General features: G+C 42.3%; 2 protein-coding genes across 8 annotated transcripts; both read left to right on the top strand.

Annotated features, from left to right (window-relative positions):
- Positions 1-40,223: 40,223 nt before the first annotated feature.
- STX16 (syntaxin 16) lies at positions 40,224-55,193 on the top strand. Of its 7 annotated transcripts, XR_007708916.1 has the most exons (10): positions 40,224-40,422; positions 42,859-42,902; positions 44,256-44,363; positions 45,542-45,682; positions 46,212-46,374; positions 47,153-47,244; positions 48,406-48,549; positions 49,075-49,155; positions 50,667-50,857; positions 51,386-55,193. XR_007708916.1 is itself a non-coding variant. In XM_035548360.2 (9 exons), the coding sequence occupies exons 1-9, from the start codon at positions 40,341-40,343 to the stop codon at positions 51,488-51,490; spliced, it is 981 nt and encodes a 326-aa protein (XP_035404253.1). In that variant the 5' UTR covers positions 40,235-40,340; the 3' UTR covers positions 51,491-55,193. The 7 variants fall into 7 exon arrangements, 5 of the variants coding, with proteins under 5 accessions (XP_035404253.1, XP_035404254.1, XP_050569950.1 ...); XR_007708915.1 differs by lacking the exon at positions 42,859-42,902 and having other exon boundaries at positions 40,224-40,475; XM_035548360.2 differs by lacking the exon at positions 50,667-50,857 and having other exon boundaries at positions 40,235-40,475; positions 42,891-42,902.
- Positions 55,194-56,611: 1,418 nt separating this feature from the next.
- NPEPL1 (aminopeptidase like 1) lies at positions 56,612-70,706 on the top strand. Its single transcript, XM_035548231.2, has 12 exons — positions 56,612-56,842; positions 58,100-58,285; positions 59,433-59,603; positions 62,096-62,185; positions 62,877-62,958; positions 63,146-63,288; positions 63,822-63,899; positions 67,215-67,315; positions 67,965-68,088; positions 68,358-68,534; positions 69,216-69,326; positions 69,804-70,706. Exons 1-12 carry the CDS (start codon positions 56,693-56,695, stop codon positions 69,960-69,962), a joined length of 1,572 nt encoding a protein of 523 aa, XP_035404124.1. The 5' UTR covers positions 56,612-56,692; the 3' UTR covers positions 69,963-70,706.
- The last annotated feature ends 667 nt before the right edge of the window (positions 70,707-71,373 follow it).

The following is a 71,373-nucleotide window of genomic DNA, read 5'->3' as shown; positions in this document are numbered from 1 at the left end:
AGGTAGAAAGGGACCGTACTCCTTTCTATTTCCCACGCCCTGCTCATCCAGGAGAGTACCTGATGTTCAGGATCTTCATTTGCACTGTGGAAAGTTATTTTCAAGTCCTTTTTTTCTGAAATCGTGCAAAATCTTTCACCTGATACCTTAACTAATGTCTGAAGTAGTGAAAAAATCACTGGTTTCTACCCCATAAGAGATGGATACTATAACCTGGCCCCTCAGACATTCATTCAGAATAAGAAAACTTTTCAAAGATTTTTTTCTGAAAATCAGTGGTTTTTAATTTCATTTTTTAAAGAACAAAGCAAATGTTGACACCTGCAGATTACACAACACATAACTTGGTGTTTCATTTATCCCTGGCACTGGCCCCTGCGGAATGACAGGGGTGAAGCTTTGCTGACCCACCGTTGTATCCTCCAGCCTCTCCCACGGCCTGGCACCAGCTCTCCCCATCCATCAGTCCTGGCACATCTGAAACTCCCAAGGTCATTTGCAAAGATGAGCTAGAAGTTTGTGTTTAATAACAATCCATTTCTCATAGTTAATTAATAACAGTTTGTTCAGGTAATTGGGAGACCTGGGTGAGGAAGACACACTGGACCTGTGTGCTGTCCTTCCTGACTGTCCTCTGCTCTTACTCCTTCATGTCCAAGTGTGCGCCACAGGTAACCAGAGGGAAAAAACAGCATACGGAGTTGCAAAATCACATTCTTTACCCTAAAACGTGAAGGGGCATGTTTGCTCCAGCGCATGGGGTTTCATAGCAGTGGAGCATAAGCAGGCTAGGGAAGTGAGCCTGTCTGCCCGTGGTTATCAGCATGTCTTCGTCTCCTTGTTGCTGTAACTGGTAATGCGAGCAGAGAGCTGCCTTGCCAGAAAGAGCACGGCCACTGCTACCTGCCTGCGAAGCAGCCAACAGAAAGCACTCGCAAGACCCAAATCTTTCCTCTCAGTTTGCCCAGGCAGTGTGGCTCATTTGTACGTGTTGAAGAACGTTTGACACCTTTTGGTTTCTTGAAGAGTGGATGTCGGAGCAATGGGTGAGGAAAGGTGAGGCAGGAAATCTGGCTCCCTTTAAAGGTGCTTTGATAATCCCCTGCACAAAAAGCAAAAGCCCTCAGGTTTCTCACATTGTAACACAGAGCATGTACTGCTCGAGACCTACATTTATAGCTCAGTTACTAGGAGTGAAATGTTTTACATGCCTCTGGAGACATGTGAAAGGAGAGCTGCCCCCAGTGTGCTACTAGAAGCCATGCCAGCAGTTCAAATAAATTTTTTCCAAGATTTTATGATCTGATGCTTGGATTACATTTGTTTAGCTGTAGAGGTGTGAGGTCTGAACAATTTGTCAAAGGAAAGAATAGCCCCAGCTCCAGACGTGTGTGCATTTGGAGTTCAGCTTCAACCATGACACTGTGGAAATCCCTGAGGAGAGATGAAGTCATCGGACACCTTGCAGTGCAGAGAAGAGGGACACATACGGTGGCAAAGACCAGGGAGAGGTGGCTATGAGCCACCTTCCCCTCCTGGCTCCCCTTGTGTGAAGGTGAGCATGGTGCTCGCCCCGCCATGCAGGTGGGGTGCTGAAGCAGGGAAGCTGGGGACATTTCCAAGGCCACAAAGCAGAGCTGTCCTCTCCCTCTGCCCAGGGAGGTGGTGACAGTGGCCAGTGGCAGAGGAGTGGCAGTGGCAGCCTGGGCGAGTCTATAGGAATCCCCTCTCAGAGCCCTGATGAAGGATTACATGCCAGGGCAGTTACCCTATGACCCCCACACTACATACCCTCCTTTTTCACTCCCCAGGGCCTCTTATCCCAATCTGTTTTTCCCATTTATCCTCCCCAACAACTTTTTTTTCTTCCCTATTTCTTCATCCCCAAATCCCACTTTCTCCCCCTCACCATCCTTCCCAGCACAGGTCCCTCTGCCCACCCACAACACTTCTCATCCTGCCCCAACCCTCCATCACCTCCCACCTCCCTCAGCCACTTGCGTCCGCTAACATCCTGTGTCTGCCCACTGAAGCAAACCGAATCCACTCCTACACACACACATTTCAGGGTTTGAGGAAACCTGGATGCGGGCTGCAGTTACCAAAATCTAGTGGAGAGGGACTTAGGGACAGAAAAAGAAGACAAATGTAAGAAAAAGGTGGACATATGGTAGCCCTAATAAAGGGTGATAAAGTTCTCTGAAGTTGTTGGAAAGACTCCCACTTAATTAACTGAGCTTTGGACCAGACTCCAAAGCAGATCACTTTCCAAAGCCGAGATAAGTTCCTGGCTCCTATTTCCAGCTCGTGTGCTCAGAGTGCTCGACAAGGCCCATCCTTCTGCTTTTATTTATGTTAGGGAGTCATTGGTTCATAATTCATCTGCGACTGAAGCTCACTTCCTGTGTCAGGATATAGATCATTTATATGGTGATAAGGGACCATATTAACATTATAACCTTGTGTTTGTAGATGCTCACATTTTCTCTCAAGATATTTATCACCAGTAAACACAGCAGAAAATCTGATTTCATTGACCTTTGCTTCTCAGATGATATTCTTTCACACTGGACATAAAACCCAGCATTTACGTAATATAGTGCTGTGTTGGGTCCAGTCAAGTCCAGAACATAACACTGAAGACAACAGGAACTGTAGGTACTCAGTATCTTTGAAAAAACCCCTGCTTTTACAGGCCTATTTATGTTTTTTAATTGTTACAAGTGCCAACAGTGTATTTTTACTTTATCGTGAGGAATTTCCCTCACACACCATCCACCCCAAAACCCCAATTCTTTCGTTTTCATTTGAAGAACAACAAAACATATAACTACCAAGCACGTGACAAGACTTCATGATGGATTAACTGCATTTCATAGTTGAAAAGTAAGCCTGTAGATGAAAAGCAAATGTGAACAGGCATTCACTTGGTGAACTCAAAATTTCCACCCCATCTCTAATCACATTGCTATACTGTGTGCCTTATCTATAGAAAGGAGCAAATGTTCATCTCTTATCTATTGAAATGTATTTAAATGACTTGTTGTCTCCAAAAAGAAGACTTCATATACTGGGCAAGTAAATACCGAATCAATCTCTCAGGGAGGGCAGCTTTAATGAACTAATACAGTTACCAGCCACAAAGACTGGGCACGGATGACTCAGAGCATTTGGACTATTCTTGGTTCATATTTTAGTACTCTTTCATTTCAAGGGAGCAGGTTTGACTCTACCTGGCTCTACAATGTTAAAGGGTGGAGAGGAAACACAAACTGCAGCTGGTGCCCTCATGGTGGAAGAACACCAGTGGGACAGGGACCCAGTAGGCCTGACCCACAGTGCAGTGACTCTGGGCAGCCTCTCCTGAGCTGGGACGGCCGAGCTTGGCGAAGGGTCAAGGACCAGGGCGACAATCCCAGCACAGCCCTTGGGTGACCATCGCTCTGGACCTATTTCCTTGGAAATGAATGATCAAGATTTGGGGTGCCCAGCTCTGAAAAACTGAGGGAATGTTACTTTCAGAAAGTGGTCAGCTCTCACCTCTAAAAATAGAGGCGCCGGAAACCACTGGTAACTTTTGACCATCTTGGCCAAAATCAACTACTTTTAGCTCATCTATTCCCTCTGAGCTCAGTTCTCTCAAGAAGAATGTATATTTTGGGGGAAGGGGAGGAGGCAGAGGTTCTTGTCACAGAGTGAATTAGTCACAAGTAGTCTGAGTTGAAACACTTTCATATCAAAAGCACTAAAAATGACAGAACCACTTAATTTCTTTAAATGGGTGTGAGAATGTTGCCAAGTTTTGTGAGCAATTAAACTTAATGCAGGATAAGATGGCAGGGATGAAGGATAATTATATGCTCTCAAAAGCTTGGTCTTTTTATAAAAGAAATGGCCTTAGGGAGTTTTCCAGCAACATTTGGGCTCAGCCTTTTCATTCCAACAAAGCCAATTGCCAGTAGTGGCTTTGCAATGGACATACGTGACACGATTTCTAATGAATTCCCTGTCAGATTCCCTGTCAGATTCCTATTCAGTTGCCCACCAAACCTTACAATAGTTGGGCTTTTCTTTTGTTGTTTTGTGCAATTAACTCTTGCCTAATATGTTAGCATTCCCACCTACTTGCAGCCTTAGCAAGCAAAGAATTCAATATACCGGACACCAACAAGTTCAGATGAACACTGGGAGCCCTCGAGGAGATGGTATAAGAAATGCACCAATAACACCAATTAGAGTGCTAATTGCAGCTTTTGCTAATGAGCCCAGACCTGTGAGATGTTTGTTAGTTCATAAGAGGTGCTCAGCGAGACCATTCACTTTGCTGAAAGTCAAGAGTCTCAGTTCATTCTTGCTGGAGGGATGCAGACACAGATACCAATCTGCCCTTCACAAGGAGTTGTTGGGCACATAACAGTGGGAGTACGTTCAGACATCATCCTGTAGCAATATGAGAAAGAAATCTTTAACAGGATTAGAGGTTGGCAGCAGAGGGACTGTCCTTCAGACTTTGAGCACATTGACTCCTTTTCTTCTGAAGTTATTTTTGGGTGTTACATGAAGTTAGTTATTTATCAGTGTTGAGACAATTTTAACTGATATATTTGTGAAAACTTTTTCAGTTTTCAGAAATGTTGTAAACCCTTTACTAATGATTCTCCCAGATCAGTTATTTCAGAAATTGGAGGAGGTGTTATAATGCTATTTATGTGATCCTTAATATAGTCAAAATATCATGTGGTCAAGATGAACAAGTTCATGAGCATACCAGCAATGGAAATTTTAGGAGGGGATGGGTTGCAATAAAGGTCATGAAGTGTTAAAACATTGTAAGAATGGAGGATTAACAAACTCAAAATGGGTAAATCCCTTGCATCACTCATCTGATGTTTGCTATCTACTCTCACAGCTCCCAGTCTGACAGGTTGCAAGACACAACCTTAGGCCAGACAGTAATGGTTGGTTCCAGCAGAAGGAGGCGAAATTTAGAAGCAACTTGTCCTACAATGTGAAAAAGTGATTTCTATGTTTCCTTTATCTATTTCCATTTTCATTTCTAATTTAATAAATCTATGTTGTGATATTTTGGCAACATTCTCTCCATGTAAAACATATTTTATTCATAACTAGCTACAAAAATATTTCTCCAGTACATTCCAACTCACTGCAAGGATGATTATCTTACAGACATTTTTCTTTTTATGGTTTAATTACATTTATTTTTAGTTGAATTGCTGGTCTTATTCTTGGGAGCTTGTTGGATCCTGATGATGCTTGCATTTGCTGTTGGGAATATGGCACAAGCAGCAGCACTGAACTGGATGACATTTATAAAGGCTCTAATAGCTTCGCTGCTGGCGAAGAGCTCAGAATGTCATTCTCCCAACCCCACCTACAGATTTCAGGACCTAACAAGCTCCGGAACAAATGTTGCATCTCAGTTTTGTAAAAAAAATGATTTTATCTATTGCTGGAAACCCCTCCAGCACTTCAGAAGAAAAAAAGAAAAAAAAAAGTGGGAAATATGGTTATATCTGATGCCTCTGTTTGTTCCTCTAGTGCTTGAATGTGTATCAGTATGACTAGTTCAGTGATATTGCCCAACAGCATAACTGTGCTCCATGCTCCTACATCACCATGTTGCTGGTATGGCCATGCCACCAGCAGCTAGGACTTCATTAGCTTGTATAAGCCAGGTCAGGTTGCAGCCACGTGTCCGGGAAAACCAGGCTGCTCCAGAGTGATGCTCTGGTGGCTCAGTCCAGCCGGAGTGTCCTTCCCTCACGTGAGCAGCAAGTGGATCGTGACTCACTGCAGCTGGAAGAGCCATCTGTGTGCTGGATGGAGCCTTTGCAACTGTAATGTATGTGACAGGCAAAGAAGTTCATGGCAATCCTTTTTTTAAGGATTAAAAACACCTTTTTATTATTATTATTATTATTATTATTATTTTCCCTACAGGAAGCATTTGAGTTAAGGTTGGGTAATTGCAAAATTGCAATTACCTATTTGTTTTTTTCCTCTAGTTTTCACTTTGGTCATTTCCTAACCTTGTTTCTTGAAGAAAGTTGCTGAACGTTGTTAAGCAGCTTCTGTTTCTGTCCTTGAGATATGTATATTTCAGTAACTGATACAGAGTATAGAGGTTGCTAATGGATCATTTAGGAAGGAATGAAGTATATATTGATTGTATGTGTTCACAATTAAAACTGCTACGGTATTTTTTAAGATTTTGATTAATAGTGACACATTTGTGAAAACAATGACCAAAAAATAAAAATCTAAGTAAAGAAATTGGTTTCAAGGTAGCTAAACCTGAAATCAAAGCTGTCTCGTGGGTCCATGCTTAACATGCCATTAGCATGCTGCACATATGATTGTCTGTTTGCCCTGTGTTTATAATTCAAGAGTTTTTAATACCTTTGATGCTAATAACAGCAGCAACAATTGATGTTTTAATATTTGATAGGTCTCACATCCCTGAGCCTAACCATGCATCCAGTCTCTGTGGCTCGAAAGCTCCAGAGATAGATGCGGTTCTCACACATGTAAATCAGCGTGCAGCAAAGTGTGTAAATCAGAAGGCTTTCTACTGATTGCCTGGAGGGGTCCTGAGCATTTATACTGGCATAACTCACACCAGAATCCTGTTCCCTGAACCTTGAAAACAAATACTTTGGTTTCAGGAAAGAAAATGGATCCACAACAAATGGGGTAGTATTGCTTAATGGTTTCCTGACAAATCCCTGTCTCTGCTCTGGAGCTGCGAAAACAAACGCAGAGACCGCTCTCATTTCAGTCTCGGGAGGAACCTGACAGGTGCAGTTAGCGAGCTGCTCGGGATGATAAAAGCCATAGGTTCAATACGCTATTAAAGCAGGCATTACGCACGGCTCGGATGCTTAGCTCAGTTACGGGCTGTCTGTAAAACTGCCTAAAAAGGTGAGGTCCTGCACCGCTGGTGTGTGCTCCCACGGAAATGCTGGGAAGGGGAAAGGAAGGCAGGTTGTCCGTGACACAACACGAGATGTGAGCCCTTGAGGTCACAGCCAGGCAGAACAGGGGCCAGTCAGATCAGAAGGTGAGGTGAATTGTTCGCATAGGAAACTTGGACCTGGGGATTGGGTTTCCACGCGTTTTCTTCTTTGCAATTATTTTACAGATTGCTGGGACTCTTAGCATGAGTTCAGCCATGGGTCAGCCACAGCCCAAGGTTTCTGCTCTCTTAACACCATATTCCTCAGTAATTCCTGCCCCACACAGAGCCGTTGCCGTTTGAAGGACAGGATATTGGATAAAGTTTTATTGGTTCATTGAAAAATCTTACAGAACTGAACAGACTTGATCCAACAACCATGAAAATCGATGGATCTCCTCTTGGCTCCGTTAGAGTGACAGAGCTGGCAGGGCAGCCTCCCATCTCCTCCTCTTCAACCATCCAGTCCGGATTACACCACAGAGGTCCTTCCTCACCATTTGTCTGCCCTGCCCCTAGGGACAGCAGCCTGCAGCTGTGCTTCACACCCCTCACCCCTGGGAAGCCTTTGCTATTGTCTGGCCTAAAACGCTCAAGCTGCAGTTTAAGCCCAATAAGATTCTTGCCCAATACACTCAGGCGCAGAGGAAGGCTTTATACTACAATACTTCATAAATCGATAGAAGGCAAGATGGAGCCGTTCTGCTTCCATAGTTACTTATTTATTTTTAACCAGAAATTTGGAGGATTTATTAACTACCTCAGAGTGGTTCAAATGCATACACGAAAGAGCAATAGCTTTCTATAGAGTGCTTTAGGGGAAAGCAGTTTCATGCAGTTATACTCATGACTTCAGTACACCCATTAGACCCGGGGTACTGCAGTCCCAGGGTGTTTTGCCATCGCATACAGCAGAGCCTGGATTTCATTCAGTGACTGGCAGCTTTCATTTTCATCTCTTTGCTAGCATCCATCAGCTCATCCATCCTGAAAGCTTTTCAGTGTCTTCCATACACAGAACAACTGTGAAGCCTCCAACAGACCTTGCTGAGCTCTGGCCCCTTCACCTCCCTCAGGGGAAGAGAAAAATCTCCTCGAAGTAGGGCTACATCATCTTTGATTGATTTGCCTGATCTTCACTTTAAGTAGAGAAGAAAGAGCTGAGGGTGTAATTCTCTGAGAATATGCAAACACAGGACTGAAGAAAGAAAGGCAAAATACAAATTCTGTAAGAGGTGGAGACTCAGCAGAGCACTGACAGCCTCAGCCCCTCCATCCGTGACCCCAGGCGCTGACCAGAAGTCTATCAGTCACAAACGTTTATTCATGTCAAACAATTTGAGCTCCCAGCAGGAATGATAGGACCAGCACCAAGCAGAGGAGGTTTGAATCATCTGAGCTTATCACACAGAGGTTTCAGAAAGTTCACATTACAGAGTCCCAACGCATTTTACAGCTTACTTGAAGGGAAAGGGCTGAAACATCCAATATATCTCCCGTAGGCTGACAACCTAGTAAACACTCCTTCAGGATAACCATGATCCTTAGAACAATGGAAACATTTTAGTTAGAAACTGTGGAAGTTACAAGGCAAAGATTTATGTGCTGTGGGGTAAATAAATATTCAGTTCCCATTAATGTTAATGGGAGTTAAGTGGCTAATTCCCCACACATTATGCTGAAGATTTACTTCTCTGTATTTTATAGAATAAATGAATTTATGGTCTTCCTGGAGGTTAGACCTGAGAAAAACAAAGAGCTCAGAGTTTACTCCATTTTTATGAGGTCATTTTTTTAAGGGGGGTTTATTCCCCGAACAGAAGGAAAGGTTAGGAGAGCACCAAGTTAGAGCAATCCCCTCCACGGGAAGCCAGGGAGATTTGTGGCAGGCATTTAGTCCAAACTCACAGACAGGGAGACACAAAAAGATCCATATAAAATGTCTCAGTAACAGAAGCCGGAAATTCATAACAATAATAAAGGCTGACATTTATACAGAGCCTTTCATCCACACATCTACAGGCTGGATTTTGCATTCAGAGGAACTCACAAAATTCTCTTGAAAACCATTTGTGATTTCACACTAAGAGGGCAAAATGCATCAGGTAGGGTAACTTCATTGTTACCAAAGCTCAGCCAACACTGGGACAGATGTTTAATGCCCCTGGAAGGTAGTTAAGCATGCTTCTGTTTAAAATTAGAGTACTCTTATTAACTTCAATAGATTTTCCATGGATTATAGTCACAAATGAGCCTATGTACTTTGGTAAAACTAATGCCTTCACCAGTACTTAACAGTCATGTCCTGCATCTCTATACAAAAATCCCTCTGAATGTCCTTTACTTCTCATGCTCCTATCTCTAAGATAATCCCATAAATTTTTATTGTTAGTTAAAAAACATTTAAAGTCAGTTTTTTCAACAAGTTAGAAGTCTTAAGAATCCTTTGCACAAGACGCGAACAGTATGCTACAGTCTCTGTATTCAAAGACCAAATATTCATTCCAAACAACTGCATTTTTCCCTTCCTCTGCTAAGGGCACTACTTATTTAAACTGAAATTGCGATTAGAGATTAAGTATGAGACAACATTTCTTTCACTCCCACTCTATCTGAAAAGAACAGCTTCAAAGAAGGGGAGAGAAAAATTCATAGCAGTGTTTTCAATAGGGCACAGTGATCTGCTAAAGATAAGAAGCAGTCCTTTTTCCTTATTCAAATGTTAAGTTTTCTGAAGCAAATAATATTTTTCCCCTAGCTGGTCATTCATTCATCTACAGCTCCATGCAAGTAAGTCCTTTGCATGAGCAAGGTCGCTCTCACAGTTTCATTTTGATCAGACGTTGCTTTGTGCTGTGTATATTGCATTTTTTTTTCCTTTTGGCAACAAAACAGCCTCTTAAGACCTTTTACAGTAATTCTGTGCACTCATCTTTCATTAGGACTACATCTCAGATCACTTCATGTTTATCAGAGCCAGCAGCTGAGGAGGTACTGCAGGATCAAGTGGAGCAGGCACCCACGCGCCAGCTCCACGCGGCACCGCGGTGCCAGGGCTGGGACACGGCTTTTTTCTGCATCCCTTCTCACCTCCGGCCTCAGTTCAATCCTCTCGATGCACCTGGTTATCTCCAGGCTTACCTGGAAATCGCAGTGAGGTAGCACACCCAGTGAAGCCGTGTTCCAGGCGTATTATTCTAGGCCTGTTACAAACACAGAGCACACATCCAGCCCCCGGAGAGCTCAGGCTGAGATGCTGGACAAGAGACGGAATGCGGATAGAGACAGCCGGTGGGGGGGGGGCACTGACGGGGCACTATGGCTCGTTATGGTCACCAAATGGGGGCACCAGCTGTGAATTCACTCCTTTCACCCTCTCTCTTAGGCTACAAGTGCAGAGAAGAGGACAACAGCCAGCAGGGGAAGGCAGCACAGCACAGACGGTCTGCCTGTCCCCAGTGGTGTTACAGCCATGCAGGGAGACCAGCCAGACACGAGAGGAACCTAAATTACACCTCATATGAAGTGGTGTGAGTATTCCCCGCAGTCATAGCTGTTTGAGTTAGCACTGGGTTTCCCACAAGTAGAGCAGATCCTGGAGGGAATGAAGGCCACAGAGAGAAAGCAGGACTGGAATGTGATTCTCTTGCATATTTGAAATGTTATTTACTATCTAGTAAACCCATTTTATAGCAACCCTGCATTTTATTTTCAAACACTTCCATCAACACCCACTGTATATCAGTCATTATCTGATTATGGAAGCTTTCACAACAGTTTCCGGGCAGCTTTAAGAAGCTGCCAAAGAATTCAGTGTGGCAGAGGATTGAGCTTTATTGCTGCTTTTCACAGAAAGGCTGAAGAACAAATAATGGAGAAGGAAAAAAAAAATTTCAATGATCTGTGCTAATGCACTAAGCCCCAGACCATGAAAAAAAGACCTTTGGGGCATTATACAGTTCAGGTAACCTGCTCACAACCTTCTGCCAGTGGTTCATGAGATTCCATAGCCTCTCTGGCTTTTTTATTAGTTCGTGAAGAAGAGCAATAAATAAATGTCATGTCATTACTGGAAAAGCACCTACAGGATATAAAACAAATATTAATTGTGCTTATAGTAGTCCAGACAGGTGGTAGGTGAGCATCCTAGAGAGATGATGGACAGGTAGAGAAAGTAATCTCTCCATTTAAAAGAGATAGCTCACTCAAGCCATTTGTTTTTGCTGGCTGCACGTGAATAGGATTGTGCCTGCACAGATTACTTTTACATTCTCTGCTTCTCCTTGGGGAGAATACCTTGTCTTTTTAGGCCATTTAGTTGTGTTGATAATTTTTATTCTTTACACTAGGCTGTTAGCCAAAGCAAATGTTTGTGTTGTTTTAAAAACTTGAAGTGTATCACTGTGGGAAACTTAAAATATACAGATAACTTCAGAAAGCATTTTTGAAAAAAATTGTGATAATACCCCGTGTTATTTCACTTTTCTTCTATTAGTTTTACATGTAGCAGTGTTCAGTGCCTTCACAGGCTGTTTTTCTGTCCTCCTCCCTTCCCATTCCAGATATATGAAAATAGTGATATGATGTTAAGTGAACTGAATCGTCAACAATTCTGTAGCAACAAAAGTTACAGAAGAAAGCAAGAAGCTAAAAACAAACATTATATTTATCTTTGAAAGAATGTTTGAAATATGTAGCTGAAGTAAGAAAAACACTTCGATTTGCATGCATATTAAGTATTAGCACTAAGCAGGACTCAAAGTGGTAATAGAAGGACAGGCAAAGTTTAATTGAAAATGACAAAATTAAATAAGACACAGTCTCTGAGCTCACGTGGGGAGCATTTGTCTCAGTCAATGCTACCAGTGCTGTATACCAGCTCTGTGCTCAAATCAAAGAGATTAGAAGTTTGGCCGGTGAAGCCTGCCTCAGACTCTAAGTAAAACAAAGTCAGAGGGCTGAAAATATTCAAGGACTGCTAGGCACAGACCAAGGAAGCCTGGGGGTAGGAGCAGGAAGGAGGAGGAAGGTGTGTGGCTGCAGGGCCGCCTGCCCCAGCAGCAGCTCCCCTGGCCCCAGGGGTGAAAGCCGAGGAGGATGCGCACCGTGGGGGTCATCCCTGCTCACCCCGCACTGTGCTGGCAGAGGATCTGGCCAGCATCCACCACCAGCAGCCAGCAGGACCCTGCTTGCTGTCAAAAGAAAGATGAATTAAAGGTGAACCTGACCTGCAAACCTAGGCTCGTGTATCTGAACCCAGGCTAACCCGGAGCTCAAGCATGTAGGTTTTGTTACAGCACTAGCAAGGAAATCAGGCAAGCACCAGCTCTCAGCCCAGCATCCTATATTTCTGCCTCATTTTTCATGGTGAAGGCATCGTCATGTGTTTAAGCATGCTGGAGGCTGTCCTACCTAGAGCCCACCATGGATAATCTCTATATGTGTCCATTAATAAGGTGGCCGTCAAGTCCCCAAGCTACCAGTGGTCTTGGCATTTTCTGCACGGACCCAAATCTCTCTACCAGCTTGTTCTCCTGAGTCATCATAACCTCAGACCTGCCTTCCTTTTCCAAGACACACACACAGGCACAAGTCCCCACAGGTTTGTTGCTTTAGGAGCAGATGACATTAAAGCAGTACTGAGTTGTGTAATGTAGCTTTAATAAGCATGTGCTTTCTATTTGTCACTGCTTAAACTGTACTTTTATACACACAGTCTAGGAGTCTTGCTGAAATCTGCAAAACATTAACTGCAGAAAAGATGAAGGGAGTTCAAACACTCCCCAGGCTGGGGAGAGCGTCTGGCTGGGGAGACTGGGCTAGGAAGAAGTCATTTTGATGGAATTAAAGGAAATAGTAATCAGGGTTGTAGTGAGAACTCTCTTCCTCCAGTTAATGTATTTTCCTAAACAAAGAACAGGAAGTCATAACAGAAAGCGCCTCTGTGTTCCTCTGGCACACAGTGACCACGTCCTTAGGCAACCAGCTTACACAAATCTTTGACTGGGGGCAAATGGGAGATACCCCCCTTAGGGCACACAGCCCCAGGCACGCTCCCTGCCGTCCCTCCTTTTCCCACTCCAGGGATTTTTCCTCTTCCGTGTGCCTCCTTAAATGGATGTCCTGTTGGAGGAGTAAGAAGAGAAATGGCAGTTTTTCCTCCTCCTTACCGATGCCTTCCCGGCAGCTCTCTGGCTGGCCGCAGAGGTTCTCAGGGTGCCTGCTCTGCAGCAGCAACCAGTCACTAACCAAGGTCACAAACGCTGTCTAAGTGCCAGAAACCAGAAACTTTAAATAAAGTGCTGCTGAAGTAACTGTACAAACATCTTTCTCACAATAATCTGCTTGCTGTCTTTCACGTGTTTGCTAATGAGCTTTACCTCCTGTGGAAATTCAGCAGGCTCTAGCCGCACAATTTTCCAGCATTTGAAAAATACATCAGTTTTGATGGAAAGGGAGCTGGTGTTTGTTTTTCTGTGGTGAATTTTGTTTTTATTGCTCTAACTGCAGCTTCAGAAAATGAAATAGCTGTCAAAACAAATCAGGAGGAAGAATGCTCCAAACTTACATTTTTGGCACCATTCCGCAACATCAAGCATCCATCGTCTCATTTTTTTAAATGCTGAACATGGCTGAAATGAACCTCAAGATCAAAAAATAGTAGGTGTCCCATTAATTATATTTTAGTGTGTAGCAAGCCTCTAAAGTGGAACTGATGCCACACATTTTTCTGATGCCAAAGCCTGAGGGCTTCTCCACTTTGCTGTGGCTGCCCCAGCACCTCTGAACACATCCCATCCGCACAACTCAGTAACAGTGGAGGAGACCGGAGGAATTTTTTTGCAAACAAGTGCCACTGATCATATTAATCATGTCACTAGTGCCAGTACTAGTCACATTTGCCACTGGGAAGGGTAAAACTAGTTCCCATGGGGCTACACAGGCAAAAAATATAAGCATGAGAAATATATTTGCAGGGCCAGGTCCCAACAAAGGTGATTGAAGCAATTCAGTGCAGTGTACTGAAGGGCTGTGTGTTACGAGCTGGTAATAAAAGCAGAGGTGCTAATACACAGTGCAGTTTGTCTTTACAAATGAACCTCTGTCAGCTTCTAACTAAGCACAAGCAGGTGTATATGTATAATTAGATGCTCTGGTACGTGTGTCCTAGGAAAAAGCCTCATCAGCATAGCCCCGTGATTTGGGTGGAGGACTGCACGTATGAAGGCTAGAGCCTGCATCAGACCTGCTGTCTGTGGTAATAGCAAATATTTTCAGCAAAGTAAATTTTCAGCTAATTAGGAGATAAATGTTCAAAATGGAAAGTTACAAACTGAATAGCATTATAGTGATGTTTGGGTTCAGACAATAATAATGTTGAAAAATGATCATATTTATGAAAATGCTTATGATGAAAGTAATTTCCGAACAGGGTCTGCTAATAAGAGTAACAGCAATCAGCAATTAACTACTAGTTGTACAGAGAGATGTATGCTTTGTCTTATGTGCCACCTGGCAGTACATACAGATGTTAATGTGCAAATACAGAGTCCTGGGCTGAACAGGTGGCTTCAGAGAAATGTGGATATAAAGTTTTCTAAACAAAAAATAAATAATAGAAAGCCAGACAGGTTACCACATTTAATATTTTCCATATGCAACTGCAGAATCACAAAATCCAGAGATTAATAAAGGGGAAATTATTCCATGTCAACACTAGTGAAAGTTTTAGAGGCCAAAATACTCTTGAGTCTGAGTTCAGCCATGAGAATATTCCCGCATGATTCTCTGGTAATAAAATAATGGGAAGAATAATGCATTGCTCTACAAGGTACTGCATGGGAAGTGGCAAATAAGGACAGTGGTTGCATCTGTGCAGAAATAAACCCCAGGCTGGGCTCAAAGCCAGCTCTGCAGTTCACCTACACTTCTTTGCTGCTGTAGCAACCTGAATCAGCTCTGGGTTGAGCCATCTGGCTCTTCTCAAAGGGGAGAACTTCGTGTGCTCTCTGCACTTTTCAGCAGTCCCAGAGCATACGTGCGGCCCAGACCTCCACATCTATCCATGCCTAGCTCTGTGCTTCCCTCTGCCCTGTCTGCCTGTGGGATGATGCCACACAGTCAGCGTTGGCCAGGCAGGACTGCCTGAAATCTTTTCTAGTGGGCCACAACATCAACGGCATACCAGGGCAGATGGGATTTCTGTGCATTCCAGGCTGAACCCAAACTGCATGCAAGAGCAGTAATGAAAGCAGGGTTCTGGGATTGAGAAGACATCCCAGACTTCAAGACTAGCCCAGGATGACCAGCTAAATGTTGTGGTAGCCACAGAGACCACCTCTATCCAGATCTATAGGGCAGATCATGGACTCCAGGTCCTGTCATTCAGCAGCACGAAGGAAGGGAGCAGTTGGCATAAGGGGCTGCACATCACGATTCTCAGACACCATGCAGGCAAAAGGCTCAGCTGGGACACACTGAAGGAGAAGGCCACTGCTGGCCATGCCTCACTTCTGCCTGAGTGGCCACCACCCCCCAGGTTGCTCAGTCACACTACAAGTCAAATAGCCATAATGAAAAAGCAAGGGTAGCTATTTACTGCTTCCCCTCCTCTCCATGCTGTGCTGTGCATATGTTTGGACTGTTAGAATATACACAATCTAAGGAGGAGAAGTATCTTTATTTAGTTTGTGGCATCGTTTTTCTTTCAAGTTCCATTAATTAGGTTTTGTGTGCCTTTAGATAGTGTTTCATTGTAATTTTAAAATGTTAACATGCAAGATTTTTTATATCCGCATATTTATGCATGGATCTGATATGATTAATTCCTATCTTAGCCCTGTGGATATCATAAAATTAGATTTTAAAAAGCCATTATTAAATTTCTAGTATTTGAAATAGTCCTCAGAGAGTCACCCTGTGAATGTGACCAGCTTCAAACCCTTTTTCCCTTTATAAGGAGTGCTGTAAGATCTTTTGTTTTATTCATGAAATGTCACATTGTCTAATATCACAGCACTACATCACATAACACATCCAGTTCTGTAGTAGTAAATCCCCTTATGTTTCTACATTGTACTCCAATTTACGATATTAATGCTGTAAGTAACATGTAGTGACAACTGAAACTTCCAAAAGAACATACAATTTCCATTCCAGACACCCGCTATCATTTCCAGTAATGGGTATCCAGTCTGAATGTATGTTTCTAGCAGACTATAACAGTATGACTGTTAAAGTACCAGTGGTTCTTGTGAAACCGCAAACACGCAGGTAATCTTCTGTGAATAGTAAAACATTCCCAAGAACTTTGACTTTTCCACTTCAGATCTTAATTTCTTGCTATTCCCTAAAAAGGTGTAACAATAACAACAATAATAATCATAACGATACAAGAATAAGTCAACGGCAGAGTAACTGTGAAGTGTCTTCCAGCAATACATCACCACACAAGTACATTTCTGTATGCGGCAGACCTATTCATCCTGCCAATACTGTCTTCAAAGGCCCAAGAATTTGATGACTAAACGATAGATATCATCAGCAGACTACTCTGGTTTTAGTTCTCAAAGATCTCAGAGGTTCTCACTTGTCTCTGTGCCACCAGGTCTACAGAAGCTTTGCCACATTTCTGCCATGGGACACTTCCACCACACACTCAGAGGAAATCAAGTCCACACCTTCAGGGTTTCCAACCAGCCTTATCAGAGCCTCCTGTTTACCTCACCAAAAATAGCCTAGACATCTGCATACATGCTGTTCCTGCTCTGCCTGCAGCTGTATTAATGCCTGAAAACGTAAGAAAAGAAAAATGAGGGGTAGCTTTTGAAAACTTGATCGTTGAAATTTAGAAAAACGTTTAGATGAAAACAGCCCCATCCCCTCCTCCTTACACACCTCAACCACAAGTTTAGATTTGTTCAAGTTGTGGCTCTTCCTGAGGCCTCACTCTTTAGGAAGTTTTATCCTTTCCGCACTAACTGTTTACCCCAGAGGTAAATCCTCCCAGCTGCCCACGAGCAGAGGAGAGGTTCCCAGCGCACTGCTGTCCCAGGGAGCACCGCAAGCCTTAGGGCAATACTGAAGAGGAAGGTACCCACTGCATGTCAGGACCACATTTCTTTCAGGCACCAATGATTCGAGCATTTAATTATTTTTTAGATGCGTCAAGGCAGGTGACACCATTGCAGGCAAGGCTCACAGCTCTCTGCTGGCACTGCAGCAATGGTACAACCGTGCTGCAGGCTCAGCTTCCATTTCCCTAAAGCTGAACAAAAGTTGGGCTGAAAGAGTTTCCAGCATGATTTAGGGCAACCCTGGGGCTGCTGCAGCATAGCCCAGCTGCAGCCAGCTGCTGGCCCAGCAGAGGGGTTGGCTACATGGGACGTGCTGGTGCCCATGTGTGACGGCAGGGATGGGGGACAGGCAGCAGAAAGCCAGCCAGGGCAGCTCTGCTCTGCCCCACAGCTCCTGTGCAGGACAATCCTCAATTACTCTGCCTTGGTTGCTTTCTGCTGCCTCAGCAGAGAAAGAAAACTACTACCTGGACCAAAGTCCAAGGATTTAGCCTGTAAATCTCAGGGCTTTGATTAATTCCTTTCCCTTTTTCCTTTATTTTTTTTTTCCTTCGCAGATGTTAACATTTTCCAAGCAGTTATGTGCTACCTTGGTGTAGTGCAAAGAAAGTAGAAACTATGTCTGAAATTATACAAAGGATAAAGTAGAATAGCATGCATTAGTTTAATACAGCAATCAAGATTAGATAAGGGGCATATGCCCAGTGCTGGACCTGAGAAATGAGCAGGAATGCAAATGACATTTTTAGCATGTGTTTCTGATATAAAGTCTCTCACTCGGAGGGGAAATATGTTGTGTGCTAATACTGATATTTTCTTCCCTGATCCATCAGGTGAAAATATAATGGAAGAGGCAGGATAATACCATTTCCCTTACAGTACAATTTTCTTCCTGCTAGAATTAGATTTATTGTGTCTTCTCAGTCAAAACCAATAGCATCCAGCTCATTCCCATTTACCTCTCGTTGCTTCTGTCATCTGACATGTTTGTATAAACAGACAACAATTTAAGAAAAGTATGCAGAAGAAATGAAAACATTTTGCCTGGTAGAGGATGGTAAGCTTTGAAGCCAGTCATTGTGTATAAAGATATATGAAAATACAGCAAACGCCTGAACCTTTCTTTTTAAAATGTAGCAGTTCAGGAACATAACTGCTTTCATCACCCATCATCATGATAATGGAGATGATGGGATGACATATTAGCCATGCTTAAGCTATTTACTCAGAAAAGTAAGCTTTAATATGGAGTTACTAAATACAGCTTGGGGACTCGGTAAATAAAGGTTTTTCCCATCACAGTTTGTTAGTTGAGATGTGGCAGTACAAATGTACCTAACAATTCAGAAAAATCTGGGGCCTTGTTGAGGCCTAGAATCCCAGCCTCGATTGCTTTCGAACAAGCCGCTTTCACTGGACATGTTATGAGCTTGCCAGTCAAACTAAGCACATCGGTAACGTCCTGAGAAGATGGCAGATGTGTGAAAAGGTTCATTCCCACTCCTGAAGGGCTATCCAGAATTGGTGGAGGGTTTTTTAGCACACTGTGGGAGCCTCACACCGATGCTGTGGATCCAGCGGTCAGGGATGGCTCTGTCCCTCTGACTCACCCTCGGGAGGAGCCCGTCCCTCTGGGGCAGTCTGGCAAGATAAGCTGTCTATTTTAGGGACTCAAGTTAAAGCTAAACAGGAGAGAATACTCCCACACATGCAGCAATTTCTTGTGCAAACAGTGGCGGAACAACTGGACAATTTCTGAAATTATTTCTGCATAGTTTCCAGTTACACCATATACAGCCTCAGTTGTTTTGCAAATTCAAATGAGATGTGCAGATAAATACACACACATAGACATCTATCCCAGCTATGTGGCAGTGAACTCTGGCAACCCTCTGGCACTGATCTTAGCCCACTCCTCTCTTTAAATTCTCAATTTCACATCTGTATTATTTTTTCTGCAACAAAAAGAAAAAAAGAAAAAAGAGAGAGACTGCCATGGCGCACGAGGTTCTTTAACCTTGCCTATGTGATGCTCACCTGGTGCTGTTTTTGACGTCAAAATCCCAGGACGGCAATATTTGGCCTCTTCTCCCTTCTCACCAAAGGGAATCACAACACAGTTTTTATAAGGCTGAATACTCCCACATAGTGAAAAAAAACATTGTGCTGTTCTTGTGTGTGTAGGCCTTATGAAAGAAATTCTTTTGTCAAAGAAACACCACAAATTATAGCCTAAGGCATAAAAGAGATCTAGATCCCAACTCAGATTTAGATGTGAAAACACTGTGATCAAAGATCTTGGAACTAAAGATGATTATACCCTACTGCAACGATCACCGCTTCTTTAAATACAAATCAGGTTTGTTAGAAACTTTTCACTGAAAAATTTTCCAAAGCAAAAATGGAAGTTGGATCAAATACAGATTTAGGAAAGCATTTGTTTTTTGTTTTTTTTTTTTTAATTATTAAAAATAAATTAGAAATTTTCAGACTGCCAGGTGACACACTGGAGTACTGAGGTGTTAATGTCTCAATACATGAGTTAAGTTAATGATTCCTATCACAAACACTGCACATATCTAAAAAACTATGTGGATGAACATCAAAACCGCTTATTTTTTTAAACACAAAGCTACTGGGAAACTATTTTTGGATTTTCAATATTCTTGTGGTATTAATCCCCTCTCTGCTTCTTCCGTTATTACCAAATTATGTTAATAAGCCTACAGACAGAAAAAAAAAATGTCACAGAGTCAGCTGGTAGCTAATATAAATAATTTATTTCAATTCTGAAATTAATCAATATATGACCTAATTTTTCTAGCTGTATTTTCTTCCATGGTTAGAAAATACACAGAATTCCAATGTTCATTTCAGAATCCTTTTAGAAATTGAACAGTAGAGATCACATTTTCCAAACTGCCTAGTCTGTCTCCTCTAATTAATGATGTGGTGCACTGAGACAGATTGCTGCCTACTTTGCAAGGTGTTGCTTGAAGTTTGACTTGTATGACTGCCATTGACTTCCACAGCTGTTGCCATGAAAACTCCAAACCATCATTAAAAAAATAGATGTCCGTACAATAGAATAAAGGCAGAAGTTGCAAATAACATGCTGAGAAATCAAAGATCACTCCTCCAACCTGAGCTCCGTCCAAGAGAAATGGCAGTTACGTGTTCTTGTGCCATTTAATCCTCAGCCCGGAGCTCAGCAGCAGAATTAGCAACGGCAACTTTTGAATCTATTTAGCAGAACTGAGGCCAATGAGTCATTCTGCAGGAGAACGTCAAAAGCCGATCAGCTGAGAAGAGCTGCTGATCACAATCCCTTCTGTGGACTTCCACTGGCCAAGATCCACCGGCTCGTCCAGGAGTGCCCCATGGGGCGGCCAATGGCCCACAGGAGCTGGCAGCATCTACAAGAGCAGCATGCGAGTGCAGATTCTTTTGCTCACGGATCTATTTGTAAATGAGTTTTGTTTAAAAACGTCCAGCTGCAGAAACTTGGCAAGAGGGCTGCTCCCCAACGCAAGCACTAACTCAGTTGTCACTCTGGATACGGAGCTTTTACACAATGTGACATTCCCACTGATGGATGATGTACCCAAACACGATGTCTATGTAATAAATGCATAGGAGTGAGTAAGCACATTTCATTCCCAAACAAAAATTGTGCCTAGGAGGACAAGAAATCAACAAACACATTAGGGAAGTGAAAGGTCCCCAGAGGGAACTTTTCTCATTAACCCTTTAGGTACTGATAAACTGAAAAGAACAGTCAGTCAATGTATGGAGAGCTGAAGGTCTCCACTGCCTTCTTTCTTCCCATCCATACCAGCATCTAACACCAGTGTAAGCAGGGATCAAGACCTGAAAGATTCTGGCCTGTTGGTTACATCTTCTGTTTCTGCCACTGAACCACAGCACACAGCAGGGGTGTAGCAGTATTACACCTCTCTTAGCACATGCACATTTTTATTCAGCTGGTGTCTATTACTCTTGTGGAAAAGACCCACAAAAGGCAACTATATGCTCTGCTAGGCAAAACCTTGCTCTTCACATGCACTATGTAATCTACATGATTGTCTGTGTCTTCAGACCCAAACACCCTCAGGGCCTAGGCGTGGAGAATTATCTCTGTTTCTGCCATATTTACTTCATAACTCTCTACCTTTATCATATTGTATCTCCCTGCAGATCACGAAAAGAAGCCTGCTTTTCCTAAATTCCCAGTAACTGCAGATGTCTTATCCTTTTCTTTCCCTAGTTTCTGCATGCATTTCAATGTCTTCTTAGGGAGGGATAAGTCCTCTCCTCTCTCCACCTTCCTCTTCCTCATCCAGCTGAGAAAGGCAGGAGGGAGCAGTGAACCAACAGGGGAGTGAGCACAGAGCTACTCATGGCACAGAAGCAGTGCTTTCTGCGGTGTGTAAAGCCCCAGAAAGCTCTCTCGAGCCATCGGGTGGTCCAGGATCCAAAATCTGAGACACACTGAAAGGGAGAAACAGGCTTTCTCTGTTCTAGTCCAACACCATTTGGTGTTTTCTCTTACAGGCTGTTCTCTCCACCTCACTGCACAGAGAAAACACCCCAGAGTATCCTGTTCAGAGCCACTTCCTTACCCTACATCCCAGTGGATGCAGCTTCTGAAAGGAAGCAGAGTCGGCAAGGATGGAGTGCTTTTGGGAATCATTCCCAGCATATGGAGACTGCATTCTGCAGCAAGCGAGGGCAGTTCCCTCAGCAAGTGGAAAATGGGCTTCACCTCCCTGTGGTCTCACTGTGGTTTGCTTCCCTTGCGATATTATTTTTGAATAGCAGGCAGGAGCTCTGTGTTTCTTGTTCTGTTTAGTAAATCCAGTAACCAAACCTGGTCCACTTCTGGGTGGTCCTCACGAAATACCAGAAAACCACGCCAAGGCCATGTGATATAATAATCATAAGAAATGCAGGGATTGCTTTGACAGATACCTCAAAATCAGTTTTTCTAGAAATGGGATGTTTCAACCAATGTGTCCATTCCATTTGTCATTGCTGTTATTTTTCCCCTATTCCTTTTTCTCGTTCAGTGTCTTTGTTCTTCATTCTAGTAAACCAGAATTAACAGCCAGGAAAATGAAGATCACTGATGCGTTGATGCTTGACTTGCTCGTAGGCTGGGAGACGTTACACCACGCAGAATACCTTCCTGGTTAAAGAACTCAGATCCGAATTGCTAAGCAGACTGGCTGGTTTCATGACCAAGAATAAGAAAGAGAGATGCAAAAAGCCAGCCATTAAAGCCCAAACGTAAGCATGGTTTCCTTTTATTTTCCTGAATACTTTGTGGGTACAGTTAGTGCTCCAGGACTAATCCCAGGGCCTGCTCCGTGCCAGGCAGTGCCGCCCTGCCAGCAGACTTCCCCTGCAGAACAGCCGCAGGGCCCCGTGCTTGCTGCTTGCCAGTGTGCTCCTGCCATGGCTTCCAGTAGCCACATTCCAGCCCCAGCCCTCCTCCCCACAGCCAGCCACCTCCAGCAGCTCCCCTGCCCTCCTGCCTTTCAAAGGTACCAGCCCTCGGGGCTGAGCTGGTGGGGTGAAGGGGACTAAGAGGAGGGAAATAAATAAAAGTCCTGTCTGAAATGAGCAGATGCTGCTCACAAATTAACTCACCCTGCTGATAGGTCCCTTGTAGAAGCAGGGGCATCAGCCAGTTCATCCCTGCACATTGGGGTTATCCCTAAGCCTGCTGCAGCCAGAAGGAAAACAAACATTATATCTCACCACCAGCACAGCCCTTCCCAGTCATTAATGAGGTTATACTTAATGAACGCTTTTCCATTCACAACTTTTTACAATGGTATTGTATATACACACAGGCAGTTCTGGAGAGGATGGGAACCCAATCTCTTCAGAAGGAGAAGACAGGCTGGCCAGAGACACTGTAGTAAATTCCTGTTCTGATAGCAGTCAAATTAATAACCATTTAGAGCAGAAAAGCTCTTCTTTCTTAAGGGTCTGATCCAAACCTCTTTACGTCAGATTTTTCTTTTCTCCAGTCGCCAGTGCCTAATTGGGAATTTCTGGTCTTATTTGTCACTACCCTGCTTTAATTAATTGCCATAGGATTAAAAATACTGGTTTAATTCATGCTGACATTAATATTAATCATTCTTGTCTCTTTTCATAAACACAGGCCCTAATCCAAATATCACAATTTTGCACAGCAAACACAGCCAATAATGTGATAAAGGAGAATTTCATGATCAGAAATTGGCTGATACAGAAACATAACAAGGCAAGCCGACCAAAGCAGAACAGCGTGATTGATTTTTCCCTTCCTTTACTCCCAGCTGCTGTGATTCATGTGAAATTTGTCTTGAGACAATAGGATTCCATGAAGGGACCCTCCAGTGCCAGGAGGGAGTCAGCATCAAAGGGGATACACGTCCTCCCTTTCCTCCTGGCATGGACATACATCTGTTTATTGCAAGCTCTGGATGCCGTGTCGTTTCCTTACGACTCACTGGCTAGGCTGCACTTGCAGAGATGCTCAGGATTAAACAAGCACACCCCAACCCTCCCGAAACCTCCATCCCGGTGTGACCTGGCACGTCGCGATCCTGCTAGCTTCCCATTGCCATGTCACTTTCTCGCAGAGCTGCCTCTGCTCTCCCAGCACGTAAATAACATGAAAAAGACTGCTCTCTTTGTGTTCAATTAATGAGGGGAACTGCCTTTGTGGTTAACCGACCAGGTGGGGACTCAAGATCTGAGTTCAGTTCCCCGCACTGCCACAGGCTTTCTGTGTGAACTTCGCTTCCCACACAGTCTTTCAGCATTCACCCAGACAGAAAGGAGAAAAACAGAGCAAGCGTGATTTCAAACAGCAAGCCCACAGTGCCAGAAGCACCAGTCACCAAAGGACCTGACTGCCGAGCAGGGGGGTGAGAACACCGGTGACACTGACACACTGCTGCCTGCATGTGGCATTGTGCCACTGGGGTCACAACCTGACCAGAGAACGGTGTCGTGCCATCCCTCCTTCCCTCCAACAGGAAAATTCCACCACAATATTCCTGACTGCGATGATTTAGTGTCTGCTCCCTTGTGTTGCATTGGACCGAGCCAGCCGGGGTGCAGGGAAGCTGAGGACAAGCTGTGATGGAGGGGGCATCAGCACGAAGACAGAGAGAAGCCTGTGTAACTGCAAAGGCAAAAGGTCAAATCTTTTATTAAAAAAGTCTGTAAACAATTAAAGTAGGTCACGAACACGGGAGGTATGAGTGCAGCCATTAATATTTAGGGGAGTGGAGGAAGGAAGACAGAGAGATGAAAGCTGAACACCTTTTTGAACCTCAGCCAAAGCTATATCAACCATATAACTAGGAGAACATATTCTGCTTGGTGAGACACGTATTCACCCTGTTTCATTACATTCTGTTCTGTCCTCAGTCATGATGGATCCTGCTGAGACTCGTGTTTAACAGTTCCTTCCTGGAGTGGCTCAAGCAACAACAAGAAAAAAAAATATTGTGAAAGTCACACCCCACTGAAATTGCATCCTAAAGGGACCTGGTGAGTGCAGTAATTACCAGAATGACTCTGAACACCAGGGCCACGCTTGGCTCAGAGATGGCCGTACATGTTAAAATTAAAAAGGACTCTAAGCAGACACAAGAAAAGTGGAAATTAGGGACCAAAGTGTAGGCACAAGAGCGATTCATCATTCCTGATAAGAAGCCATTAGGCTGGATTTTGAAGGGACCAGAACCCAGGGAAGCCTGCCTTTCTAAGCTTACAAATGCTGTGTAATCCCCAACTGTTTCAGATAATGGAAAACTGCATTAACCTTGTAATGTTTCCCCAGTGGCTCTATCACATTGACCCTCTTACAAGCCTCTCTGCTACTCGTTTACACCCTCTGGGACTCCAGATCCTGATTTCCACCCTCTGGGGCCAATGCGGAACGCCTTGGTACACGAGATCAGAATCCAGCCCCTTGTTATTTCAGCCAGAACAAGATTTCTGCCTTGTTTTAGCCATTGGGATAGCCTTGACGTGCTTTGACTCGCCTGCACCAAAAATGTAAACAGCAGCACTAAGTACAACAATTAACACTGTGTCTCCGCAGATGTTTGTTTCCCTTGAAGGGGCTTGGAATTTGAGTGGGGAAAAGCAGGGTAGGCAGCAAAGAGAGGCTAATGCAGTCCGGGGCAAATTTCCCAACTGCAGTTTTATAAACAGCTCAAGCTGCTCCCCTTTCTATCAGTGATGTCACTCCTAACCCTACAGCGGACCGCGGCGGTGCTATCCATCATCTGCCAGCTGCTATTCTTTCTCCTCTGTATAGCAGGAGGCACATGGTCTGTGAAGGCGGCGGGAGTCTTGAAGCACTTCAGCCTCATGTGAATGGAAGCCAATAAGCCTCAGATTCCCTGGATTTTTCATACAAATTATCTCACCCAAGTCTCCAGATAATGCCGTCCAACAGTTGTAGGTTATAATTTCCAAACAGTGAGATAACCTTCATCGTCAAGTAAAGGCAAAAATGCCATTAGCAGATAGAGAGGTGATTTAACTCAATCTAGCCATTTGCTCACAAGTCTGAATTTATGTCATCAGCTGTGATGAAATGAGTGTTTTCTTAGATAGATATGGACAACTAACACAGTACAGAACTCGGCAAGCTTCAAAGGACTCTGAGTTTTAAATTCTCTGGCTAAAGTCAAACATTTGTCTTTCTTATCACTTTCACTCAAAGGATGTGTTTTTGCAATATTACATCAGGTTCATTTGCCAATAGAAGAGGCCAAAAGGTGAGGTCCAAGAGATGAACACTGCTTCACTTACACGACAGTAACCCATCAGCTGCCCTGGAATTACTCTGTGTTTCCAGTGAAAGACTTGACAGCAGGACCATAACACCCTGCTAGTACATTTCTTGTATCACCACTGCAAGCACTCCGTAAATCTGGCACTTTCCAGATGAGGCATTTCAGAGGAGAGCTCAAGGTTGAGGTAATCAAAGAGGTTACTGAACAATGAACGGCAGTAGGACACTATTTTGCTTCCCCTACCCAAAAATGTGTTAAGTTAGAGTCATTCTAAATACAGGGTTATTCTGTATCCATTTTGTCTGCAAATTATACACCTTAGGAGCAGGAGAGCTGCAGGTTTTGGGAACAGGACATATTCTTTCACAGGTCACCTGCCTTTTTTTCATTCTGTTCTCAATGACAGCTCTTTGGGTGCCTTGTATCTTCCTTTAAACTGTTTTGAGCCAACCCTGCATGACTCCTGTCAGTGCTGCTCTCATTCCTCAACAGGCCATGAAAATCAAATAAAATTTCATTTGCTTTGCAAGCAGATGCCTTTTGAAAAATCCTCTGTCTGTTTAGCAGCATGGCAGATTCATTCCTCTTGAAGTCAAAAGGTTTTAAGCAGTCAGAAGTCGGCCAACTGAACACGCACTGAAGAACCTCTGCATAAGTCTGATGTAATTCTACAGGACAGAGAAGTACCTTCAGAATCACGCAGAATATTAGGGCCTCTCTCATTATTCAAAGATAGCGGTTTCACTGAGGTATGCTGCTAAGATTATACAGAGCTAGATCAGTTTTGCTTTCCTGCAGCCTCCCCTGGGGCTCACAGCAAAATCAAACGAAGCGAGCAAAGAATGATCATGAGCACCGAGCTGCTTCAGGTATAGGAGAGGCTGAAGGTGACTGACTGTTTTATGCAGTACATGACTACAAATCCTGAGCTGGTCATTTGCCACTTTTCTACCAAGATAAACAAAACATGCTCCTACTCTGTAAATGTAATTTTCCACAATGCCGTAAACTCTGCAGGTGACAGGCCGGGCAAGGGAACAGAGCCAGCTCTGTGCACACACACCGATGTGATTTTAATACACTGTTGTGACAGATGAGGATATTTTTCAAAGCTATCTGTGTACTGAAGCATTTGAAATGTTTCTTGCCTGAGGCTACCTGCCGATACGATAACTACTCCTACTCTCTGCAGCTGCAAACACCTTCAGAATGAAGGCAAAGTTCAAGCTGAGTCTGATGTTCAAACTCCAGCTCCACCTCTAAGGCATGCAATGAATTCAATCGACCTGCTCATGCATCTTGTTGAACAAAGATGAGCTGGTTTTTGTGTACACAGTTTCTGGACAGTTGAGTCAAGCTTTTTGTTACACCTAGGCAAAGACTCACCTAAGCCCAGAGGTTTCACTAGGTTGCCAAGACTAGGTCGTGCCAGTGTCCGGACAGTCTGGATATTAAAGACAGCAAGTAGAGTCATCGCAAGCAGCCAGCTTTACCTCAGCAGCTCATGTGACTTGAGACCTGACTTAAGAGGTGTGGGTCTGCTGAGAATACCCAAGCATGGATGTCCAGAAGGTTTCAGCCCAGAAGAAGCTGAAGAAAAGCACCTCTAGCACAGTGCATTTAGCCATCACTAACACTTACCAAGGACATCATTTGAAACAAAAATAAGAGTAGCTGTAATTCCACTCGCTGCACTCTCTGTCTTCAAAGAGCTTCCAAAGGCAGCTTGAATCCTTCACCCCTTTGTTAGCATGCTCTGAGTGACATTAGACGCCATTTTTGGCACTGGCTGTTATCATCACGTCCCGGTAACTGCAGCCCACAGCTAGCCACATGTTGGAAGCAGCGGTGGAAGGCAGCTGTAACACGATCTGACACACACCAGGGGAGTTTGCACAGCCCCAGTTGCAACTCCACTGCGCAGCGGATATCAGCCCTACACACTAACTATAGACTTGCTGAAACATTATCATACATGAAGGACTAATTAGGTGTGCTGGGCCATTAGCCATCTCTGAACATTGACTGATGAAAAACATAATTAATGGCAGCTTTCATAAACAGAATCCAGAATGTAGAATTAAATTAAAAGGAAAACAGCTGTTGCTAATGGAAGTAAGGACCATTTCTTGATTAAAATATCTGTCTGTCTTTCCGTGGGAGTTTTTCCAGAATGGTGGGATGGAAGAGTGTAAGGAGATCAGGGAGCAGAGAATCTGCAAAGTTTCCTGCTGAAGAAAACACAGCTTCTCTGGCTAATGAGTCACAGTGTTTTCTTTTTGGAGATTTGAGTATGGAAAGGAGCTATACAATTGCCCTGTTCATCTTACTGTCAGCTTGAATGGCACTATAAACCTTGGAGATCGACCTTGACATAAAAGAATCCAGTTCAGCTTGAACATAGGGTAATATTTCATATTATGTGAACCCACAGATCTAGGAGGGTCTCAGTTTCAAAAAGCACTCAGTAGGGTCCTAAGTACTAGCACAGAGCTCTGAACCCAGAACACAACACCTGCACAAATCTCACTTAAGCACATATATTGATTCAGACACCAAACCGCAGTAATGGATGCACAGCTGAGAACATCCATCAGATGGAGACTTCCACCCAGAGAGAGCCACTACAGACTCAGTAAAAGTTTTCTGGCGTAAGTGAAAGAGGATGAAGGATGTAAAATGTCAGAATCAAGATTTCTCAAGTCATGAGTCCTTTCCTTCGTGCTGTGATGACTGATCCTACCTGACAAGCAGCACTACAGGAGGAACTGACAGCGCAGACGAGTTAATATCGAGATTTTCATAGGCGCTGAGCAACATCTGCTTCCTACCCTCTCTTGGTTGATGGAAGCCACACACCTGTGGGGTGAAAGTCTCCTTTCAGAGCCTCTGAGGTCAGTTACTTTTACATTTACTTCACATAGCATAAAAAGTTTCAGCACACTTCCAACTGCCATGGGGAGGGATGTGCCAGTAGATGTGGCCTCCTCCCAGTTCTACCCTGTATGTTTCAGCGTGTTCTCTCCAAGCCTCATGCAAACCTTAGAGTATCTTTGTATAAAGTCTTAAATCATGGGTTTGATTCCCTGAAGGGCCCTGTGCACTACGTGTTACTGATTAATACCGGTACTTAGCTGTTGAGCCGCAGTCTGTAGATCTTCACTGCTGTTCTGTACCTGGGGCAGGAGAGCCCCTGCTCTGACGCATCCACTCCACTGGTGTTGCATCTGCCTTGCTCAAGCTGATAGATCTTTTCCATCACTCTGATGCCTGAGAGCTAAGCTCTGGAAATCCTGTGCCCTATGTAGCCTGCTGACAAGGAAATACACGCTCCATACCACCTGTGCCTTGAGGAATGAAGGCATATGAAAGGCCGCGTTCAGGCTGCATTATCAGATTCAAAGTGGAAACTAAAGAGAGAGGAAGGTCTGAAAGATGAGCCAGCCGGGAACGCCTGTTGCTTTCACCTTTGATCCACGTGGTGCTTTGATGTGGTATTTCAACCCTTCAGACAAGGTAACTTATCCCAGTCTGCAGCTCATGGCACCACCAATGGATTAAAATGAGGCGGCATGCAGTGCTCCTTGGCTCTCACTGAGGCACTGCCAGTTAGTGGCATAATTTACTCCCAGCTCCCTTCCCATCTTCATTTTCTCTGCCTGCAGAGTCAAGAAGGAAATTCCCTCAAATAAATACAAAAGTACTTCATGTTCATTTAATGGCATTTCAGGGAAAGGAAGCATGAAACCACACGAGTTATTCATCTCCATAAAATGGTTTTATCAGGGGCCTAGAGCACAATTCCTTAGCCCAAGGAGGTCTGATCTTCCTTGTGAGATGTAAGTGCATGAGATTATGTGCAGAACAGGTGCTGCTTAAGAACTCAGATAGATAGAGAGCAGGCATTTGGGAATCATCAGAATAAAATATTTCTTTTTAATGATGTGCACACTGTTGCTCCTTTGAGAGACAACAATACGTGTGCTGAATGCTGCAGCACATTCTTCAAGTGATCCAGAGGCCTTGATCTAAAGGTGAGGTGCAGACTTGAAATATTATTTGTATCACTGACTCAGCCAAAAGTCTGCCTCACCCCCCTCTTGGGATCTTTCAACCTCCCTGTGCCATGGTTTTCCCACTTGCAAAATGGAAACAAAGCTCACGTCCATGGGTTCATCATCTGGGCAATGAGCTGGGTTGGAAATCCTGGCTCCAGATTCCATGGGGGTTTCCCCTCTCTGCAGTCAACAGCAGCATGAAGTTTATTTTCTCCCATAAGATCATCCCTGCTTCTTCTTTCACTCTTTTTGGCCACTTAAAACCACTCTATCATTGACAATGTGGTAGCATTGAGAAGTTCAGGAAAAGTTTCATTTCATAACTCCAGAGCACAGCCTTCCCAATGGGCTCCCACTGGCGTATGCTGATTGGGAAGCAACATGGGGACGCAGCGTTTTCCCCCTTTCTCTTGGGGACCCCCTTTCTCTCGGGGACCCAGGTTATACAGTGTAGGGGTGGGAAAGGTGCTGTGAGGCTCCACCACGGCAGCCTGAGGTGGTGGCACCGGGGCTGGTCACTGCTCCTCCCGTGGAAGCTGCTGTCACAGCCCAGCAGCTATCGCAGAAATCACAGCTGGCAGCCACTGTGGCTGTGTTCATCACAGTAAATTAAATCACGAACATAAGGTACTACAGCCAACTGGGAATTACAGAGGTCGAGGAACTGGCAGACATTTATGCCTCTCTCCCCTTAAACACAGAGGTTTACAGCTTTGCCACCCTGGGGAGATTTGGCACAGTTTGTCCGTCAGCATCCCAAACAGCTCCCTCAAGGTCACAGAGGAAATGTGTGCCGGAGCAGATCGTCGTGCAGGCTGACAGGTTGGCCCAGGCAAACGCTCCCCCATGAGACCGACTTTTCCCTCCAAGAAGGGTCTGGCCATATACGTGAACCCCGAGCCCTTCGGGTACCCCTGCCAGGTAGGTGCCCATCAACCTTGCGAGTGGCTGCCACCTGCGTTACGGGAGCATTGTTTTGTAGCTGCCTTTGTAAACCCCGTTGAAAAATATGTACCAAAGAATAGAAAGAAAGGTATTAGTTTAAATAAGTACCTCTTCAAGTGCACATGAAAGAAGCCCTGGAAAAAGGAGCAGATCTGGAGCTATTCTTACTTTCTCCCTCCTGTGTGGGCTTTAATTGCACGTTGTTCATTAATCCTTTGCTCTTCAGAGAAAACAGATATGTTTCAAGACACTTCTGTTACACAAACAACCAGAAACCCTTCTAGATGCATGTGTGTATACATACCCACCCCAGGGAACATCACAGACCTGTCAAAAATTCTCATTTCCCTGTACAAGGCTTGTGCTAGAACTGACAGAAATTAATATTAATCGTGTGCCTTTGTTGGGCTTTTTTTTGAAATTGCTTTTACAAAATCCACATGGGAACCTGAAGAAAATTGCCTAGTTCCTGGATAAATCAGGAACAGAGACACCCTCATGAGTGGCAGTTGAAGGGGGACGGGTGTTTGCATGACTGCTCTGAGCTGCATGGGGCACCAAACCAAGGTGCAGGTCATGGCATGGTCCCCTCGGGAGGGATACTGCCCCATTCACTCAGCAGCTGTTTCAGTGTGCTGCTACCCTCGTGTGCTTGCTCCTCTGTCAGACCCCGTGAAGGTTGGATATGTAATTATGGGTCTAAAATCGTTAGCTCTCACTGCACTGATTTGGTCTCGTAGTCACTCTATACACAGTATCATTCTGGAGCTGGGGTCATGAAAACAGAAAGAAACTAAGAGTAGAGCTTGTGGAGGGGGAGAATCCTCTACATCCTGGGCTTTGACCTCGGTAACACAGCTGCTGTCTTGCTTAAAAGGAGAGAAATTATCTGGAACCAGAAATGAGACAAAGGTGGAGAAGCAAAGGCAGGCAGGGGAGTACAGAAAGATGTTTGCAGGCCTCTGTAGTGCTTGGACCACACGTTTAGAAGGATCAAACACCATCTCTGTCCTTGATTCAATAGGAAAGCAGGCAGGCGGCTGGTCCTGCAGGGAGCAGGAAGGGGTACGAGGCACTCTGTGCAGCAGGGAGGCATTTTGAGCTGGATCTGGAGCCAAGACTGACTACTGGCCAAAGTCATCGCTGATACAACACTGCCAAAAGCAGCTCAGCATTCTTCACCTCCCTTGAGCTTCACCAGGGACACAGTTGGCCATGCTGTGCTTAGCCCAGGTTCTCCAGCTGTGACAGGGCCTGATTGCAGCAGACGGAGCAGCTTTGCGGGCACTTGCCAACCTGACACGTCTGAGTTCGTGAACTGCAGATGGTTCTGGCCCGTGTGCTTCATTTTCCCATTTCCCTCGACATCCCCAAGCAAAGCAAGTCAAGCATGCCTTACCACAGAGCCTGGGAGACCGCGGGCAGGAAGGGATCAAATTTTCCAGCTTTGCCTCAAGTGTGTCACCACATCAGCAGACAACTCCTGTGCCTAATGCCAGTGTATTGTGTGTCACCTCATATTTCACACGATACAACGCAGTCCAGTGATGCAAGTCCCCTCTTCTGCTGGCTGACTGGTATTTATGGAGATAGCAATTACCAGGAAGTCAGGATTTAGGGCACGCAAGGGCTGGTGGTGGCGCAGAGCCCTTGCTACTGGTGGGTGGGATTCCTTTACCTCTCCCTGAACCCCTGCCAGGCCACTCAGCACATCTCCAGCCACAAGAAGTTTGCAGCTGCTTTGGTTTCGAAGCACCAGAGGAGGGGGAAAGGCAGGGGAGGCTCTATCAGCTCTTCCCAGGGAATGTGGTTCAGTTCCTCGCACCTCATCTTTGGTCAGGAAACCGAGATGGGGATAGGCAAAGCTGCTGAGCCTACTTAGACTGAATACCTCAAGAAAACACACGGAGCCAAAGTATGTCCCGTTAACCTCTCCCAGCCCACCATCGTCCACAGCTAGGCTGCAGTGAAAGTAGGCCAGCACTTGGACCATTACTTAGGTCCTGCTACCGAACACCGCTCAGTCTGTAACATACACGGTGGTGGGGAAAGGCTGTGACGGTAGCTGGGAAACTGAAGCACCAAGAGTAACCCAGATTCAGGCACCCTAAATCCCACCACAGTCTTCATGCTCAGCATTTCCTGCTGCTGAATGCTTCCAATGGCCTCTTCTACTGATTTTGAGGGGGACCCAGTAACAAGAAGATAGAGCAGGCATCCCCAAAAAGGGGGTAGCAGTGTCAGGTTAACCAGCCAGCTGAGATGCAACAAGGACAGCAGTGGTGGGGCTGTACAGCCTGGAGATCAGAGTCTCCCAACCCGGCCTACACATGGCAGCACCAAGGAGGGAGATCAAAAAGTCCCCCGCCCACACCAACCACCGCTGTCATCCCTCACGGCATGCTGGATGATCTTCACTCAGCAGCGAGGGCGAGTGAGGAGCTCAGGGGGCAGCCGATGAGGGGGATGCTCATGACCGCTGCAGACCAGCTGGAGCCCACAAGCAACAGCTGAAGGGTCCTGGCCTAAAGCCAGGCGCTGGGAATCGCTGGACAGAAGGACATCAGTGGGAGGTAAGTGAGCTGAGTCTGGGCTGCGTGAGTCATCCAAGGTCGGACAACCACGTCTTCGGAGGGATCAAGCAAGGATAGCTTGGGGAAAAACTGATTGTCAAATGAACATCGCACTCCCCTGCCTCAGTTTCTTCATGTATAAACTGGGGACAGTAAGGCTTGCTTCCCCGTGAGGCCTTGCTCCATGGAGTGGAAATTCACAGATGCTGGGGTGAAAGCATTTCTAGAGACACACTGATTCGTTTTTCTGAGCAACAGGAAGAAAAGAAAAACAAATGGAGCAGTTTCTTTTTTGGAGCTGCTGTTCTTCTGCTCCTTGCAACCTCCCCCTCCCCCCCTTTTTTTTTTAATTTTATTTCAGGTGTATGGCTTGCTCTTCTTTTTTACTATGATGCTATTTAAGGCAGAAAGGGGATTTCATCATCTCCCCGTAGCCATTCTCAGCTGCAGTTCTTACACCACCACCCCAACCTTGCTCCACTTTGTCTAATAAACATTTTTTTTTTGCTTGGTCTAGTTTCCTTCCTTGCACTCTTACATCATCTTTGTACTTATCTCAGATTCTAGCATTTCCCATTTCTAAGTACCTCTGAGAATAGCAATAAACACCATGTAAGGCAGTATCTTGGCATAATATGTCAGCTGCAGGCAGCAATTCTAGGGTCAGAAAACCAGTCTGGATATCTACGTTTCCTTCTTTAAAGGATACCCAATTGCTAGCCACTTGGCACCAGTTCATTAAATATATACATATATAATGAAAAAAAAAAATCAGTATTTACAGTTTCTGATTCTACAGGAAGATCTAGGCCAAAAAAAAAAAAAAAAAAAGTGAAGATTTGTTAACTAGGAAATTGCTCTTACGTGCCCTCTGCTGCTCCCAAATGGCATTGAAATTAGCAGGGTCATTCCTTCTTTCCCTCTTGTTTCAGAATGATTTATGGCTAAATGCTCTTCATTACGAAGCAGAGTCAGACTACTTCTGTGCAAGGTAATATTCATTATGCAGACTTTCTGACCAGATTTTCATTCAGCATTTCACTGATTATTTTTATATTTTAATGTGCAAAAACTATTCATGTCTTTATTAGCCTGACTTATTTCCTACATTTATGAAAAAGATCTTTCTTTGATAACGGTTGTTATTGCTGGAATGAATGTCAGATCATGGTCTACTGTAATACATCTTTCTGAATTGCCTTCTCTAATTTTATTAGCTAAAAAAAAACACTGCCTAATTTAAAGAGATAAAACCTTCGGGAAGTGGAACATTGCCACTAATTAGGATAACAAGAACATAGGTATGAGTTGCTGGCAATACTGAAGTCCAAGCTTCTCTTTCTAACACAATCACAGACGTCTTTTTCTGGAACAGTCTCCCTTCTCTCTCTGAAATTCTGCTGCTCTTACGGAAGCTATTGGCATCAATCTCCTTATCAGTGATTCCCGTGGGAAAAACGCTGACCAGGACACAGCAGCTCCAGATTTGGGTCCTGGACTTACTATAAATGCCCTGTGCAACCTTGAGCAAGCCAGTATTGTTCGTGACTTGGTTTTTCCATCTGTAAAATGGTAGCAGTGATGAATCCTGTGTTTTGTTGCCAGCTCTTACATTAAAGCATATGTGCAAGGGAACTGCTCACTGAATCTCTTTATAGACTGGTTCCTCCTCTCCATAATATGAATAATAATACTTCCCTAGTCTGCCTATTTTGATTATTATCTCTTTATGTATGCATGTACTTGAAGCACTATGGGACTCTGCCACAATGTGGACATTTCCCTCCTCTCTTACTCCAGACTTGGTACTGTCAGACGCTCGAGGCTGGATTTGCAGACTGCCTCAGGTGAACTCCCGCAGCACTCCAGCATGTCAGCTCTGGCACCCTGACCTCCCAAGGAAAGCTGCTACAGGAATACCTAAACCGATTGCCTTGCAATAAAGCACGTGAGAGGCACTTGCAGAGCATACTGTACCAGGGTAACATCATTGCTATGGTCACAGCTAGCAAACAGCTAGGTGACAGAAACACCTTAAACTCACACTGGTATTTCTGCAGATGGACATCCAATCACTGACGTACAACCAACCCCAAAACTTTTGCTCAGCTAAACTGTACATCCAGAACAGCTAAGCATCCCATCTTGATCTAAAATTTTTGAATATATATTGTACAAGAAAGGGACCAGTGATTAATTTTGACATTTGATACATCAGTTTAAACACAATATTTTCATCTTCTTCTCCTTACTGGAGAGGTAACTAGGATAAGCAAAGATACAAAAGCCTACAATGAGCAACCTTTCATCTTTACTACAGAGGTGACCTGACACTGTGGTGACACAGAAGATTTAATATAGTCCCCAGCTGAGGAAAGGAATTTTGCACAATATTAGATGACAGAGTTGTTCCATTGTATAAGTACCACAGGCATTATTAGCCTGTCACAAGACTAGGGTAGGAGCTCATAGACTGTAACTCTCACATCTGCCTTTGCACAAGGTTGTCTGTCTTATTATGTATGTGACACATCTCTGCCTGCAAGCAGCAGTTTTTGCAGTTGAATTTTGATTTAAAAATTCCTCCCACCCCTCCAAGCAGACACAGTAGTCTTCACTGCCTACCCCAGCTTTAAATAAGACTTGGGTCCACCCGAGTTGATTGCATTTCAGTAGCAGGAAAGGAGCACTGATACATTTGCACAATTCATTCTATTGTTTTTGTGCATGCAGAAGAGCAGCTGAACTCAAGGGAACCTTTCAGTGTAGAGCAAAAGATGACAGAGTCCACTTAGATACATGAATTTCTTTCTCCTTATAATGTAACCATCCATTACTTGGGTATCTGTGTGGCCAACAAATTATTTTTTTTTCTCAGATGTTCTTCTCTAATTCATTATATTCTACATTCTGTTGTTAAATTTGCAGTAAAGTTAGATCAATATGAAAAGACGGTTTCTTCAATGGTATTTCCAGGAAAAGTACATAATGTGAACAGTTGGAACCCGGAGAAAATAACAGTTCTCCTCTGTTTGTATTCCCACTGGGTGCATTTAGATTATAGCTCAGCAAAACAAAGAAATTATGGGCAACTATGTCTAATTTTCTTTTAAGAAAATTCAAATGCCAGGAGCTGGTAAGAAACCAAGGGACTTAATTTCAAAAATAGCTTAGACAATTCTTACTCACATCTCATTGCCTTGTAGCACCACCTACAGAGAGGCTGTCAGAATCACATCCATTGCCAAAATTCAGGAAACTCCCAGTTCAATGGCCAAACAAATCCTGTTCCAGTGATTAAATCACTCTAGAAACTGTGAGTTTGACAGCCTTGAAGCCTGAAAATCTTCTGCTACAGGATAAAGGCAATAATATGGTCCATTTTTCCAGAGGCCCCTCAATTCCCATGCAGAAAAAGTGTCTCTAGCAATGACAGAGCTAACCCAGTCACTTTGCTGATTAGTTTTTTAGAAACTTTCCTGCAGAACTATTCTAGCAGCCAAGTGTCCCAGCTGCTCAAGGATGGTGGGATTTGCCATGGCAAAACGCATTTAATGGTCCATTAATCCTACCTTTGGCAAAAGCCAATTGTTCGAGCTTCCAAGGACGGCAGTATTTTACCTCCTCCATTTATCTACTCAATTACATAAGATAAAATGTCATGGGGATTGACTTGCATCTGATCACTGAAGCATAAGATTTGTTTGCCCTTGATTCAGCCTGAGTAGCTGGAGTGGGGATACAGACAGCCTTCTGCTAGGAACTGGACAGAGAGAAAGGAGATTGCAAGCACAGTGTAAAAGCTGGCTTTTGAAATATGGCCCTGATTATCTTCCCATTAAAACGAAATGCTTAGCTATTCGCCTCAAAATAGAATTCTGAAATCTGGAGTGCTTTTGTCTTCCTTTGGAAGCTTGATCCAAATGCCACAGTAGCAACCAGAAAGTTCCCTCCATTTTGGATCAGGCCTTGGCTGTGGGAGGCAGTGGCTGCAGGAATGTGTATATGCACACAGCATTGCTACCTCGTTGTTCATTAAGAACAGCAGAAAAGAACATTAAAAAAGTAGATAACAGGTCAAAGGAAAGCACAGCACTCCAAACAGAAGTAATATATATGGCAGTGAACTCTAGCACCAAGAAACACCAGCCCAAAATATTAGCAGTATATGCTTAGAAAGATATATTCAGGGATATGCAATGTTTTAAGATGAGAAAATATGATCCATTTTATGAATGAATTGAGTGCTACCTCATAACATATTTGTTTGCCCTTGCCATGCACATAAGAAGGATATGCCAGTCCTCCAAAGGTTAGACATTTTCTTCTAATTTCTAGCCTGCATTTATTCATTACCAGATAGATTAGATCTACTATCTTTTCTCCGTTTAGAAAACTAATTATGTTGCAGAGTCATCAGGTTAGTCTAATGCTATCGGCCTTCAGTAAATGTATGTTGTATTTCAGACCATTTCTATCTGTCATCATGTCTTGTATTATTCTTTCCTGCTAAATTTATCCAAAAGTCTTGTATATTAGTGGGATCAGACTTGAATCATTTTTCCCGTATTTAGATTCTGGAACAATTTTTCCTGCTCTCACATTGTTTTCCGCTGCTCCTGCAGCAATGTTGTTACACAGCCAGACACATTCTTGACAGGCAAGCACTGTTAGGTGTCTGGGTCAGAAATTATTGTCCCATTTTCATCTTTATGTTTTATTCCACTTGGATGAGAAAATTTCTATCTCTGTGCCTTCATTTCCTTTATGTACATTTCCACTATATATTAGGCATTCATTTGTGTCCTGCCTCTCCCCCTGTCATCACCCCTACTTCTTCTCTACTTCATCTCCTGGTCTGTATGCCTGAAGAACATTTTGCTATTTGTTTTAATTTCCTTTGCAAGGCCTAACTCAGCTTTACTTCTGGCAAATTTCCCTTTATGCCTACACTTCCTAACTTCTAAGATGTAGTTTTTTTTGATTAATCTTTTTTTCCATTCCTTCTAGTCCCTTTGCTTATTCCTAATATCCACTTTGAAGTGGTTATTCACTGAGTTAGGTCTGGACTCCTTCCTTACAGAGTTTTATCCCTTTGTGTACTGGTCCCAAACACTTTTTATACCCTTTCCTTCAGTTCCCAGCCTTCCCATTCAAAACCTTTCAAGCTGTCAAAAATCAGGAAGTAAAAGACGCAAATGGCCAGTGTGGACCAACTTCCAGCACATTAGGGGCATAAGGCTTCCCATTGGGCACACAGTTGCTAAATGAGATATTCCAACCAGTTTTCTCTGTGTAGGCATCCAGAACCAAAAGATTGCTGGGAGACCTCTGGCTGTATGCAAAATTCCACTCAACTTATAGCCACAGTAGTGGTGCCAAGAGAAGGTTGGAGGATCATTAGCTGAAACTGTTCTCATAGAATAAAAAATTGTTACAGTAGATTAAAAATTAGCATGAAGAAATGAAGTATATACATATATTTTTAAAGTCTCTGTAAGGCAGCCAAAGTGAAAACACATTTCAGCAGACCACGAAAAATGAAATGCATGTGTTGATCCTTGTAAGGCTGGAGCTTATTTCCTTGCTAAATTCCAAGTTTTTGTCTCTCCCACTGAGGCAGAAGGGCTGCTCAAATAAATGCCCAAAATGTCTTGCAACAGCAAAGGGATACTTCTTTCTATTTCTAATTGTACAAATCTGTCCAAGCGGTTAGATAAAATGGGGTAATGTTTCCAGAAAATGTGGTTGTGATTACACTCACTGTTTCTTCCATATGTGTAAATACTAATTTTTGATTTTTCTGGTGAGAATTTAAGCTGGAGATGCTCCTGATGACCAGCATGCAGCAGCTGCCCGGACAGCCCCAGGGAACAGCTGATGCGATGTCCACAGAGGCCGGGCAGCCATCAGCAGAGGCCTGGCGCCGGCAGCAGCGGGGGCTTGTGTCAGTGGTGAACAGCTGCCAGGCTGTCTGGTACTGAGGTATCAAAAAGCAGAGAAAAAGATAATAATTTCAGCCACAGCCTTATTAAAAAGCCTCTTTTGGAAAGTCAAACCCAGTGCTGTCATTTTAAATGGCATGTTTATTTTGGGAGAATGTCCTGAGTTTTCAATTGTCTGAGCTGACATAAAGACCTGTGTGAGTTTTTTGTTTGTTTGCTTGTTTGTTTTGGGGAATACAGAATTCACTGAAAGCAAAGCAAATTTGTGGTAATGTTGGGGACTCAGAGGAAAAAAGTGAGGGAAGAGAAGCAAATCAAAATGGTCATGCTACAATATTATGCTTTGAACCAAAATTGTTTCTGTTAGAGATGCATCAAGCAGTGAGAAGCAGTAAATGTACAGAGTTAACTGGAAACTCTCTGGAAATGTTAGGCCTTTTTTATGCTAAGACATTTTGTGCCATCACCAAGGGAGCCTGGTGACGGCTGTGTAAAGACGGATGCTGCCCTTTGAGACGGCGACCACCACAAGGCACTAACACCCTTCACCACCACCACCAAGGCCAGGACCCATAGGGTTTTGGGGTTGCGTCAGCCCTGTGTGAGGGGTTATTTCCCAGCTGTTTGGGCTGATCGAGGGGCTTTCTGCTCCTCCTGCCCTAAAAGGGCGGCGGGGGGGCCGGCAGGCAGCCGGAACGCTAGTGCTGCGGCCTGCGGGCCCGGGCGGAGCGGGGCGGACGGCGGCGGGCGATGCACAACGCGGAAGCGGGCCGGGCCGCTGCCGGCGGATCCGGGGGCATGGCCGCGGCCGGCGGCCGGGGGCGCCCGGTGCCGGGGGCCTTTCCCCGGGCCCTCTGAGCGGGCCCCGGGCGGGGCTGGGGCCGAGGGCCCGGCGTTGAGGCGCTGAGCGGCCCCGGGGCTGGGGGGCGGGGGGCGCCGGCTCGGGAGGCCATGGCCACCCGGCGCCTAACGGACGCGTTCTTGTTGTTGCGGAACAAGGCGGTGCAGAGCCGGCAGCTGCTGGCCGAGCAAGTGAGTAGTTACGGCTCCTCCAGCCCTCTGAGTTCACGTAGCATGGCTGCTGCGGTGAGTCTCCTCCCTTCATCCTACCGTACCGTGCTGAGCCGAGCCGGGTGCCCGCTCCCCAGACCCCACCGAGCCCCCGGTGCTGCTCCCCTCCCCTCCCCTGCCCCCCGTCCCCCCGTGCTCCCCTTTCCCAAAAAGCGAATAGAAGAGGCCTGGCTCTGGGCTCACCGCGCCTCTCTTTAATTCAGATAACTTCATGGCAGTGTTGACGTGAGGTTTTTGTCCATTGCTTATTTTTTCTCTGCTGTCTCCCCAGTGGAAAAAAAAAATAATAATTTGTTTCATAGAGCAGAGCTCTTCTATCCGCTGCAGTGTGGGCACCGTTAAATACAGTACTGTAGATTATCCCTGTTGTTGCTTGACTTTTTCCATAGTTTGTTCCGATGTCTGTTGTTTCCCCAAATGCGAGTAATACCCAAAGTCATCTCATCTGCAACAGGGGGACGTCAGGAGATTCTAGTGTGATCCCTCTTAACAGAAACTTCAAAAAGCTATTTGTTCTGTGGCACTGTGTGTGGCTTTGTCTAGGTTTTGAGCTGGTCACACTGGGATGGCAATCTTAAAGGTTGCTTTGAAAGGTTCAGAATTTTTGAAATAATTCTTCCCGAAGTAGGTACAAAAAGGTGTTTATAAACAAGCAGTTTCCTTAGAGCAATTTGAAGGGTGTTTGAAAACTGTTGATTGCAGTAGTGAAACAGCCTGGCAGCTCAGCTTTACCAGTTTTTAAAGCTGATTCTTCAAACTTACCATTTGTAGTAGCCTCCAGTAAATATCTTTTGGCACTCCCATCTTCCCGTTAAAGCTTTTTTTTTTTTTTTTTTTTTTTTTTTAGGAAAAGCAGAGCTTCATGCTACAAAACTTACTTCAGCTGATGAGTTGCCACTGAACAGTCTTTGTTCATTTTTAATTTCATTACATCTGTATAAGCTATGCATTGAATTGCATTTATAGATCCGGAAATATCAGCAGTGATATGTATTATGCGTGCTTCATTAGGCATTGCATTTGGTTGTCAGTAATTTTTCTTGCCAATATCATTTTTTTGATCCTTGAACTTGCCTACAGGCTACTGAGCAGCGAAACTACTTTTACTCAACAGCGAGTGCAATAACACTTAGCACTTGCATAAGATGCTTATTTACAGTCTTTGTTGATACGAACTGAAGCATTTTCTAGGATGCTGATTCAAATATAACCAAAGTGAAGTGTTTGGAAATTGTTAGGGCCTTGTCAAGCAGGTGAGTCAGTGGCTCAGCCGTGATCTGGTGGACAGAGTTCTGTAGCAGCTCCCTGTTACAAGCATGGCAAGAAGTGCGAAGGTGGTACTGTGAGCTCTTCACCTTTGTTTCTAAGGTGTTTATCACTATTAGCTAGTTACTTTTTTTTTGGGGTGGTATTCCCAGAGCAGAGCCCATGTATACAGGGCAGTGTTGCTAATTCTAGCTCATAGTGCTTTGATTTAGCTTCGTTCATTCTCTAGGCTTCTCCTGAAAAGTCCTGTGTTATGAGAGCTGTATGTCAAAACCTGCTTTCTGCCCTGGAAGATGCGTTCTCGTGCTGACTGTCAACCACCCCTTAAACTCAGATAATCAAAATAGCATTCTTGACAATATGGTAGTATTTCAAGATCTTGGTATAGGATAAAAGAGGTCATTGATTGAAGCCTTCTGCTTTGTTAAACCACAAGTACTTTGTCCTTGTTTTAGATCTCAGTGCTCACACATACCCCCTACGCTACAAGGAGTAATGAGTTACAAAGGTGCAGATACATTGCAGATGCTATTTTTGGGGGGGTTTGGGGGTGCACATAAAACTAAGGGTATCTGAAACTAGAGCATAATTGGAGTTTGTACATAAGTGAGCAGAAACTGTGTTTGCTTTTGCTTTTCGTCGTTTGCTGTCTGTTTTAACCTGTGATAACTGGGATGCTTACCAATAAATGTCCTACTGAAGTCTGTATGTGGATCCTCCAATCAGAGTCAAACCTAAATCACCAGTGGATGTTAAATACTACAGTCAAATTACCCTCGCTGTCATGCTTCAATATATTGCAGCTTTTCAATTTGAAATTTTAGTAACTAGAAACTTCGCTGTGAAGCTAGTATGGAAATCAAACGGGTTCTTAACCTGATCTCTTACGTTTTCTCTGTTAATCAAGCAGCTGAAATACAAAAAAAAAGTTTGTACATCAAGCAAAATGCTTACTCAAATATATCATGATACTGAACTTCTATTGAATAGTGTTTGAAGTCAATTTGTTTTGTTCTTTGTAAACAATCATGTTTAATAAATAAAAAGCCTAGGATTTGGTCAGTTGAGAAAATACTATATCTGTCCTATGTCTCTTTTTTTTTTCTTTTATTTTTTTGCTGTCTCTAACTGGATGGGGCTGATGGGATCCACAAATTGCTTCAGGAGTTGGATGAGGTATTGTTTTTCACGTTTTATTTTGTCACGGTGCATCAAGCATACATAACTGAGCTAAAATGTCCCTTTCCTTATTCTGCAAGTTTATTAAACCTCTTTATATAGGATGGGGTGTCTTCATGCAGCCTCATCCTTCTACTGTATACGGAGAAGACGAGCATTTTGTGAAATAATGTTATAGTATTTATATGTATATATGTATAAACTAGTCTGACTTACTGTATGCGTATGGGACATGGTACAGTGAAACTATTGATAATATTTTATGCTATGCATAAATTATAAACTTTGCTCAGGAAACAATGTCAGGGATTAAAAAAAAAAAAAAACAGGCTTTCAGGAGGGAATTGTTAAGGAAGGAATAAATATTGGTTTTTAAAAGGGGTGGGGGACTGCAGAGATTTCAAGTCTGATACGGGAAAAGTAGAAATCTGAGAGAACTAGGAAGAGAGTTTTTGTGTGAAATCTTTCCCTGAGATCAAACAGTGAAGTAATTAGGTATGTTTTAAGCGGTGTCATTTATGATAACGCCTTTTTCTGTCTCCAGTAAATGAAGATATCTAATCTCTGGAATTACAAAGCTTGGTTCAACTGAAAACCTGAAAAAAAATATCTGTACCATCTTCCAGTTCCATTTTCCTGCCTTCCCCTCAGAGGAGGAAGATGACTGAGCGCATAAGGCCCCAGCACTAAATGTTGTGGCACCGGAGTTACTCAAAATTCAGACTACTATTAATTGTAATTTTACATTTCTTTTACTCTTTTTTTTTTCATCTTTTTCCTGTCCCCAACACTGCTGTGAATCTGTGGAAAGCAGTGTGAAAGCTGGCTGGCACTTCGTTTTATTTTACTCTCTGACAATCCCTGGAATTTTTTTTGAGAATTATTCCACCCATTTTCCTGCAAGTTTATTCTTGTACATATAAAAGATCTTTATTTGGAGATTTTCCAAAATGAGATTGTCAGACCTATCTGGCTCAGTATGAACCATGGTAAACGATTGGTAGGGTTCTGTTGGCTGGGAATCACTTCTTGATATGAATGTACCAGTGCAAGAATTACTCGAATTCTCACTGCAATAACATCTCTTCTCCTTGAAAATCTGTTAAGAATTTACACTAACTTTCATATCCTGTAGGAAGTGGGAGAATATAGATCATTAGTACATGGGAGAGCTCATTAGAAAAAGTGGGTCATGATTATACTTGCATCATGTGCAAACATTTTTGAGATTTTAATTGGAAGGGAAGGCATACAAGTACTTTTTTTTTTTTTTGGTCAAGGATTTGCATCTAGTGTGAGTAAAGTTGATTTGCTGTCTCTTTTTAAGGATATTTCTTGTATCTTTTGTAGCTTGCTGATGATCGTATGGCACTGGTATCAGGAATAAGTCTAGATCCTGAGGCAGCAATTGGAGTAACAAAACGCTTACCTCCCAAATGGGTGGATGGAGCAGACGAAGTAAGTTGTATGGCAAATCCAGCCCTGAGTTTTTCTCATGTAGGAGTTTGTTTGTGTTGTCAGTTGCAGTGCCAATGCTGTAACTTTTATGATAGAAGTGGTTTTAGAAGAAAGATCAAAGCAAGCACTTTTTCTAACTTCTGACACCCCTGTTTAGAGAAAATGTCAGGCAAGCTGTGATTTATTGTTTTGAAAGATATATTGCAAGTGAAATAAAGGGAGATTGTCGAGGAGCAGAGATTCCAGAAGACTGGATTTGTAACATCAGCGGGAGCCCAGTACTGGCACTGTGTATACCTGGGCCATTAGGGTAGTCGTGCTATAGCTGAGCACTTAGACTTGAGACTTCAAGAAAGTCCTAAAGCTCTCAGCAAAGCAAAGTTCTTCTCAGATATAAATGCAGAAAGGAGGGTACAAAAAATTCAGCATATTCTTTAGTCTTTTTTTGAACCCATTGAGGAATTCAGTTACATAGATTAGCAGTTTACTATTTGAAAACAAGAAGTGTTAAGTGTCTTAGCAGGAGAGGTTTTCCTGCTTGTGTAGCACAGATGAGCTGCAAGTTACAGAAGTATTTGGACAAATATGAGGGAATGATTCTGGAGGCATCCAATTAAGAGCCTTTTCCAGTATTTGGAGTGTGAAGTTCTTCTTGACTTTCAGAAAATGCTTTTAAAATCTCAAACAGGTCAGCTCATCAGTTTGCGTGTTCAGAAAGGTGATCAGTCTCCTTTTTTTACTAAGACAGTAATCGTCCTTACAGATCTATCGTAATGACTAGTTGGAAAGCAAGTAATTTAACTTAAACTGTAAAGTTTAGTCTGTAGCATGTTTGACAGAGTTGAAGGTGTAACCTGAATTTTCGTTTGTGTTTTTGGAAGTTGGTTAAACCTTTCTTACTAAATTATATAATGATAAATACATTAACTCCAACTTAATGGAGAATATCTGAAAACAGCAGTCTTCTCTTAGATTAACAAGAGGAGGTTTAAAAATGGCAAACTCATACTCTGAGTTTTCAGTTACTAAGACATTAGCTTTTTGTGTGTTTTTTTATGATCTTTGGTCCGCTTTTTGTTAAAGATTTCTTTCAATATTTTTGTGTAGCATTTGTCCGAACCTTTTCCCCTGAAATATTAGTCACTTCCCTTTCCTTATTGTTGGCTTTGCTGTTTTAGATTCAGTATGATATTGCCAGGGTTAAACAGAAGATGAAAGAATTAGCCAGTCTTCATGATAAACATCTAAACAGACCAACACTGGATGACAGCAGTGACGAAGAACGTGCAATAGAAATAACGACCCAAGAGATCACACAGGTACAGACAGCTTTTGTTTCTAAACCAACATTGACATATCTGTAATGCGTATCATGATAAGGCAGCGGTTTCCTTGGGATAAAGCATTTCTTCTCTTGTCACTATTAGAGTGAGCCAGAAGTCCTGGGCTCTTATGCTAGGTACTGCACTTACCATCTCAGTGAACTTTTCAATGAGTCAATTGCTTGTTTGCTTTTCTATCTTGGAATGGGATTGGAAGACTTAATTAAATCACGTTTACAGCTACCTCACAGAAATCCACGAGTGTATTATATGACTTCCAGTCCAAACAGTTATGAAGAAGAAAATGCCTTTGATCAGAAGTGCTTGTGTAACTCTATCCTGTTAGATTTAGGTTGTTAATCTATATTCTGTGTTTCTGTGCCTTTTTAAACTTTGCACTGGGCAATAAGAAATTCATTTTAAAAATCTAGAGGTCAAAAGTATTAGTCTTTGGAACTTGGCAATGTGATATTTAAAGCACGTGTGTTGCTGTATCTTTTCTATACTAATGCAATTGTTTTTTCAGTTATTTCACAGATGTCAGAGAGCAGTCCAGGTCTTGCAGAGCAAGTCACGTAGTTGTACGGAACAAGAAGCACGTGTTCTCAGGAATGTAGTGTCTTCCTTAGCACAGTCACTTCAGGACCTATCCACCAACTTCAGGCATGCACAGTCTGACTATCTCAAACGTAAGCATAAGAGATACAGTAATGCATGGCTACTTCTTGTGGAAAGCACTAATTAAGGTTTACTTATTTTCTTGTTGGGGAAGGTACGGAAAAGTTTGGTTAGTGATGGTCACAGGACCACCAGGATTATATTAGATTTGTAGTTTATGATAGATTAAACTTTAAAAGATGGTCTGTGATAAATTAAAATTGTGCATCAGTAAACAGATTAAGAATGGAATATCCTATTTAAAGTCTAACATTGTGTTCAATTCTATTTTTGGCAAAGTAAAGTAAGCTTATTTATTTAAAAAAAAATCTTCAGATGTAATGCTTCAATTTCTTCCTCCCCTGGTATAAATGGTACAGGTGGAACTGAGGATCACAATTCAGAAGAGGGATGTTCCTGAGAGAATCTGTTAGAAAACAGCCTAGTGATCACACTTTAAGGCTCTTAGCTTGCTCAAAATCTTTTAACTTCATGGAATGTAATGACTTAAAAATGCTGGTACAATCAATGTTTTATAAGTGTGCTAGAATTTGTTATGCTTTGTTAAATAGTAAGCCTATGTGACAATTAGAATTTAGACACTTTGTCATTTATCAGGTAGATTTTTTTCATATGCCTTTCTGTCTAGTGCTTCAGATGTTACTCTTACTCTCCAGTATCTATCATGTTTCCTCCAAAAGCTGTTGGAAAATACTCTCCTACTTGCACACACTTTTGAAAAGTGCTAGGAAATCTGAATGACATCAGCGTGTGTAAACATCGTGCTCCAACACAGTTTGTCTTTCACAGGCATGAAGAATAGAGAGGAAAGATCCAAACACTTCTTTGACACGTCAGTCCCACTGATGGATGATGGGGAGGATGATACGCTTTATGATAGAGTAAGTTATTATTATGCAAATTCAGTACAAAGAATCTTCTTAATTTACTTCTAGTATGAAAATATCAAAATGGTACACTCTGAGTACCAAACTACATGGAAATTCTATTTCTGCAGATTTGTGATGCGTTTTCCTAATGAGTATTGCTGTTGATGTTAAGACAAGCGTGCCATTGGCCTTAGTGTTGCAGTGTGAGGGAACTCAGTGCGGCTGCTGAATTCTCATTGTATGACTGACAGGGACTGGAAGGTGTGTAAACACAGTGCAGTCCTTTGTCACCCTACCTTTCTGGCCATACGCAAGAGTAATTATTTGAGAATTGTGTCGGTGTGATGCTGAGTTTTGGTGGAAGATGGCACTCTATAAAGCGAATTTAAAGCGTAACTGAAGATTTTCAGTATTACAGATTGTTGCAAGTAATGGTGTAAGGATTTGTTTCTGTGCACTTACGTTGAACAGTAGTATCAGGCACCCTCTGGTTTATTTTGTTGCGGAGTTTGTGTATGCTACATTTCTAAGCTATGTTGGAATTTGTTCTGTTGTGTCCCATCCAATAGTGCAGCAAAATACTTGTATCTGTAATGCTTGCTTTTCAACTGAAAAATTATGCAAAAAGGCAAGGCACATCTAGCTAATCTAGTGTATAAGAGGCTTTTCACTTGATCTCTAAATAAGAGTGATGGGGATGTGGAGGGGGAAGATATTGTGCAGTTGTAAATGGCCTTGGGAGACAAACAGTAAGGTCTGTACAGTGTAAAAGAAAAAAAATCAGAATTACTGCATGTCTTTACATGTGTTAATGATCATTGATATTCTGGGACTTTCTGTAATGCTGATCTGTCAGTAGATGTGCCATAAATACAAGACACCTACCTGTATCTGTTTTATAGATCAATAAAAAACATTGTTTTAGGACAGATCTTATTTTAAAACAAGTTGTTTATGTGATTAGGCAGGATGCAAGATTTAAATTTTCTATGCTAAGACTATAATTAGCTGACCTAAAACTGTTTTAAGAGTACAGTAAAATTTTTCTTAAATAGTTGCCTATCATTGAAATTCCAAAAGGAGCATTGTGTTATTGAGTCATGTAACTGCTATAGTTCTTCTAGAGGTTTCACTCAAGAACACCTGAAAACCACAAATCTGTTATTTTAACAGGGTTTTACAGATGACCAGCTTGCGTTGGTGGAGCAGAACACATTACTGGTGGAAGAGCGGGAAAGAGAAATCCGTCAGATTGTACAGTCAATCTCCGATCTCAATGAAATATTTAGGGACCTGGGAGCAATGATAGTAGAACAGGTACCTCAACACCACAATCTTAGCAAGAGATGGGTGATTCCATTAAGGTTTCTCGACTCTTCCTGTTGTAATAGCGTATTTTTATGCACTCCTTACTTTTCCAAACACAGTAATTCAGGCGAAGTTTCTTCTGCTTGAAATCTGCAAGAAGTTGAATTAATGAGGAAAAAGTAATAACTCATCTGTTTATTCTGCAGATGTTCTATTAGTTATAGAGTTCTGTTAGTTATTTCTTCTAGACATTCAGCTTAGGTTATATATGTCAGCCAAAAATACCTGAGCTAGGATTATGGCAATTACAGGTTGTGATGTGAGATTGTGACGGAGCTGCCAAGTTAGGCATTAAGCAAGGAGGTCCTCTAGAGAAGTCCCAACTAGGTCTTCTAATGAACTGCGTAAACTATGAACATTTCAGGCTGCTTGCTGTGAGCATTGTTTATTACCCTGCTGCTCATAATGATATTTTTTTCATGAAGTTTGTTTAGGTTTAACTTGGTGCTCATTCTCTCCCTCCATTTCATTTAGGGAACGGTTCTAGATAGAATTGACTACAACGTTGAACAGTCATGTATCAAAACTGAAGAGGGTTTAAAACAGCTACATAAGGTAAGCTGACAGAATATTTAACCTGTTTTGTGTATTTATTCAATAGCCATTATGTTATTCAGTCACTTTTCATTTATATGTAATCCCTGACAGAAGTGATTGCTGTACAGTATGATATGCCCTACTGTGCTGTAGTAGGAACTTTCCATGTAACTTCTGGTAACATCATGCTTGTTAATGTCAAATAGTTTCCTGGGCGTCCAGGCAGTGTGCTTTGATCTTGATGTTGCTGACCTGGTGGAATGTATCTACAATTTCTTCTCACTGCACTGTTTGTTTTGAGAGCTCAGCACTTCCGAAAGGGGACTGGTTATTGGGTACCTTGCTATTAGGTTTCAGTCACCCAGTTAATGTATTAAAGTTTGAAAATGTTATCTCAATAGCATGAGCAGCAAGAAAAATAATGTTTTCTTTTACGATGTGACATTTGTTAGAAGTTAAGTGCAACCTTTTGCTTTTAATGTGGAGGTTTACTATGAACATCTGAAAAGTTTCAATTGGCAGAACAACACAGATTTCTGTGGTTGTTTTGCTGGCTTTTTTGTTTTGTTCTGATTTTAAGCTAAGTTCTGACTTGTCAGCTCAGTTCAGTCATTCCATTACTGGAAAAATTAGAATGAGAGATTTATGTAAAAACTTCTAAGTAGAACGGTTTGTTTTGGAAATGCGGACATCTTACTGCTACACATTCAACTTTATATTGTGGCAGACTTGTAAAATATGCACAGGAAAAACAGTCACTTGAGGAAAAGCAAAATAAATTAGTTCTAGATTTCTTCTTTTTGTACGTAAAAGTAAGTTGTGGGTTGCTAAAATAAGGCATTGACCATTGGCAAACAAGGCTTAAAGTAATTGCAAGCAATTTGCACAAACTGAACTGGAAGTAAATGAATCAGTTGGAATCAATGCTATTTCTTGTCTAGTGGTAGTTAATGAATTGTCAGCAAACCCCTGCTTGGAATGCTGATGAGAGTATGGATTTTTGATGCAATATATACTGGAGATCAGGTGTTTTCAGTATAGCATAAAAATTCTTTCACCTATCAAGGAAAACATACATGTCTGAATAGTAACATAAAATACAGATACCCTGCTGGTTTTAGTACTGTTGTTAACCCTATTCTGATTTAATAAATGTCAATTTTCTTTTCTGTTTTAATTGGCATAATTATTGTAAACTACCTAGATAGCACTTTCATAGAAATTGCATTAATTCATTCCAGAAGTCTGGTGTTATGAATCACTAGTTATTAATTTCTGCTTCAACTGGAAAATGGGAATTGGTAGTGATACTTTGTCAGGCTTTATGATACTTAACGCCTGATTAAGTAAAATAACTGCAGTGACTGTGTATTACATCGTTTTAGGTCAAAAATTCCACCTTAGAAGATCTGATAAAAATATCTTTTTTTACAGGGACTATAAAGGAAAAGAATTAATATCTTTTCCCTTTAAATTTTTAAAGGTTTATTAATTAAAAAAGAATTAAATGCAAGTTTTGTTTTGTTTAGTTTCTATTAGGAGACTTTCATTTGGCTTTTGGAGAGTTTTCTCCACGTTTTAATTCCCCTGGGAAAAAGAGGAAAGGGATGAGAAAAGGTGGTTAGAAGAAAGAAGGAATGAAGCAGAAAACTGAGAACCAAAACAAAATGAAAGCTTTCAGTTCTAATTGAAATTAAATGAAAATGCACAGCTGAATCAGGTACAACAAAAATGCCTATTAAAAATGAAGTATTGTTGTGAATTTTAATGTCCTCTAGCTATAATATAGAAATGCTCTGTTGGCAAAATGATTTAAAACATCTTGCCAATTTTTACTGTTCAGACTTTCGCATACCCTGTTGCTTGATTTTTGTTTCCACAGTCCTCATAGCTAAGAGTTCTTGCAAATAATATCATTCTTCTGTATAGCTCACATGTCCTGTGGAGGCATAGGACCTTCTCGAGAACTGCTGAGAAAAATTCACAGTAAGGTTGCGTAACCAACATGAGGATGCATTCTTTATAGTCTCTTATTTAATATGGATAAATATGACTTCAGTGTATGTTTATCTTCACTGAAGTCTTTGGACTAGAGTTATTTTGTGGGAGTTGCTTGCAATATACTGCATATGAAAAGTCAAATTACCAAAGAAAATGAGGTACATGTACTTAATTATATTAAACAAGAGTCCATACTTAGAGCTTTGCAGAAATCTAAGTATTAACTCTTTCTTTTCTGTTTCTATAGGCAGAGCAATATCAAAAGAAGAATCGGAAGATGCTTGTTATTTTAATTTTGTTTGTTATAGTAATTGTCCTTATTGTTGTTCTTATTGGTGTAAAGTCACACTAGGTTTCACTTAATTTTCTTATTTTTGGAGTTTATGTGAACTTTTTTCCCCAATGTGAATGGATGGATCTGCACTCCAGAAAGCTGCCTTGGAATGTATAAGCCCTTGTGGTACAGAGTCTGTGCAATGTTTCTGTAGAATTCTTCAAAGTACAAGTTTGGCAACTGGTGAAGTGTTTGTTCAAAAAAAAAAAAATCCGGAAATTTGATGCTTCCAAATGGATAATTTGGTTCTTTGTCCAGGGGTACTTGGAAACACGTTACTTAAATAATTGCAAAATTGAAGTTTACCAGTGAGTACAGTAATTTCTTTGTTACTGTGAACAATAATGCATTGTCTTCTGTATTACGTCGCAATTGTTATAGGCTTCAAATTTAAACTGTGTTACTGAGTCATGGGACTAGATAATAGAAATTGATCTAGATGTAAAATATGTTGAGACACAAGAATGTTTGACTTAATTTCTTTTCTTCCAGACTCAAACTCCAAGGAATTAGGTGAAAAAGAAGGCTTTTAACAACCAGAACCTAATCCAATCCCTCTGATCTTAATTTAGATATTGCATCATCACTAAGAATCAGAAAGCTATATAATCTTGTAAATAATAAGATTTAATCACTGGCATAATTTCACACAATTAAATTTTTTTTCTGAGCTTGAGTAATCATGGGAATGTTTTCCCTCACTAGAATGATCATATATATACATGTACATTTTTTTTTAAATACAGCCATTACATTAAAGATGTGATGAAGTTAAAACTAAAAAGTAGAGATTCTCCATTTGGCTTTCTACACAATCTGGCCTGCTATAGTGGTCTTGGATGTTTCATACTTTAGTTGTTGTGTAAGATGTTTATTTTACAGTGCATCTGTCCAAATGTTAGTTTTTATATAAAAGTGTTTTCACTACAGTATACATTACATCCATTTTCCCCTGACAGAAGATTATTTTTTTCTAATGCCTGCCTAGAAAAGGACGTGTTTATGGTCTTTTATTGACCATGATAGATGTCATACAAGTGACATGTACTAGGCCTTCAGTAGAGAATTTTCTTTTTTTCCACTCTTTTTTTGCAGTGGAAAACTTTTGCTGTAGGCCATAAAAGAGAAATTAGAGAAACATCTAAGTAATAGAGTATTCATGTTTTAATTCAGGCCTGAAGTGGTGTGCAATTGTAGAGGCCTTGCCTTAATATTTTTAATATGGCTTTTCTGTATGTACCTTTCCCCAAAGGGACTGTAACTTATATTTCCTTCATTTCTGACTGATGCCGTGCTCCCCATAAAGCTGCATAGATGTTGTGCTCAAATCCCCTGAAGTGCAGTTTAATAATATTATGATTTTCATGTTGCACATGTGAAACAGGATTCCTCTACCTGCACTGAACTTGTCTTTACTATGTACTAAGGAGGACCTAAGATGTGGGTTTACACTGACTTGGTGCAGGAATGAGCCTGAGAGAAAAGACTACAAAGAAATGTAAGCTGTGGCTTTTGGGCTTATTGTGAAAAGCTTTGTACCACTCCTGTTACCTCTAGACAAAGGGGATGTTGAACTTCCAAAACCTCCAGTTCAAGCCCTTGATTACATTCATAAAATAAATCAGTAAAAGAAAGAATGATGCTTTTAGGTGGGTGTGCAGTTCCCCTGTTCTGGTAATAGATCTTTTCAATGATCGTGAGTAAAACTACTGTCTCCCTAGTGTGCTGTCTACATCAGTTGTGTGAAGCAGCATATTGCTATAATTTAATATACTGTATTTGCAACTTTCTAACATGAGATCGTGTTATTTATTTCTGTCTTGACTGGTGCTTTTGACATTTTATCATGGCTAATGAATTCAAAGAAGTAATAAAACACTTCCAACCTTATCGGTCAATTACTCATTTTTTAAAAAAATAGTATAAACTGAAGCAAATATTTGTGATGTTAATGTCTCATATATTTTTTGAAATTAAATAAAAGCAGCAGTGACATGAAATACCTGGTTTTTTTTAAACTTTATGTAGCACTATGTAATTTATATTGTCAAAACAGTGATTTTTTTCCCCTGTAGTTGCCATTGAAATGCCAGTGATATCTTAACTCCACTAAGGTAAATGGCTATGTATTTCCTATCCAAATTCTGTGAAAGGAAATGCACTTTTTTAATATGCACTGCACAAGAGGTTGAATTCTGATGTGAATTGTCCTGTGTAACTTGAGCTAGAATTTGAGGCTGAATATTAAAAAAAAAAAAAAAAAAAAAAAGCCTTCTAGACTTCTGTATCACTTTGGATGTCTAATTTGTTACAATTCAGTCTAAATTATTGATAACTAAACCATAAACCCTTATGCAATGCTTTGGAAGAATAACTTTCTATGGAGTGTTATAGAAGGGGTAGCCTCAGTGCCCAAAAAAGCCACTGCAAATGAGGAGAATCTTGGCTTCAATAGTGGCTGCTACCTACTCAGGTGTTACAGGAGCAAAAGCTGTCTGAACCAAGTGACTGCTTCTGTCCAGCCCTGTAATCACCTCTGCGTGCTGCTGCAGAGAAACAGGGTTCTGCGGACTGTGGCCTCTTCATGGTTGCTGGATTCTTCTTCTCAGCTTGTACTGAGCCTCTGCCTGACTGCTTACTGAACGCCATGGGGAACTGCACGATGTTGCTAGAGCACCTCCCAAGAATCTGTGGTTCCCCACTTGGTCTGAATGACTTATAAAGCTGTTGGCTTGTACAGACTTTCTCCATTAAAATGTATGCAAGCATACAACAACAACAAGCATACAACAAGAAGCTGCTATTCCTTATTAACAGAAGTTAATTCTAGTGGTATCTGAAAATGACAGTATTATAAGCACTGCAACAGTAATTAGTATCTATTGCGAGCGTTCTCTAGAAACTCTGAAAAGTAAAATGGAAGAATTTTTCTTTTAAGAAACTTTACATAAGTTTAATTAAAACAAGGAATCCATTATGCTTTTGCATATTAATTACGATGGAATATGTAATATTGAATGGCTTAATTCCATTAATACTTGCAACTTCTTGAGGATTAACAATTGGAGTGGCTATGGAAGATTAGTCCATGCTGCAACTTCCTTTAAGGCTCCCATGAGTAGAAATGTTTGCAACTACTGTTTGTGGAAAATAAGTATAGTTTCTGTATCATAGATAGAACTGACTTTCCCAATCATTCTGTTGTTTTGATTAGGATGCCCCTCTGCTGTCCCTAACTTAATGATGGAAGGTTCTAGATTTAGATGAGCATTTCCTACTGCTTTGTTTCTTTTGGATAATACAGATTGGGACAGTACTGTATTATGAATCTTGCAGTAGTAGGAATGGCAGAATCTGTACTAAATGATAAGGAGTTTACCTGGTAGAATCTTCTGAATGTCTCAATCAAGAAATAATAATTGTTCTATTATTCTCTTTCATATTTTGCTCACTGTCCATATGTAATGGAATAATAGTGAATCCCTACACAGCTTATGTTCTTTGGCTTGGTAAAGAGACTCATAAAAGTTGGGTTTCATATCTCTACATGAAGTGTTATCAAGTGTTGGAGTTTGAACTTGTTTATTGGGTTATCCTGTCCAGTCTGTGATGACACGTGATTGACCTCTGCAATAGATTTTGCTAGATCTTTTATTCAAGCTAATTTTAAATGTATTGGGCAATAAAGTTTCCATAATGTCCCATCAGGGACCAAGTAAGACTTACTCTAAGAAAGCCTTTTTTTCTGGAATTCAGCCTAATATGTATTTTCTTCTTAGATGTACTTCCATTATTTGCATCTGCATTTACTTTTCCATTATAAATGGAAGTGCACTCCCTTTGAGATATTTAGACTTTTCACATAGCTGCAGATTAACGAGTATTAATTCCCTCCTGACCTGACATTAATAGGAGGTGCTTGACAAATACAAAAATATAAGGATAACAATCCTATTATATTTAAAACACACATTTACTATTAAAGTTGGAGCTCGGAAAACAGTGTTTCCTTTAAGTGACTACCCATATTATAGTTTAGAGTGTATTTTGGCTTTTTCTTCTGTTTCTGTAATGTTTTTAGAAGCACATTTTCTCTGATATTTAGCTTCATGAAGGAAAGAATTTGGCTCTTTCCATTTTTATCCCTGTATGATTCTACACTTTCAAAATGTAGCATTTCCATCCTTAAATGGAGTTAGAGAGGCAAATAAGAGTTTCAGCTTGATTAAAATTGCATGCATTTTAATTGTACATGGAGGTGGCTGGAATTAGTACAAATACCTTTACTGAAGAGGCAGAAAGACTCAAGGAGTGTCACACTGTGCACTGCAGTGTTGCAGCATCTTTTTTCCATTGTTGTCTACGAACTGTGAAATTGTAGAAAACCAAAACGATCTACATGTGTGTTTTCTGAAACTCGGGTCAAATACAAAAGGCCTATTAATATCATCTAATAATTCTTTGTTCAGAGGGTGGGGAGGCACTGGAACAGGTTGCCCAGAGAAGCTGTGGGTGCCCCTTCCCCGGAGCTGTTCAAGACCAGGCTGGATGAGGCCCTGGGCAACCTGACCTAGTGGGTGGCGTCGCTGCCATGGCAGGGGCTTGGAACTGGGTGGTCTTCAAGGTCCCTTCCAACCCGAGCCGTTCTGTGATCTAGCACAAGAGTTGCTTTTTGTTATGTGTAAGGTTCCCAGCAGGTGCTAGGGGAACACCACTCCTCTGTGTGTGTGTATTATTTAGTGGTTTCCAAGTAAGGAGGGGAAGAACAAGCTGCAAAATGTGGTGGGGTGGTTATTAGTTAACCAACAGAGTACAGTAAACCATGCTTCCTTCAGGTTTTATTTACAGCTTATCAGGTTATTTAATGTAGATATTCCACACAAGCAAAGCTTCCAGACGAGCTTAAGCGGCCCGTACCCCTACGCGTATTTACGCATCCCCGTCGGGCAGCCCGTGCTCCCCACGCCTCAGGCCGAGGCCCCGGGGCCGAGCGGAGGCCCCGCGGTCGGCCCGGTGCCACCTCCAGGCCCCGAGCCACATCCGGGCCCCGCGCCCGCCTGCGGTGCCCGGCGCGGCCGCCGGAGGCCGCCCGCCCCGCCGCGGTGCCCGCCCCGCCGAGCCGGCGCTGGGCGGCGGGGCGGAGCCGTGCGGACGGGCCGGGCCGTGCCGTGCCGGGCCGGGCCGTGCCGTGCCGAGCCGGGCCGGGCGGCGGGCAGGAAGATGGCGAACGTGCAGCTGGAGTTCCAGGCCAGCGCCGGCGAGGCGGACCCGCAGAGCCGCCCGCTGCTCGTCCTGGGCCAGCTCCACAACCTGCACCGCCTGCCCTGGGCCCAGCTGCGGGGCAAGCTGCAGCCGCGGGTCACCGAGGAGGTGAGGCTGGGCTGGGGGAGCGCGGACCCCCCCCACGCCACCACCACCCCTCTATCACCGCCGCCCCGCCGTCGCCTCCCCCGGCTGCCCGCGGCCCCTCCCGAGGCCGCCTCTCCCCGGCCCGGCCCGGCCCGGCCTCGTGGTGCTCCCGGCGCCGTGCCACGGCTGCGGCCGGGCGGCCTCGGGGCGCTCCCCGGGGGGCTGCGGACCCGTCCCGGGGGCTGGGGACCGCCCGGCTGCGGCTCCGGGGCCTGCCGCGGTGAGGGGCCGGGGCCTGCCGGGCCTTGCTCCGGGGAAACCCGGCTTTGCACGGCCTCAGGAGCGGGAAGGGGCTTTGCTTTACCCGGCTGAGCGGTGCCCTAAAATCACCCCGAGGCGGCCCTTACGGAAAAATGAAAAGCGAAACCCATCGGGGGCCCGCTCGCCTCGGTGCTGCAGGGTGTCCCCGAGGCCCTGGGGCAGCCCCGGGTTGTGGCCGGAGCCTGTTGCTGGAGCTGGGGGCAGCGCTGCCCCTTAAAGCGTACAGCTCTTACCTTTTACCCGCTTTGACGGGTGAAAAGTGCTTTGCATTCCTCCCAGATGACAAGCTGCTGACTGCAATTAAAATAATTGTCGAAATACACGTTCTTAGGTGGCAGGTGGCAAGCTGGAGACTAAGCCTGGCTGCCTGCAAGGGGTGAAAGATATCGCATCTCTTTCCTCCTCCCCTGCTTTCAGCTACTGCTGTGGAGTATGTGGATCTATTTTTATTTAGATGGTGTTGATGGCTTGTGGCAAAATGATAGATGTTTTGCATCGCGGCTTTTAGGTTGCTAGATGCTTGGCAGTTTTATTTGTTGGGCCCTCGAGTCTCTTATGACAATATCTAGCCTTCTTTTTTGTTTTTAATTAAATTGCTGTATGAAAGAATAACGTGGGACCAGTAAATCAGTCCATCTATTTATCAGTAGCAAAATGGTCTCAACTTAAAAGGGTCTGAAGCAGCCTGTGCATTAATGGTGTGTTTTTAAATTATAATTCATGTGGCTTAAGAGATACTTGTAATGGAAAGCACATTTGTATTTTCTGATTAATAAATGGGTTCATCATATTTCCTGCCTCTTTACTGTCGTAGAGGTTATTGCATTTAAAAGGGTGTGCATAACGTCTTTCCATCTCATTCCAACTGTGTTGAGGCATTCTTAAATAAAGGATTTTAGGTATTGGAAACAAAGTCTGATACAGTTCTTTCTTTTTTAATTCTTCTTTTCTCCTCAGATATGGCAGTCTGCTTTAAGCACTCTGAATCCAAACCCTACCGACAGCTGTCCTCTCTACCTGAATTACGCCACTGTGGCCGCGTTGCCTTCCAGGGTCAGCCGACACAATAGTCCATCTGCAGCTCAGTTCATCACCCGCCTGGTCAGAAACTGTCTTCCAGGAGGTGTCAACAGATGTATTGTTGTAAGTGGCTGTTGGAAAACGCTTCTGGTGAAATGTCTAGTATTTTGTTGACTTTTCAGGATTTTAGCTGTATCCAAGGAGACAAGAGGTGGATGAGTGTTACCAGTATAATTATACCAGCATTTATAAATGGTTTTGCTCTGGAGCGTAAACAAGACCTAAGTATAATAGCTTATGCATGCTCAAACAGTTGGAAGGAGTTAAGGATGGATATGTATGGAATATTTTCAACCAGTAACGTCCATGCAAAGGGAACCAGTAGTGGATTTTTTTGAAAAAATATTTAAGGCATTAGCACGTGGTACATATCATGCTTTAGAAGATTGACATGGACTGCATACAGAGTGCTATGTCTATATTGGATAGCCAGTTTTAGGTGACTTGAATTAGTCAATAAGTTTTAGAAATCTTAATGTAAACTAGAACTCCAGCACAAATCCTGTGCAGGAAAAGGTCTTGCACTACTTTGGTCATCTTCTGCATGAGCCTGATGAATTTGGTGGTTTTTCTTTCTATGGCTTCTCCAGATTAATCCAGAGTTCCAGCTTACTACAGAAAGCTCATATAGTCGGTGTCAATAACAAAATCTAATTATACTCTTCACCTGGAAAACTTATTTGCAAGGGTATTAACTCTACTCGTATTTTTTCCCTTGTAGTTAAATGTGGAGATGTTTAACTAAAACTTCTTTCCATTGGTAATTTCTGTAATGAACTTCAGAAAAATGTTTTATATGTTAAAAAGGTTTGGGTTGATATTAACCGCATTCTCACATCATTACTCTCATTGTTTTATTTGTTTTGAACACATACTGATGGTTCCCTTGCTTTTTTGTCTCAATCCATAGGCTAACCGGTGTTAATTAGACAAGTATAATTAAAGCAGTCTAGTTCCCTTATAAGGGCGATTAATTCGTACACAGTCAGGTCCAGCAATGTAGTTCATTTCCATATGGGAACTGAACTGAATGAGTTCAGTTTGGTGCTGTTTGTACTGCTCCCCCACCCAAGCAAAGTGCAACGTATGAGTGTCTCTCCATTCGGACATCAGTTCTTTTCCTCTTTCCCAATGGTAATTAATCCTTTTAAATGTAGTCTTCATGTCCCTAATGTTACCTGACTTGGTTCTCTTCTGGCTGTTGTTTCAGATGGTCTGTGAGCGGTCTGAAGTTTTCGCTTCTGCTTGTGCCTTGGCCAGGGCTTTCCCACTGTTTACACATCGGTCAAGTGCATCAAGACGCACAGAGAAGAAAACTGTAACAGTCGAGTTTTTCCTGGTTGGACAAAACAATGGACCAATAGAAGTGGCAACGCTTAAAGTAGGCTTTTGTTCCCCCCTTCCCCTTGTGATCAGTTGTTTTCATTATTCTCTGAAATCTTTTTTTACTTTATTCAGTTTGTTGCATGCACAAATGTGTACCTCAGGCTACGTACGGAGTAGGTGTTGTATCTAAAGTAAGAAATTGTTCAGTTCAGAGCATGCGTGAGTAAAAATATTGAACATATTATTGCAGCAAAGGCTGAAGATGTTATTTAGAGTGTATGTTTCAGGGGTGAAAAACACCAAGCAAGTAAAACAGAGATTCCTCTTTTCTCACATTTATCATAGATGCAAGTAGTAGGGTTTTAGTGTTTAATATTGTTACCTTCAGTGTGTGGGCTGCTCTCTTTTATTTGGGCACAATCTGTCTGTGGTTGTGCAGGTGAATATCACACTGATGTCACTAAAAAGTTGTTTATTCTGGGATCACGTGTGGCTTCTGATATTTGTGTGATGTACCTCTTTGGCTGAGTTTTTATAAAAAACTGTAGCCAGAAGGAAAACCCTTGAAGAAATGCTCTAGCTTGGGGATGAGCTATACATAACAGTTCAGTGTTTGTCTCAGTCGTCTTTCAGTAGCAGGTAGTCAAAAGATCGTTTCCCTTGCACCTGACTACTTCAGAGAGGAAACTACATGTCAGGTAACCTTTACTATTCTAGGGCATTAATCTTCAAGATCCTAACTTAAAAGCTATTCCAAGTTTTGCACTTGAGCTGTTAGGCAACTTCCAGGTCAGTGCTCCAGATCTGTATTTCAGTGCACGTTGACACTGTGATCTGATTGAGGAGACTGTTGCTACATCTGAAATTCGCAGAATTGCAGCTTTAGTGGTTTTTTCCTTCTGTAACTTTTACTGCATACTTTGTTCTTATTCTACTAAATGAGTTGGCTACAGCAAATGATGCCAGACCTGTCTTCAGGAAAGTGAGAGAGATGTATTATGAGTACAACAGTTGATCATTGAATTTTCCCTTACCCCAAAATAATAATAATAAAAAAGATTTCTTTCTTTTAAAAAAAAAAATAATTCTTTCTCCCATTCTTCCCTTTGATGTCAATGCCAAAACAACTGCTGGCTTCCTCCAAGCTAAGTTTTCCCCCCTTAAATTCAACCAGCACCAGACAGCTAGTGTAGAGCATGGAAGAGGCATGTGGTAGCATTTTTTAGCTAAACCTCTCCCTAGGCATGCTGCCATATTCTGCACATACTGCATTGTCCATGGTATTTTATGGTGAGGTCTAGCAGGGATTGTCACAGTTTTATAGGGCAATTACTAAAGATTGTTGTTTTCCTGGTTCTCTTCAGTACCCTGGAAGCCAAACGCAGGCACAGCTTATTTCTGTGAGTGTCATATTGATTCCCTTGGACTTGTCGTTTAGGTTAGAGCACCTCCTTTTACCTGCATGACCCTAGTGGTGAATCACTCCCAGCTTAGTCTGGCTCCTGAGGAGGTTCTTATCCCTTTAGGGGAAGTAAAGCAATCAAAGTAATTGTAGGGAATCAGGCACCACTCCAAAACAAGCCAAGGTTTATGAGTCTGCTGGGATACAGAATATATGGAGTCCTTAGGCCAGTCTGGCCAAGCCAAACTTCAGATACCTCAGCACAAATAACTAGCCAACACATCAGATTCTTTTGAAACCCATCTTGACTCACCCTTCTGCTGTGTGTGTGGTCTTTGGTGTAGTGTGGCTACTGGAAAACTTGAACAGAGTTCCCTTCCACCTGGTCTTTTTTGCTTCAAGTTGTTGGTTCCCAGGAGCTGAAAGTTAAAGCTTAGCCTCTGGTGCCTCCATTGTCCTTTTTGCCAGGAGGATGTTTCTTTAAGGGAACAGCCTCAGCGTGCTTGCTGCGGGCCATTTTGATTCAGTCCACTCTTGCGTAGGTACGTCTTCTCTCAGTCCAGGTGAAGGGCGGTCAGTTCTGCCACAGGAGCGAGGTAGTCGATGCCTGCATGTTTCACACAGATAGCTCATGTTTCACCTTCCCCATGTGCCTGCCATATAGGACGTCTTATGGTATTAATTTCTGTTGCACTGAACCATTCTGCCTGCTATATTAAAACATGTTGTACGTTATGTAATCGCTGCAGGTTTCCAGCCCAAGTAGACTACAAGTTCATTGTGGTTTCCTGAATTTGTTTTATCTTGTCTTTCCAGCCCTCCACCTTGCTCTGCATTCTTGATCTTGCTTTTTAAAGTGGAGAATGCTGCTAATTTTGCAGAATCAATTCACTGGAAGGAATCCAGTTGCTTAGAAATCAGAGCATAGGAAAAAATATCTTCTGTTTAACACGTATGGAAAATAAGTTAGCTTGGTTGACATTAATTAGTACTGCTCAGCTACCTGCGACCAGTTGCAGTTAGGCATTACTGTGCTCCAGGGGAATCCTACATCCAGTGTAGGCTGCTTAGGACTAGGTGCAAAGTTATGCAGAAAACCACCTAAACGAAGGCCAGTTCTTAAGTGTCTTCCCTTCTTTTTATAGTGCCTGGCAAGTGCTACAGAAGGAGTCAGACTGGCTGCTCGAATCGTGGACACCCCTTGCAATGAGATGAACACGGATAACTTCCTGGAGGTGGGTAACACAGCTGATGAGCAGGAGTTACATGTTGGAAGTCTTGACTACAGCAATAAAGAACTAGTGTTCCTATCTCTGAGCAAAACCTCTGTGTCAGTGTAGGAGATGTATTAAACAACGTATTCAAGGATGCTCAGGCTATTTCTTTAGCCATTAATATTTAGGACAACTTACCAAAGTTGGAAGGAGTTAGTGTAATGCTTGGTGTAAGGAACCGGGAGTCAGAAGAGGTGATGACACTGGCTCCTTTGCCAGTGCTAGTGCTTTCTTAAGCCCTATGGTGGTAAGTTTCTGAAATTATGGGAGAGAAGTTGACATGCTTGCAAATCAACATCTGGAAAGCTGTTGAGAGTGAAAATATTTCTGCCCTATTTCATCGTGGTTCAGTAGAGTGAACAGCTGGCTTTTACCTCTGAAGATTTCTCTTCCTGGCAGAACTTAAAGGTCAGATTTGCATTTCATGCAATACTAAATAATCAAGGGTGTCAGTGAAGTTAGACCATTGGAAACCAGCATCAGTCCCAAAATAGTGAATGTATGTGTGTACATGCAAAATCATATAAAACCCACATGTGGGTTTTATATGATTTTGCATGTACACACATAAAACCCACATGTGGGTTTTATGACACAAATGTGTCCTGATGACTGACTGACTGACATTGTCCTTTTTCTTTTAATGATGAAGGAAATCAAAAAAGTTGGCAAGGATCTTGGGATTACTCCTACCATTATTCGAGATGAGGAGCTGAAGGAGAGAGGCTTTGGAGGTATATCTTGTTGAAAATTCCACTTTTTTCCTAGCAGTTAATTGGAATATTGTATCGTCTTCATTGTGATATTTTATTTATGCATTTCTGAAACAGTTTTATAGCCCATAGTATTCCAAGATATAGCCAGAGATTGCTTTTTGCAGTCTTTCTTGCTTAATTGTGGCTTAATTGTCTTGTTTTCCAGGTATCTACGGGGTTGGCAAGGCAGCTCTGCATCCTCCAGCCCTAGCAGTTCTCAGTCATACTCCAGATGGTGCTACACAGACCATTGCATGGGTGGGCAAAGGTATTGTGTATGATACTGGAGGACTCAGCATTAAGGGAAAGGTACATAAACACTTCTGCTGTCTTTGCTTACTGTGTTGTTTCCTGATGGAAATAATTCTGTTAATGTCCATAGAAACCAAAGAGTATCTGTTTGAGTAAACACTTGATTTACCGTCATCTGTGCAGACACAAAATACCATGAGAAAAGACCATATAGAATTTAAGGAACATTTTACAGAGCTACTGGGTATTTTGCCCTTTAAGTATGGCACACTGCTAGCAGAAAGTGAGAAACAAAGATGTTTCATTTCTGATTTTGGGGAAAGATCCAAAACCCATTTGAGTTGACTTCAATGCATGTCTTGTAATCAATGTTTTTCTTTTTTCTAACAAACTAGCAGTAGAGGTTTAGTATTTTCCAGTTGTAAGGCAAGATCCACCAAAAAGTAGACGTGCATGTGTTCCTTGCGTTTGTTATGGTACTGTCAAGACCAGAGTTGTAGAAGCATCAGAAATACTAGTTTTATCAGGATGTACTTTGAAACTCAAATAATAAATTTTCTTTTTTTAAAAAAATCTCTCTCTCTTTTTAGACTACTATGCCTGGAATGAAGCGAGACTGTGGTGGAGCAGCTGCTATTTTGGGTGCCTTCAAAGCCACTGTAAAGCAAGTAAGTAAAATGTGTTAATTGATATCATGTAGCCTAGCATTGGCAAGGAGCAGGCTGGCTTTTGGATATATTCCCAGATATGGGGGTCAGCCTAATCCTAAAGTTCTGACCTGCCACTGCCTTTAGTGATCTTGGGCCACTCTGCTCTTTATGCTATTTCAGGAAAGCGTTTCAAATCTTTGCTGGTATCTTGGGAATTGTGAGAAGTTGCTCAAGTGCTAATTTTTCATTATGAGTCTTTCTTGAGCTTCAGGGTCTGTTCTGAGGATTGAGTTGACTGAAGTTCCTTGAATCAGTTTCATACCTGAGTTATCCAGGTATAAAGCTTTTGTTTAAGCTTTGGGATTTGGGGCAACTGTTGTCCCCTTAGCAAAGAAAGGGATGAGCAACTCAGGGTATGAAGTCTATCCATATTCCACATCCTGCGCCAGTTCTAATATTAACCTACTAGGGAAGTGGCAGTTCTAGTCTCATCAGGAGCTGCTTGTTGGGCTCCTGTGGTCAGAAAGTAGTAGGGGAGCTGAGAAGAAGCCAAGCATTGAAATACGAAGAATTTTTTAAAAGTACGTTATGCTTTAACAATATGAACTGAGGAGATGAAGTAGCTGCTGCCAGTAAAACTCTGCCCTCTCCACAAATTCAGTCACTGAGTCTTGCTGACAGAGCAGCTATTGCCTCCAAGGAGTATCCAAAGTTCAAAGAACTTGTATTGCTGCAGATTAATGCATAGATCTGATGGAAGCTTTGACCAGGGGATGTTCATTGCCAAATTCCCATTTCTCAACAGTTTAGCTCTGTGCCTTGGCCTTAGCAGTATGTTTGATGTGGAAGAATTGTTAACTTCAGTTATCTGCAGAGACTTAAAATTGAAAACACATTTCTGAGCAGCATCATAGGAAAACTGCTAGGTTTTCATAACGAAGTTCTTCAGAAAGTTAGATCACATGTTTGCAAGGAACAAAAGCTAGAACTTCTACAGTGCTTTGGGAGAGTCTGGGAAAGCCATGCATGTGGTACATTCTCTCAGTGATTCAGTCCTTGTTTCAGAAGTATGTGTGCATGTAATTATCTGCACTGACAAGTTGCGTTCACAGTCACAGTAGCTGTGAATGTAAGTCATCAGTTATTTCATATACACGAATGAATAAACTGGTAGTAATATGTTTGGGCAAACTGAGCCTGAAGAAGCTGTCATACCTCACAGGAAGTCTGTGCCTTCGAATGTAAGAACAAGAGAATGTTATCACTGCTTAATATTACAACCCGGTGCAAGAAGACTTGTTAATTAAATCCTTGCAGAAAATGTATTCAGGTAGGCAGTGGAAATAGTTTGTCTTTGTTACTGTTTCAAGACCTTTTTTTTTAATGCTCTTAAGAATAATATAAATCTGGAAGAGGTTTAAATTGGCCGCACTTTGTCAAAAAGACTGAAGTTTAAACTTCTGTCGGATAGAAAGCTCAGTAGGAAGAGGGGCAAAGGTTATTATCCATCTTCAGAAAATATCATTTGCCTACATGCTGTTCAACAATTTTACAATGTGATTTTAAAAGCCTTTGGATAGCAAACACGAGTGAGTGATTTTTTCCTTCAGAAATGCATTTTATCCATTGTGAGCTTTCCAACACAAGGAAGAAGAGAAAATACTCACATTTTCTAAATCCTTTCACCTCCTGCATGTTAACATAGGGAATCCTGCTTTTAGAAAGCTGCAGGATGAGATTCAATAACAGGCAGTTGATAGCAGAAGTGGGTTTATGTTTTTTGACAGTAGATTAACCACATCTCCCAGTTGGAGGAGGAAAATTTGGTGCAATTCAGTAAGAGATACTTAATAGAGTGGGTTTTTGTTGCAGACAATTTTGGAAGAGGAAAGGATCATAGGTGGAAGGGTATCTCATCTACAATGCTGTTTTCCTACTGGCTGGACTAGCAGCTGTAAAGTTATTTTATGGTTTCTAGAGGCTGCATGTTATTTTTGAAAGTTTTTGATTGATGCATTTGTCCTTTGGACTTTAGAACATGGACTGATTCAGCAAGCCCACATTACTTTGGCTACAGGACTTTTATCAAGAGATTCACAGTAAAACTGAGCCTGTTTTCCCTAGGAGTTTGATGTTTTTAAGGCTAGCTATCCCAGTTGAGGAGGAACGATGCTTTTATTTGTTAAGTGCTGCTGCCTCCCGTTGTGTTCGTAGGATCTCTCCACATAATACAGTCATTGTACAAACAAAATCTTAACATTTTAAAATATCCATAACTATATAAGTGCTTGATTTTGAACCAAAGTAAACTAGATGGGACCTGGCAGAAAAGAGAAGGTTAAGGGGTAAGAAGAGTTTGAAAATGCTGTGTCCTGCGTAGCAGGAATTTTATATTTATAAAAAAAATTAAAAATGGAAAACAACTAATACTAGCCATGGATAATTTTTACTTTCACATGTAAAGAGAGAAGGTAGGTACTGGTAGTATATATCTTACGTGTGTTCCAGGCTTGATTCTGGGCAGCAAGCTGCGTTGCTGGCAGTTGATAGATCCACTGAGACGTGGAGGAGTACCATGTTCCAGGGTTGCCATGGTCAAAGTTGCTTTCCAGCAAAATTATCAGAGATGGAATCTGTTCATCTGGGGTTGTTTTTTTAGGAAAGTGTAGAGTTCACAAATGGCTGCATATTAGCATTTATTATTTCCATCCTTTTCCATTAGTACTGTAAGCTCTCCTGCAATGCTGAAGAAGTGATGGGAAGGAGCTCAGTTTCTCAGGTGGCCCCAATTGTGTCTTTGTTGTTATTGGAAACTAAATAAAAGCAGTGGAAAAAAACAGGGTTTGGAAAATAATCCCAGGCATCCTGACTGGCTGTGTAACATGCTGTCACAAGCCTTTCTAATTGTCATGCTCAAAGCGTCTGTTACTTGGATCTTTCCTTTTTGACTATGAAAGGTGAAGGGGTTATAAAGTTCAGACATCTCTGTTGTGAGTCTGTGTTGGAGTTGTACTGAAATTAAAGTACCACATCTTTGGAGATGTATTCAGCTGATTTCATTCAGGGGTACTGTAGTTCTGTGACTTAAGGGGTGTTTTTGGTGAGCCCAGCAGTTTTCTGGTGAGTTCAGAACTCTAAAGCCAGGATTGCATGTTTTCTCCTTGCCTGCTTTCTGTAACTCTTGTCCTCAGCTACAAGATAAGACATTTACCGTAGATTTCCTATGTAATTAGTGGCATTGCTGCCATAAAATCGTAATCCCATGTTGATTTCAGTCCAAATAAATGAGCTTGGTGTGAATTGAAACCCATTTCTCTCCTATCGTTATTACAGGGTTTTAAAGACAATCTTCATGCTGTTTTTTGTTTGGCCGAGAATGCAGTTGGACCACGTGCAACAAGACCTGATGACATTCATGTTCTTTACTCTGGAAAGTAAGTTTGTGTCTGTATCTTTCCCAGAAACATTGAGAGGAAACAATCTTTGGTTCTATTTGTCTGAGTACTGTATAGATTGTGAACCTCAACAGCTTCCCTAAGGATTGCTAATAGGATTTCAGATGGCCATAATAGCGAGTTTTCTGTGTGCTTAGAGTGACCTGTGTGGTATGTAAGTGCACATCAAGATACGTATCATCTGTCATGAGATGAAGTTTCCTTAAAGCACTCGAGTTCCTGTGTTTGTTCCAATACGACCAATTTTCTGTGACCATCTGTAGTCTGTACTGTCTCAGTTGCAGAGGCAGGCTTGGACTGTCTAAGAATCTCTTGTGGTTTTAAACCAAGTGTGATACATAGTGGAAGGCAGTAATTACTAAAATTCCAGCCAGACGTGCTGGGCATTATACAGGCCTGAGAAGTAGTGACAGCTCCGTGCCGACAGTACTATTATTACAGTTTTCCAGGTTTGTTCTGTCTGGATGCTTACAACAGTGGAATATGTAGCAGTGCAGTCTTGCAGAGTCGAGTAAGAAAGTACATAAGGTTTGAGTCTGTTTTCTAACCCAGTGTTCTAGTCAGGATAGATGTGTCTTAACTTGCAATCTGAAGTATTGTTGTATTAAATGCCCTCTTTTCTTTCTAGAACTGTGGAAATCAATAACACTGATGCAGAAGGGAGGCTGATACTGGCTGATGGAGTAGCTTACGCATGCAAAGATCTTGGAGCTGACATCATTCTTGATATGGCGACTCTTACTGGAGCTCAGGTACTGATACAGACCTGCTAGTGGACAGGCGGTGCATCCTTCTAGTGTCTGTGCATTATATGTACAATTTTAAGAGATATGGCTGTAGCTGCAATGTCTTTGTCTCTGTTTGTAGCACTACCTTCTTTTGTCAAGTACTTTTAAGATGTTTTTTTTTTTCTTGGTGGTTCTGTTAGATGGAAGGCAGCTATTAATGCCGAGAGTACAGAACTATCCTATGCACCACTGTCAGGGTGAATCCTTCCTGATTTTGTTGTATATCTCATTAGGGAATTGCTACAGGAAAGTATCATGCTGCTGTCCTTACCAATAACGAGGAGTGGGAAAAGGCATGTGTTAAAGCTGGCAGGAACTGTGGAGACCTGGTCCATCCTCTTGTGTATTGCCCTGAGCTCCACTTCAGTGAATTTACCTCTGCTGTAGCTGATATGAAGAACTCTGTTGCAGTAAGATTTTTTTCTTCACATTTCTGTTATTAGATAAAAATATGCTCCTATGTGTATTCTGTATCACGTGTCCATCTGTTGATAGTTGCATGAAAGTTCTTCCTGTGGGCTGTAATCTTTTAGAAATGGATCATATTAGGACCTCAAAGACCATTTAATAGGGGATTTTGCAAGTTAAATGCCACTCCACTGATATTTAGCATCCATTTTAAACAGGGTAGCCTGCTGCAAAGTTATCTATGCGCTGCTTGCCTTTTAAACGTAACCTTAAGATGAATGCTAAATTCCTGGATGGAGACCTTTTAAGAAATAAAATCAAGCATTCCTCAGATCATATATAACCATTGGAGACAGTAACTGGGAATGGAAAAAACAGGAAATTGAGGACAGAGACCTCAGGGATTTCTGCAGCTGCTTTTGCAGAATTTGAGAGTTAGAGTGTGCAGTAAGTTCCAAAAACACGGCAGAAATGAGTTTGGGCAGAAGACGAAAAAAGCAGGACCAGATTCCTACCCAGGAATTAACTCAAAGCATTTACAGTATACATGACTAAAGACTGGGTTTATAGCCATCCATTAAGCTTTGAATTAGATTTGCACAACTGTCTTTTCTATAGTCAAGAAGACAACATTGACATTTTCTTTTCTTGCAAGACCAACTGTATTTTTACTGTTTCTACAGGACCGAGACAATACTCCAAGTTCCTGTGCTGGGCTCTTCATCGCTTCTCACATCGGTTTTGACTGGCCTGGAGTCTGGGTCCATGTAGACATTGCTGCCCCTGTTCATGCGGTGAGTATGTTCATAGGACTTCTGACATTTTACCCACCTCCCTCACACAAAACATTTATTTGCTCTTGGGGTTGTTCCTCTGTTGGATGGAACATGTGCGAATTTTTCCCCTAAAAAAAACTTGCCAATTTATTCCTCATCCCCCAACCCACCTTTGTTTTAAACCCATCTTATTCAGCTCATGCTCCAAATCCATGGTCCTGTTGGATGGAACGTTCTCTGCCTTGAAGAATGCTAGCATAAGTCCATCCTCAAGTCAGTATGAGCTCTGTTTTTGTGAATCAACTGATGTGTTGGTTTAATCTAACAGGGAAAGATTGTAATAGCAGTAAGGATACAGAAGTGTAAGTCAAGCAGGCTTGACAGTGTCTCCAAGTATTTGTTATGGCCATGTGCTGTCAATGCTTTTGATGAGTAGCTAAATTAAACCAGCCCATATTATACAGTCTGAAATGTGAATTGTTTTTTGTTTTCCAGGGTGAACGAGCTACTGGCTATGGCGTGGCTTTGTTGCTGTCCCTGTTCGGAGGGGCATCTGAAGACCCTTTGCTAAACATGGTGTCCCCTCTAGGGTGCAATGGAGACTCTCCCCCTGAGGATATGGAGAGGGATTCCAAAAGGCGGCGCCTGATTTAATGCGCCCCAAGCCCTATGTGACGGGGTGCATGTGTTACCTCACTTTGCACTGATTTGTTTTCAAGCAATGAAAATGTCACATGTCAGAAATTGCCATTTTTTTTTACTATCATGATAAGATTTATTACTTGTTTCTGATAAAAACAGCCTGATTCTTTTTTGTTAGTGTTTTTTTAAATTATTGGTGCAAACAGTTGCTGAACAGTATCAGTGGTGCAGACTCCAGGCTCAGCTAACTGTATCAGGAGGAAGGCACATCTTCCTCTGAGCACCTCACAAAACCAAACTAAGTGCATTAATGCATGAGAAGCTCTCTCTATTCTGAAGAAGCAACTGCAGTTCTTGCTTACAAAGCCTTCTGAATTACTTATTTTACATGAGGTTTTATCAGATGTTTCTGCAGGCCCCACTACATCTCTGAACACAGGATAAGGAAAAGAAAACTGTAGTTTTGGCATATTCAATGACAATTTAACTTAGTAGTAAGGGAGATATAATGAGAAAAGGCCTTTAGTCTTAATACGGTGCTGTTTCCGCATGTGTAATGTATTTCTGACCAGTAAAATCTGTAAGTGATCCAGAGCATATCTCTACATAAATCTTTCACGTTCAAATTACAGAATGTATTCATGTTAAATGAGGAAAAAATTGGGGGGCTGTGATTGAGTAAAATCCGTTTACAAAGCAGAGTGGCTTCTTGCCACTTAATAAATTTATTATTATTAAATCAGCTTACATATCCCATGTGGTGCTTCATAGTGTTATTTACATTTCTGAGAAAACTGAGTGTTCCAAAGATTTGTGTGTGACTTCATTGCTCCGTTCAAATTCCTTTTGCCAGCACTCACACATCTGAAAACAGACCCTAACACAGTAACAGCTTATACAGATTGGTATGGTGCAGTTCCGAAGAACTTACACTGATTCATTTCATTTGTTTGATTCAACAGTAGTCGGGATGCGTAATATTAGTTTCTGTATAAATTAGTCTCGAGGAGCTTCCAAGTAATAGCTTGGCTTGGGCACACACGGGAAATGACTTGCCCCAATTTATATAATGTCAGCAGCAGAGTTAGGAACAGAGTGACCAACTTTTAATCAGTGCTGGTCCCTGCCTGGTGAATTCAAGCATCAGCCTTTGGAAACATTTCTTGGCTCAAACAGCGTCGATGTTGAAAAAATCCAACCCAGCACACACTTTTGGCTGCTTTGAAGATAAAGTCAAGCCGAGTTGTGACAAATTATACCTTTCCCTGTGTCGGAGGTGATCTCTGGGGAGAACTGGTGCTGGGATTTAGATGGAAGTTCTAACAGTGATGTACACATCTGGTTTTGGCTTTGTCTTTTTCATTAAAGACCTTGTGAAAAGCCTAATGCAGAAGGTAGAAAAAAATTTTCATTTTGTTTTTGT

This window comes from Cygnus atratus, chromosome 16 (genome assembly GCF_013377495.2).
Source record: "Cygnus atratus isolate AKBS03 ecotype Queensland, Australia chromosome 16, CAtr_DNAZoo_HiC_assembly, whole genome shotgun sequence".
Lineage (NCBI taxonomy): Eukaryota > Metazoa > Chordata > Aves > Anseriformes > Anatidae > Cygnus > Cygnus atratus.
This window is presented reverse-complemented; position numbering and strand designations above follow the sequence as displayed.

Coding starts and splice junctions, on each gene's coding strand:
- NPEPL1 (XM_035548231.2), top strand. CDS start 56,693: ATGGCGAACGTGCAGCTGGAGTTCCAGGCCAGCGCCGGCGAGGCGGAC. Junction 62,186..62,876: donor ACACGGATAACTTCCTGGAG/GTGGGTAACACA, acceptor TTAATGATGAAG/GAAATCAAAAAAGTTGGCAA. Junction 67,316..67,964: donor CATGTTCTTTACTCTGGAAA/GTAAGTTTGTGT, acceptor TTTTCTTTCTAG/AACTGTGGAAATCAATAACA.
- STX16 (XM_035548360.2), top strand. CDS start 40,341: ATGGCCACCCGGCGCCTAACGGACGCGTTCTTGTTGTTGCGGAACAAG. Junction 44,364..45,541: donor GGGTGGATGGAGCAGACGAA/GTAAGTTGTATG, acceptor TTGCTGTTTTAG/ATTCAGTATGATATTGCCAG. Junction 46,375..47,152: donor ACAGTCTGACTATCTCAAAC/GTAAGCATAAGA, acceptor TGTCTTTCACAG/GCATGAAGAATAGAGAGGAA.